Raw genomic sequence first — 72,089 nt, 5'->3', positions numbered from 1 at the left:
AATTCCCCAACCCAATACACATTGTCCAGACTAGAGGATTTTCCTTGTTACTTTTCTCTACAGATGCTGAAAAGGCTTTTGACTGTGTTGATTGGGGCATTAACTTGCAAACTTTGCATCATATTTGGTTGGGGGGTGCAATGGTTTTCTGTATCCTGGCTCTCTATTTGTCCTCTATTGCCCGACTTAAGGCTAATGGGGTTTTGTCAGACATGTTATACATAACTAATGGTACTTGAAAGGGAAGTCAGTTGTCTCCACTCATCTTTAAATTTAAATCTGAACAATAAAAACTCCAACATTCACATTATCACACTTAGGGGTAGAGAACATAAAAAAAGTGGCTTTTGCAGAAACGTTTTATTTTACAACACTTGCCACTTCCCTCTTGAATCTTATGCTAAAACATCAACTTATTTAATTTTAAAATGATTTACCAAAATCAGAAGCCTTGAAATGTTCTATCTATTTCTGAGTTCCCACTTCTTCAGCATTTATTCTCTTTCCACTGGGGCAAGAAGGCTGTTTTGTATCTAGAAACCTAATTCCTCAAGATCTATCTTGACTGTATGCCTTTAATTTTTGACCCCTCCAATCATGATGTTCATGGAGATATACCATCTTGGTTAACTTGGGTGATATCCTGGTTTGGACTTGGTAATGCTATTAAGATGGATCCTTTACCTAGGGTAAAGGTAAGGTTTTTCCGATTTCTTAGATTCATCTTTATTAGATTTATTTGGGTTCATCAATAGACCAGACAGCACTTTGAACTACTCTACCTTCCAAAGAAATTTGGTGGAATTGGTCTCCTGGACATGACCTAATACTTTATAGCTATTCACCTTGGCCAAATTATCTATAGGTTTCATCATGCAGAAATAAAACAATGAGTCCATATAGAGCTTATGGCTTTTACAACACTCCCTTACAGGCCCTGTCTTGGCGTTTGGATATTATATTTTAAAATGGGTGAGACCTGGAATTACTTTCCCTGGACGAGGTGTCTACTTTCTTATCCCACACCCATACTTCATTTATTAGTACGGTATACAAAGAGACTAGATATAAAATTCTCACAAAATGCTAAAGAGTACCATCGATATTTCAGTCCGTTTCACTCCAATAATGTTCAAATAATATTGTATGTTTTCTAGGAAAGCTTGAGAGTTCTCACATTTTGGGAAACGGTCTATTGGCTGATCCAAACATGATACAGACCTTCTAGTGCATACCTTTTAGCTTTGGATCCAAATCTTACTGTAATTCATTACTCCTTCGCCTGGTCAATGCAGCATGAGCATGTGTCTCTACGATGTGGTTTAAATTGGGGGATGCCTTTGGAAATATAATAGTTTGGTAGAATCTCTAGGGGATGGAAACTCTCAAATCAGTCTTGAGAGGGACTAAAGAAGTCACAGAACAGTGATAATTCTTCTGGTCGATGTTCTCCTCCTTTACAGATTATTTTTTTGCTCTCCATGCAGACTCCATTTGAGAGGTTGGTTATTGCCCATCTTTTGCTATGTGGTAGGGTGACCGGAAAGCATCACTACTTTACTTTGTTCCATTCCTCCTCTCCTTTTTTTTCTTCCTGTATCTCTGTTTGTTTTTATAAATATAAAAAAAGAAGATTTCTGTTCAATAGGAATTGCAGTCCAGTATGAATGGACATCCTGCCATGGAGGCAATTCCTTCAGTTTTGGGAATATACCTTTATTTTGTTGTTTTGTTACTTACTACTACCTAAGTGGAGTCTGTTTTGGATGATATTGGTTTAGTGGTTTGGAGTTTAAATTGCTTTATGTGTGGTTTCATTGAACTCTCCCAATAAAACCTTTTAACCTAAAAATGGTGCCCTGTGTAAATTTTCAGGCCATGGCTGTTTTTTAAAAGCTGCCCCTGTTGCTAGCATCCTACACTGCAAAGAAGCCAGCATGGTGCTGTATTTCAAAGCACTGCTTCATCCTCCAAGAGGTAAAGAGATATTAACAAGGACTTCGCAGGCTTCCAGAGTAGTGACGTGACCCTTGCAAAGAAGAGCAGATGTGAAGAACATGAGAGTGGGGGAGCAGATGTCTCTATTTTGGTCTTTCAGATTACATCTACAACTGGAAGATAGGGCCACTCCAATTGGCTGGTAGTTGTGTTGGAGCGCTCCCAGCCAAATGTCTGTCAAAGAACAGGCATTTTAGAGTTGATATTCCGATGATATTGCAGTCAAGTGATCAAGTGATTGAGAAAACCCTAATTTTTAAAAGATCACCATTAGATTCTATGGTTTTATTGAACCTAATGTCTAATCAATAAAAATATTTTGAATAGTGCAGGGCCCAACCTTATTGGATTCTGGGTAAAACCTATTACACCGGAAAATAACAGTAGGAAGGGCTTTGTCCTGAACCTGTGGCATTTGGATTACCATGGCTACCGTATTAGTTGCTATGGAGCCTAGAGCCAAGGGTGGATGAGAGACCTAAGGAGACCTGACATTAATAATAATTTTATAAAAAATAATAAATATTTTATCCCTCTCCCTTTTATTGTCAGGATTGTTTCAGGCTAGCATTGTGTTTTGAAGAGTATTTATTGGGTATTGGTGCTACCCTGTCTGGCCCTCCATTATTCAGGTGCTGTGGTAAAGGTGGAGTCTAAATTGGCACTCCCGGATTCCCAGGCTGGCAGGGGGTTGGTGAGGCAGAAATGCCTTTGGTGCCTGTCACTGTTTCCTCCATTCTGTCGTATGGTAGGCAAATATGGGTGTCTCTTTTTATTATATTTAAAGGAGTTACCGGAAAGGGGACGGGAAGGCCTTCCAAATTGTGTTATGGGCCCTGGTAATTTCTTTCTACACCCCTACCCTGAAATCTCCAAGTCTCAAATTACAAAATTATATTAATTTCACAGAAGGAAACAGAGAACAGTTTTCTGGCAACAATAGTAAAAGTAGGCATTTTGTGCAATCTGCTTTTAGGTATGACCTTTACCCTTTAAAGTGTAAAAAAGCTTCTAGGTTTACTATGGAAAAAACACAGGTTTAGATTGTACTTCAAATACTATATTAAAATACTTTAATTTTAGTAAGGCAAATTCTAATCCAGTGGGTACCATACATTTTAACTAATAGCTTTGCCCCATGATCTCTTTAGTGAATATGCTGATCCCTTGTAGCATGCCAATGACATATGATCATGAATGGTACATTAGCTAGTACTCTTACCTTTGCAATGCTGTGCTCCCAGGTTCGAAGCTCATCTAAAACACTTTCTTTAAAGAGTTTGTATATTTTCCCATGTTTGCATGGGAAATGCTCTGGGCACTCTAATTTCCTTACATTTCCCAAAACCATGCAGGTAGGTTAACCGCCACAAAAAAATGGCCTTAGGCTGTGCTTATGATATATGACTATGGTAGGGACATTAGAGTTTGAGCTCCACTGAGGGACAGTAATGACATTACCATGGGCTTTGTAATACACTGCATAGCACGTTGGTGCTATATAAAATAAATATAATAAAAATGATCATTATTGTTGTATAATACATTATACCATATTGCATGTTAATAGCAACTGATCTGTTCAGAAAGCGTTGCTTTTCAATCTACAATCTAGAAATCAGCTCATTGAAAAAGTAGCACAGTGCATTGCACTCTGAACAATAATGTTTTTTATTTTCATACTTGACCTGCCAAGGCAATGCAACAATATATTCCTCTGTCTCATGCTGCAACATCCATTTCCTATCATATATGTCCAAAGAATTGTAAGGAAGCCTTTCCAACAAATGAAAATAGATTGATGTGGAAGGTATTGTAAGGTGTAGTCTATTCACTGGTGAACTGTTGCTAGGGGACAGCCCTCATCCAGAACAAGAGTGCTTTTATATTTTAGCAATCCTCTTTAGATCAATATACATTAGAGTGAAAATAACAAATACGCACAGCCATCTGGGATATCTAACATCTCTCTGTCTTTACTTCGGCAGTAATCTTTTTGTGACACAGGCATTTTTTTATTCTTTGTGTTTCAGAAATGTCATTATTTAGCTCTATATACTTTCTCTATTAGTATAAAAGAAGAAGTATAGTAATACAGTAACAGACAGTAGATAATAAAACTGAAAAGAGGCCGATTGGGGGAAGATTTTATTTGTATAGCTTTTGTGCATAACTATTCACACGTTTCTTTAATGAATAAGGTACAACATTCTCTCTATGAAATGTTGGTTATTTAAAGGGTTCACGAGCCCCAAAACTAATGTTTGGTATACACCGGTGGATTAAATCACTAATTCGTTTTTTATATCATTCAGATAAAGAAGAAATGTAGTCTCTACAACAGGGTTACATCTTCTTGATCATGTACTCTTGCTCATCTTGTTGTACAGATGTCAACCTGAAAGAAAAGTTTATAGAGTGATAGGTAAGTCATTGCTAAAAAGTACGTTTGGTCAAATTCTCCAAAGGAAATAAATAATAGGGCGAGAATGACACCCAATACCCAGAGTAAGGGAAGTAAATGATATTCTGCTGTATCAGATTATAGGTAACAGTGTATCACTATATTATATTATAGTGATAACATAACATGATGATACATATAGTAAGTTAGTAAGTACAGACCACAACTACCACGTGAAAAATCAATACATATATATATATATATATATATATATATATATATATTTTTTTTTTTTTTTTTTATATATATATATATATATATATATTCTCAGCAACCATTAGTACTTACCATAAGTGGGTGGAGGCCATTACACCATCTTTTTTTCTGGCTATAAGGATGTGTACACACAATGTTTGTCACTGGAAATATTCTTTCATTATATTAACATAAATATTATTATTTAATCATTATCTCATTATTCCAAGCATGTTCATGACCAGACAAACCAGGAAATGAAGTGTCAGTAATTGTACATGGGAGCAGCAATAGCTATTCATTATATTTGCAGCCTATAACTGATTCATGTGATTTTTTTCACCTCTCTCAGTGCCTACAAAACTAACTATAAACTATTTAATTGTTGTAGGGCAAACTAAATGACTGATGCCCCCTCATATCAATATTTTACCTGAATTACCACCACAGTGTATCACTTGTCATCGATCACATTTCAATGTAAATCTAATCGAATATCAATTCAACCCAGTGTTGCTGTTCTGATTTGGAGTAATTGTACCCAAACACCCCACACTGCTTTCTGTTCAGTAACCAATGAAGACAAAGTTTTAAACCTGTTGTTTCATTAATTACTGTTGTGACCAAGAATGGGCTGTAAATCATTGCTTTGGGACAAACTGGTTAGCGATTTTATTGGCTGGTGATTGTCAGGGGGAAAACTGGATCAATACTACAATCAAATATTGGACGAGGGGGCCCTAGTTTTAATAGATGAAATGTTTTTATTGAATCTGATGTCTAATCTATTTAAAATATTGACCAGTATAAAGCATGGACCTGTTTAAAGTTCCAGGCTTTGGATAACCCATGGGTTGGGGTGAAATGACTCCATTAGTAATTAAGCCAATCTTTGTTTTTCACCAATTGTTCATCAAGGTTGTCTTACTGTCTGATACACCAGGCTGGGTCTAAAATACAGTTAGGAAAATATGGTGCACCAGGTAAAGAAGCATGCACAGGTCATGTCAAAATTTCTATACCTTAATAAAATTTTTTAAAATGCAGAATAAAATGTAACCTGACAGATCATTGGCTTGGTATATAATTGCAAATATTTAAACTTTATTAGGTTGGACACATTTTGTAAAATAATTGTCATTTTATTAATTTCAAAAACAGTTTACTATTACATGGTGGTTTCTGTACATGATCTACTAATTAAGATCGGTATTTTGTAACCCTTCTGTCTATGTATATATCTTTAATTGTTTTGTATTTTTTGTCTAATATAAATTATATTTAAAAAAAAGAAAAACAGTTACAATTGCTTTATGATACAACTTAGAATCAAGAAACTTTTCATACAGCATTTCAAAATGTTTTCTAATCTTTTTTCCCCTTCTCATTGTGCTAATCTAACCCAATTCCCTGCTCAGCTATATATGCAAAGTTCCATTGGCTGCCATGTTTACGTGTGGCCATTGTGCCTTTTACTTCCTGATGTACACCTGTACTGTAGTATCCCAAAAACTTCTATAGGACCAGGAGACTGATCTATTTGTCTCTGGGGTTTATCAATACATGAGTAGGAAGAAGGATCAAGACCCAGCATTCAGTGACAGTGCTGCTAAGGTGCTTTAACCTCTAGCCATACCCACACATACCTATACCTAGGTCTCCCATCATGTCACTAGGGTTTATAGACTCTCTTTGCTTGTTCTTGCATCTGCAAAGAAACTGAAAGGTAGAGCAGCATAGGTCATAATAGCAGCATTACCTTCTGGCCCTTCACACCATCTCTGTCTTCTTCTGTGGCTTTACCTACATCAATAGGGGTTGCAAATGACAGACAGATACAGACAGTGACACAGGAGGAGGAGAGGACCCTGCCCCGAAGAGCTTACAATCAAAGAGGTGGGGGAAGTATCATTAGACACATTTTTACATGACCTAAGAATACCAAACCAAACACTCCCTTCCAGAATATTCTTACCCCCAGTGGTGCAAGTATATTGTATCATTCCCTTAAAATAATGTTATAACATTTATTTGTGGTGATTGTTTGCAATTATTTTATTTTTTTTAATGAAGTCCAAAATAAAATTGTTTTTCTACATACACTTTAAGAATGGTAGATTCTGATTCTGTTCCAGAAAAAGTGATGTTTTCTTGTATTTTTAACCCCCGTTGTTATGAATACATAATGTTACAAGAAAAAAAAATAATGATAGAAAACTTTGTTACAAGTAAGTAGATGTTACTTTTCTACAAATGCTGCAAGCACCCTTTTCTAACTGAACCATGAAATATTGATAGAAAGAAGTCTGCAAGGAGAATGATGTCATTTCCAATCCAGTAAAGCAAGGTCCCAGGGTTTCATAGCATCTTGAGAAAAAATTATACACCATCACTTATTTAATATTCATACATGTGCACAAAATTCTTACTTTATCCAGGTAATAAATCTATGTTCTACAAGTGTTCCTTTCCTAGGGAGTTTGCCATGATTTTTTCTATTTTTATATTAAGTAAACTTTTATACAGTTACACCATAAATGTAATACATGCAAAGACACTGGTGTGAATAGACTGCACACTTTTATAGTCAGGGTATGAACACCTGGCCTAATGATGGGGTTAAATGTAAGTAGGAACCACCTTTAGATGCCCCAGTGTTCCCATGGTGACACAATGCTTCTTCCATAGGCTGTTGATTTGCTTGGCAATTAAACAACAAGACCATTCATCTATTATTATCTACACAGAGACATGTTTTAATTGCAGTATCACTTTGTCTTCATATTTAGATTTTTGTACTAGAATTAGGCATACAATGCAGTTTTCAATTTGTAGTTATTATCAATCAGTACATTATTACAATATGTCAGCATGAGTATGCATACATTGCATATTACAAACCGTAATGCATTATAAACTTCATATATCATTTCATTGAATCATTTCCAATCACTCATTGCACCCACAGGAGCTTGCACTCTAGTCTACTAATTATAATGATACAAATATAAATTCAGGCTCAAGATCAAATGCAAATGAACTCAGTAGCCTGGATGGAATTACATTTATAGCCCCAGTAATTAGGTCCAATGACTAAGAGTCATTTTAGCCATTTTAAAAAGAACAAAATAATTGCAGCTTGTAAGCAAATACTTTAAAATACTTTATAATTCTATAGATGTAAATCCAAGAATGCAATTGTATTTAATACACCCAGCTAAAAATGTTTTATATATAAATATATATATATATATATATAATTGTTTTATTAAATCAATGTTTTGGCAAGTCACAGCCCACTTCCTTGTTTGTGAGCACCAAGGCCTTTGTTTCTGGATGGAAGACTAGTAGTGTCATTTTATCAAATAGTTGGCTAGCACTTTGCCCTTCCATGTTCTAGCCAGGACGCTATCTACTCTATTTATGTAGGTTTCCTTTGGGCATTCCACTTCCCTCCCATGTCCCAAAAACATACTGGTAGGGTCATTGGTTTCCTCTAAACTATTAAAAGAATCATCTTTTCAGTCTAAGTTCAACTTTAAAATCAGGTTTGGATAAATCTGAAAAATAAACACAAGGTTCATCCTGAGTGAATGTTGACCAAGATTCATATGAGTCCTTGAGTACATAACATAATAAGGGGTATAGCAATATCAATCATAAGACATAACTATGAAGTTCGGTTCCCCTTCTGAAGCTGTCAAAATATAATATGGAAATTATTATTAGTATTAGTGCATGCTTCTGTGCTGTCATCATTACAGTAGTTTTCATTTTTTATTATAGTTCTACTTTATATATGTTCATGATATTGTATTTAGCCCTTTAAATATAAATACAAAAACAGAACCTGGGCCAATTTATGATTTCCATAAAAAAATGCACTGAACTATTTTTTTTAGTTTTCAGAATCAGCATTTTACATAATCCTTTTCATTGCTTTAATCTGAAGTAGATCTGAAAAATGTGTTAGGTTTAAGCTTCCAAATCTTTAGAAAGTTCCTGATATATGGGGGTCATTCATGTGAAGTGTCATCCTTGTAAAGCACTTTACTGATAAAAAAAACATGGCCATATATAACTGATGCTCTCAATGGGACCTGTTACATTTTTATCAGATGATAAAAATTAATGAAATTGGTAGAAACTGATTTTGAATTTGGTTTTTTTTTTCTAATGGGGGAAAGGTATTTGTCAATAAAGAAAACATAATTGATTTGCTCTTATTCCATTTCTTCATCTGCGTGTAAAGTTATCATAGAAAATGAAAACATTAATTTATTCTGCAGCAGAATATCTCTCTTAGACTGTAAAATTACCTTATAAGTTTTGATTTACTAAAAGAATCATTTTACACTCTGCTGTAATGGACACAAAGAACCAATTACATTAGGTTAAATTAGGAAATTAAAATATTATTTCCTTTGAAAAAAGTCTTCATATTTTAACAAACGTGTTTCATACTATAGAGATATCAGCAGCAGCCATAAATGTAGGTTCACTATAATGCAGTTTTGCAGTAAGCTTTGAACTAGCAAAAATACAAGATCAGCTGCTCTGCTCAATTATTTGTTTAAAAAAAAAACTTATTTCTTCATCCCATTGAAGCCATTCATAACTCACTAGGCTGACCAGTGCAAGAATTGCAAATAATACAGAGATTATATATATATATATATATATATATATACACTGGCATACACAAATAGGTATATCATAGTATCATAGGACAATGCTCTGCTCTGTGTGCTTTGCTGACCCATATCGTTTTGCATGAAGCAAAGACATGCAGAATTGAAATCTACTTCAATCATAAATCTGCACTCCAACATTTGTTTGTTAGGTTATGCAAAAAAATGTCTAATGTCTGAATGTCTAATATCATCTAGGATTTTTTTATCTCCGGATGATATATCCTTTCACCCATGAGTCAGCGTCTGGATCATAGTACTCTGTTCTCTCCTGATCAAAGGGTTAAATCCTTAATGGGTCGAACCAATGAGTTCTCTTCTGGCACTTTGTAAAGTAGCTCTCAATATTACTCAGGGCCTCCTAAGCACTCTTTGACCCTCTTACGCATATCTACAGAAGCCTTTATGTACAGAAATACAAATAATGAAAGCAACACACCTTTTATTTCTAGTTTTAAGTAGCTAAATGGGGGAGAAATAATCCGCCTTTAACTCCTGAGAATCCATTAGCTATATCCTATCATGGGTTATCTCCTAAGAAAAGTCCAACTCAGCCCCCTCCTTCCAAGAATATATCAGATTGATACCACAAGAGTCTAAATACCTAACAGCTTCATAGTAATTCATTTATTGGAAGACAAGGGTACCTAGTGCTGTGTATGTACTGATCAGCCTGTGAATGTATATATGTATCTATCCCTATATATCTCTATCTATCTCTATCTATTAATATATATATGTATGTATCTATCCCTATATATCTCTATCTATCTCTATCTATTTATATATATATGTATGTATCTATCCCTATATATCTCTATCTATCTATATATATATTTATATATATATAAAAATATACATATATATATATGTATGTATTTGTGTGTTCTTCCCAAGGTGCATCTGTCCTTACCGCCTCCATTCATTCTTCTATTCTCATCTTGCATATGCAGCTTGTTCTGGGGACAGACAGATTCCACGCAGGTGAATGAGCAGTACATTCACCACTTTATACCAGCAATACATTAATAGCATCAATCAAAGGCAGAAAGACAGAAAACAGATTAAGAAACCATCTAATAAAATGTGCTTGTTGTGCTAATATATAGTAATAATAGTATTACCCCTTTCTTAAATGAGAATATCGCTAATAATTTTGCGGCATATTAAGCGCAAATTGAGAGACATTTATCAGTTCTGTCTCACAGAAAAGAAATGCTGAATAGAAGAAATGAGACAGATTCTGGTCTGATTCACACATCTAAACTAATGCAATCATTAGAATTGATATTGTTTTAATCTTATTTCTTCATCCCATAGAAACCATTCATAACTCACTAGGCTGACCAGTTCAAGAATTGCATATATATATATATATATATATATATATATATATATATCATTATCAATTAATCATCATATATCATATCATTAATCAATTACCATGATCATTAATCTGTACAAAAAATGTTCTGTTTTACTTGCAAATCACAGGGGGGAAAAATGTGTGGATAGATAGATAGATAGATAGATAGATAGATAGATAGATAGATAGATAGATAGATTGATAGTCTTAACATGAGATTATTAACTGCATATAACATAGTTCATGTATTGCTCACAAATTAAATTAGGGGACAAGAAACAAATCACATAAATTAGAAGCCCGTTAATAATATTGATATAAATCAGTGTTTGTTCATCCCTAAACTACAGAATTAAACGGTAGCAAATAAAGGTAAAATATAAATATACTTGTTGCTATAATATTATTAAATACATTAAATTGCATAGCAAAATACTTCCATTATTTACAATCTATAAAAGAGAAGGATTGCTGGAAAGATTGGGTTATAACCATGCGCCTCTGCAGTAAAGTTCATTATTATTATTTCCAATGTTATTATACTTTAATTCTATATAAGTGTGCTCGGATCAGGACAAATCATATGCGCATATAATCCATTTATCTATCACATTCCATTATAAATCCACCTACCCTGGAGGGCTTTTATATAGATGTTTTGTACATATGAAAGATGACAGAGGGTTTAGATTGTGCACATCTTACAAGGAAACCTTTGAATGGCAAGTCAAGATGCTGGAATTTTAATTGTAATTGGGTAACACAAAATCATACTTAAGAATATGTTATATTTATTGCAGAATGTGCAGAGAATAATCTTTTTTTATTCTAGATGAGCTATCACAGCCAGGTCAGTAGGGTAAAGGGCAGGGAGATCACTGGTGCCCAGGTTTTGCTGTCATTACACTTCTACTTTTTGTGTTTTTGGTGCTTCACAAGAGTTCATGTTTTCAGGTGATATGTACAAACAAAGAATACTTACAGTGCTGTGCCTGGGATCTCTGCAAAGCTCCAAAGTTTGGTCTCTGTGATCACAATCGTTGGCATAGTTCACTTTTCCTGCAGGTGGAAATGTCAAACTATCTTAGCGTTTGTTGGAGGTGTCCTGAGATGATTATTCATGGAGAGAGCAATCCCAGAACTCCAGGAATAGCCAGCCTGCTGACATTATGGGCGTCATTAGGAAAGTAACTGCATCTTTAGTCAATTATGTTGGAAACGTGTGAATGAGTATTGTCTGGCTTTTTCATGTCGCCCCTCCCTGGTCTCCCATTCCCTCCCACCTCAATGTGTGTTGTAAACCTGGCTAAAATACACCCGACATAAGAGAGCTCAGGGCTCGCCTACTTTGTAAGGCGATCAATCGGATCTCAGGCGTCCTCCAAGCAATCTCTTACGTAGACATCCACAAGGAGAGAGAATTGACACCACACTGGGCTGATCTCATCTCACTTTTTTACCTGCTTGGTTGCTGAACCATGTCGTTGAGCCCAAAGCATACAACACCCTTTTCAGTGACCGATATCCTCAGCCCCATTGAAGAGACCTACAAGAAGTTTGGTGGCATGGACAACACTGGTAACCTGGGCACCTCCCTGAGCGCCTACAGACAGAGCCACGTTTCCCAGGCAGGGATGCAACAACATACCATGGGCCACAATGCCACAGTCACCACCACCTACCACATGCCACACAGTGTCTCCCAATTCTCACATGGTGCCATGGGGGGATACTGCAATGGAAGTATTAGCAATATGGGAGATATCTCCTCTTACCAAGATACCATGAGGACCAACGCAGCAGCCACTGGGTGGTATGGAGCCAACCCAGATCCAAGGTATTCAACAAGTAAGTACATATACTTAAATTTCAATGTGTTGCTTGTCCTCTTTGGTTGTGTCAACTGGCAGCTATGGTTGGAGGAAGCCAACCCTCAAATGAAATGTTGGATGAAGGACTTGAAGTGGTAACAAGCTAATTGAATGTATGTCAGTTTCTAGATTCATGGGACCATCTACTGGTATGAATATGGCCGGCATGGGCACCTTGCAAGGGATAGCAGAAGCAGCCAAGTCAATGGCTCCTCTACATGCAGCCCCCAGAAGGAAAAGAAGAGTCCTCTTCTCTCAAGCGCAAGTGTATGAGCTGGAAAGGAGGTTCAAGCAGCAGAAGTATCTCTCAGCTCCTGAAAGAGAGCACCTGGCCAGTATGATCCACCTCACCCCTACTCAGGTGAAGATTTGGTTTCAGAACCACAGGTACAAGATGAAGAGGCAAGCCAAGGATAAGGTCACTCAACAACTCCAGCAAGAAAGTAACTTGTGTCAGCAGCAGTCCCCCCGCCGTGTGGCTGTGCCAGTGTTGGTGAAAGATGGAAAGCCTTGCCAAAATGGTTCCAACACCTCAACCACAAGTCAACAGGTATCCCAACAACAGAGTAGCTCCAATGGTGTATTGTCTTCTTCTAACAGCGCTGTCCATCAGCACCAGAATCAACAGGTTAACTCTTTAAACCAAGCTCCAGAGCTAGAGGAAATGTCGCCAAGCCCTCAATCCCTCCACAACCAAGTGGCCAACATGGCACAGATGGAGGCATCCAGTGTAGACTACACCAATGGCATGGTCAACCCCAGTATGCTCTATGGAAGAACGTGGTAAAGCCTCTTAGATGTCAAGCAAGAGGTCAAAAGTTACTGACCGCCTCTGTTCTTTGGAAGACTTCACCTCCATGGTGGGTTCATGAACTGACCTTTTTATTATCAATTTTTTTCCTTGTTTTCTTTAGGACTGAAGCAAAAAAAGTGACAATAAGGCACGGTGCAGCTGTAGTAAATTATCTAAAAGAACATTACAGATCGGTATTGTGCCAGCAGTCACCTGCAGACTATTCTCTCATTTCCCAAATGGAACAATTGCAAAAATGATCAAAACATTAACACAAACATTTGGGGAAAACGTTGTTGTGTATTTTTGTATAGCGAGATAAAACTACCTCGCAAAAAAAAAGAAAAGAAAAAAAACACAAAAACTGTCACACTATTTTATTGACTTTTTTGAGTTTACAAAAGACTGCCGGTTATATAACATACAGACTAATCAGCCTGTTAGTATGTGTTTAATAATGAACGATTTAAATTATAGTATTTTATAGACATTTCTCCTTGCAGTATTTTATAGTTTTTTTTTCTTTAATTGTTTGGAGAATTATGTGATCAATGAAATCCTACAACATTTTTAGATAACCCTGAATTGTAGCTGCTATGATGATGATTTTAATGTCTTTTGTTTTCTTTTTGTATTATAGTATTTTATATTATGTAATATTCACTTCTCGAAGCAGCCAGAATTAAAACGACCCTTTCGTATTCTGGTCTCAAAAAATCATAAAATAATAATTTTATTTCATGGTTGCTCCTATCATAGCAGCTTAATAAAATATTGCTAATTGGGTGTCAAACAACTGGGAGGGTTAAAAGAAAATTACATAAAAAATGTGAACTTTTATTATTCCAATGCCCCAGCAGATGAATCCGTCCTGTATTTATTCCCGTATTTTAAATATTTTTTCTTTATTTACTATTTTAATAATTTTGTAAATGTTTCTTTTGGAAAGAAAGCTCCACCTTCAATCCTAATTATTGAGATACAGTCTTAAGAATGATTTAATTCCTAAACAAAAGACTAACTGGAAATACTCAGCGCTTGTATTGGTTTGATAAAGCAAAGGTCAGATGGTGAAGATCATAAATGAATGTTTAATTTATTGTTTTATTAATCTATTTCAATTTATGTTGTAGCCTTAATCCAGCAAATTCCTAAAATTGACACATACAAAAAGTGTATTATAATTCATTATTAGTTTTCCTTGTTTTTTCTTACAGATGTTTGAATTGACGCATACTATTATGTTATATTTGGCATCCAGGTTTTCCAATCATTCTGTTTTATTGTGATGTATCAATAATCAGTGTGGAGGAGGTGCAATTGGCAGCCCCTATAGTCCACATGGCAGGGGTAAAGCAGGTGCACCTAGTTAGGAAGGGGGCTTAATCTATGGTAAGAACACATTCCTGGCAGAATGGAAAAGTTGGGTGGGGGCATTGAACTAACAGATCTTTGTTGCTTTTCAGCAGAAACATGTCTCCAAGCTTTGCAGTTCAGATGTGTAATAAGCATACGAATGTGCTGACTAGGTGAACCTCATTAACTGAAGAGGAGGATAAGAGTCCCCACACAGAACAGTCCCGAAAGGGTACTTGGCCCAAGCAGGACAAAGGCAAAACCTAAAGTTCATCTGCAGCTCAGAAATCCCCATAATAAACCAGTCTGAGGATATTACAATGTCCAGATTGCTGGTTGGTCTTTAATTCAACCAAAAAATGTGGCAACAGAAAAGGGTTTAGGAGGGGGGCAGGTAGCTGGGGTGGCAGAGAATTTAGACATAGCATTTCCTACAATGCTATCAGCTGACTTGTTACATTCTTCACATTATCTGATGTCTTATTCTCTGCAAAGAAAAATCTATAGAGCCAAGGCAGGAGTTATACACTGGTATACTGACATTTGTATCAGCAGGTGGGCTGAAGATGACAAATGGTGATTATCTGTTATGTTTATTTGCTAATATGTACAACACTGTACAGAGTTATTGTCACTTCTAAACACTGGGAACAATGCTATTTTGTAACTTTCAATGGATTTCTCATTAGAGGAATTAATAAATGATTTCCAAATGTGTCAATCTCTATTACCTTTTTATTGGGAATGGATGGCAATATATATAAAGTATCTTTAGTTTCTTTGTATCTTAAGGTTTTATTTGATTATTGGTTCTTCAGCTACTTTCTAATATTTTCAGTTTATTGTTTTAAAAAAGTATCATTTTATTATATAAAATCATTGTTGCAGCTGTCAAGTCATTAGCTTATATTTCTGATGAATTTGAGGCTTTTATATTATGCAGGCATTGACTTTTGTTGAATTTTGGATTTTAATTTTATTTTAAATGACAACAATTATATATAGTTATGACAAGTTAAAAAGAAAGCAGTTTCTGTAGGCATTTATCTCTTGTGCACTGTAGATATAGTTCATTTACTGAGTCACTGAATAATGATGCACTTAATACTGGTTATGCCATTAGGAATATTAGATTTATTGTGTGATTATTCCATAAATAAGTGTTTATATGAATCAGCAACTGAAAAATAAGCAGGCATGTTTAATAGAACTCATATAATGTATTTATTTAATTGAATATGTTAAAAGTACAGTCTTCTAATGCAGATTAACTTGAAAGGCTTTAAGTTTCATAATGTAACAATTATGTCTTGTTACATGTAATAATATATATTTAAATGCATATGTCAATGAGTAAATAGCTGTTGAATCAAGGTTATTCCATAGTACAGATACACTGTTATGTATCCTATTATCTATTAATTTGCAAAAGAAACATTGAATTAAGCTTGTTTCAGTTTAGAATTTAGCACCATAATTCACAGTGAGCATTAGGCAAATAATATCACTTACACATACTGGAGTGTTTTGAAACACAGTATCTGGCTTATCAGAGCCGGGAAGTCTGGGTGGTAACGGGCTAATACCAAAAAATTAAACCAATAAAAAAAAGAATAGAATTCATTGCTCATAGAAATAAGTTGAATTTATTATATTTGGTTATGAGAAAATTTAAACCATGTATTTGATTTGTTACTACTTGGAACTGCTGGAACTGGAATTTTGCTCCAGTATTCTTCACTGTAGTTCATTTTACATTATAAGATGTGCAATATTTGGAAATATACAGGGCTTGGAAATAAATATACCAGATTGAGTATGCAGACCCAACATTTGTCACCTGGATCAACAACCACTAAAATGTCCCCAAATAACAGTAAAAAATATAATTTGAAACATTTGGTAAAAATTAAAAATTTGGGATGGAAGTTATTGGCTTTCTGTTGGCCCTTACATAAAAAGAATGGCTAGGTATATTTAAATTTTGTAAGGAGGAGATTGAAGGAGTGCAGCAAATAGAACCAGTGGTGATTTATCGAAGCTGAACAATAGTATTTAGGTCAGGTCTGATCATTTGTTCCTACAAAGAGGAATTGAGCAGTTGCTGTATGGCTGCCTATGGATGAGAACCCATTCCAAAAAATAAGCTAGATTGGTTGACCACCATTTGTCTATGGGTATCTGTAATAAATCTGCCATACACAACATCAAATCCACCATAATTTAAATCTGAATTTGAGAAGTGTAGTAGACGTTGTAAGTGTGTAGAAAGTGTAGAATTGAAAAATCTATTTTTTTAATTGATTGTACAAGTATCTAATGTTTGTTTTAGACTTCTTGACATGTTTTTGTTTGAATTTTGAAGCATGTGCACATTCCCTTTTTTTCACTGCACTTTTCACCTGTTGGACTGTGCATTATTTGTGGTTTGTGGTAGTATGATCAACTGATTTTTATTCAACAGCCAAAATTTAAAATAAACAATAATTTATATTAAACAGGCTGATCTGATCAAAAACATATTGAGCAAAAGTTGATTTGTGCATGGCTAGCTTTAGTTGGATTCTTATGTGCAGCATAGTCATTCTTTTTATGAAATGGGTAATTTTTATGTATTTTTATGAAATGGGTTTTTTTTCCATACATTTATTAGCTTTTGGGTAAAAAAAACTACACATTTGTTCAAAAAGTTTCCTAATTAGCTGACCTTTATCTTATATCTGTTGGTGCTATGGAACCTCTGCTGTAAGTCTTTGGGTGAGCCAGCCATCAGCAGATTTGGATTTTGAAAATCCATAGCAATGGCATGTTTTAACATGTGTGGCAAAATTGGCCAGGGTACAAAAATGTATATATGAGCTGAATAGAACTACCAATGTAGCCCACAAACAGGGCCTTCTAATAGCTCACCTGTGGGCTTCGGGTTCTGTCTATTGATCAAACCACATGGACTTCTGTCTTTTCCACATATGTAACAGGTTCTAGTGAATATATTTAAGACTCAGACCTCAGTAATCATCCAAACTTAGATGATAAAAATGAAAAAAGCCTAAAATCGGCTAATGCAACAAACACATTTCCTAATACATAACATTTTTATTCTTGGGTTTAGATAAACTTTAAAACTGAAGTTTAATCTGCTCTTATTTTGCCTTGCTTCTTCATTACTATAAACTTGATAACATGATAAAACTTTTCAAATTGTATTCCTTTTTTAAGGGTTTTTATCACTTTGTGCCTGGACTTTTTTATACAAATAGTTGGTTTAAGGAGCTGTGTAAGATAGGTAAGGCTGGAGTTCGGCTTTAGGTTTCTGCAGTTTGCAGGTTGGCTTAGCTGCCATTGCTGACATCATGTAGAACATGCTACCGTAGCTGTCTGGGCTGCCTGACCTCAGCATCTTCCAAATCACTCCCCTGGAAAAAACAGTATAATCAATTTATATTAATAAAATTACAATACAACATGTAAACATTTAACGTGTAAGAAATTAGGACTTTTAAGAGGAACATTTATCAAATTTATCATTGCTGTTTTCAAGTTGACTTTGCTGTTTGCTGCATCCTCTCAATTAAAGACAACAGCGATTATCAGTAACCAATCATTTAGAAATCAGACATACAACATTATATATCAATACAGATGTAGAATTATGATCTGGGCTTGCTTCAGTTGGTCAGGTCTAGGCTCAGTAATTTAATGTGCCACTCAGTGGTTCGAGACATTATTTCCACCATGGTTAGACCATCACAGACCTTAACTCTAAATCCTTGGGAGGAGCTGGAAAATATCCAATGGTACCTAATTTTACATTTAAATTGAAGACATTGGAAGGTAAAAGCATAATATAATAATCAAAATAATCATAAAAATATATATATTTTTTTTTAATTAAAGAACAAAACAAAGGTACATGATAATATATATATATATATATATATAATAGCTGATAACTTGGCGTTTGGTATTTATTTATTGCAATCTTATACAGGAAAAAAGAATCAAATAAAGCTATAGTGATTTTCCTGTCTATGATGTTGTTTTGTTTTTTTGCCTTTGATTGCAAGCCAATTGCCTTACGTTTTCTTGAAAAATTGGTTTAAAATTAAATTTTTAAAAAATCTTAAAATAATATTTAATAAAATAAAAAGAATTGGTTTAAAGTCCAAAAAAGTATGTAAAAATATAAGCAAAAGGCACACTGTCACTGAGCAATACATACACACATACATGCAAATATATCTCTGACATATACCACAGTGATGTACAAAGATCAGCGGTGTCATATGTCTAGCAAGTTTGGTTTAAATGTCTCTATGCATTTCCGAGGGATGGTGGAACATAGCAAGTTTGGTTGAAATGTCTTCATGCGTTTCCTAGTGATCACCAAATATAGCTCTGACATAAAGCACAGCGCTGTACAAAGATGACTGGTGCACTCTCAGTCAAATGTATGGCAAGTTGAAATGTCTCCATGCGTTTTCGAGTGATGGTGGAACATACACACATACAGTACATACATACATCCAATTTTATATATAAAGATTTACTGTATACTGTATATATATAAATATGTGTATGTATGGACTTTCCCATCGTCATACAAACTGTTCTTGATAAATATAATGCAACTCAGCACAAAATTAACTGTTGTGAAATTATAAAAGCAAAAGATCAGGTTTATATCCAGACAATTAGTATTCTTCACAATGGCAGCTTCCATCATCCCTCACTATAGGTCCTCTGACATATTCAGACTAGAAGTAAAACATGGCAGCATTTACCGCTCCCAGATGCCTAGTGGTTACTGGCTGTACCCACTGGGCTTTTTCTGGTATTGTGAAATTCTTGTGCAATCATTTGCCTGAGGTTTCATAGCCTAGGCAGGGCAAAAAGTAATCCATTCATTCCAATATTGTATCACCACCCAAAAAAAAAAACACAATAGGGTGAGTGTGATCTTATAGTACAGGTAACAAAAGTTTCACTAGACAAAATAGGAGAGGAAATCTTCAACAGGTACATTAAAACCAATGCCATATCTTACCAATTTGCATTTTATTAAACTTTCAGAATTCCAGATTTCAGATTTGTCAGAGAAAATTGCCTACCATATCCTTAAGGTGCGTACACACTTCCAATTTTTATCGTTCCAATCGAACGACGAACGATCGATTGGGCAAAAAATCGTTCGTAAAAAAGTAACCAACGACGCCGACGAACGAGGAAAGTCGTTGGAAACGAACGACCGGACCGGCGGATCGGATTGGACGACGATCGTTGAACATCGTTCGTGTGTACGGTCGTTCGTTGATCGTTCATGGTCTGAGCATGCGTAATGAACGAACGTCCGTTCACTTTCCTGTCGTGCACATAGTTCCTCTATCGTTCAAACGATCGTATCTATTGTGTGTACAATATCTACGAACGATCGTGTCGTTATCTCTATGTGCAGGATCGGTGCGTCGTTCGTAGATATCGTAGATCGAACGTTCGTAGATATCGTGCAGGATCGTTCGTCGTTCGTTTTCCAACGATAATAATTGGAAGTGTGTACGTAGCTTTAGCCTTTTTCCAAGGGAAACCATTCAAATCAGGATAGAAAGTACAGTGAAATTGCTTTAACACAGCCCCAGATAGCAATCAACAGGGGTACTAATCCTTTTACACTCTATAAATGAATATCAGGTTTGTGCTAATACTACAGTAAAAAAAAAACTAAAATAAAAGTTATTTAAGTTTCCTTATATACTAATATTAATCACTAAGCAATTTGCATTAAAGCAAAAGATGTGCGATGTTTTAGTTCATTTTCTTAGTAATGTATACACAGGCTGGATAGAAAAGCCTGGCTGCTACCAGCATATTACAATTAGGGACCTGTTGCTCTCCTAACGGAAGCAGTGGTCTTTCTGCTGAGGTTCACCACACTCCCTGCCTTGCCTATACCCCTGAAATCTAGTTTCACCTAGGCATGGGGGTATAGAGATATAGGCAACCTGATATTTTAGCAGTTTTAGAAAACAGCATGGCATACCCGGAAACTATTGTTTAATTTTGTTTAAATTTTAAATTTAATCAAGTTCTAATTCGTTACACACACTGTACATTACAAAAAAGATTTGGCTAGACATGCTTTTAGGGATCATTTGTGGACCTTTATTTTTTGAAGGGGAGAGTTGCAAGAGTTTTATCTACAGCCTGCCTTCTGGATGGAGATCCTTCAAGTAGATCTTTGTTGTGTACCCATCATTATGGAGTGTAGATCTGAATGACCTATTGTATGCTGCATCCCCACCTCATAGATAGTAAGCCCTTTGGGGCAGGGTCCTCTCCTCCTCTGTCACTGTCTGTATCTGTCTGTAATTTGCAACCCCTATTTAATATATAGTGCTGCGTAATATGTTAGCACTATATAAATACAGTTTAATATTAAAAATATAATATTGACTATAAATCAGGAGCCAATGCAGAAAAGTAAAGTGTGCAGAAGAATATGAATTTGCAAGCCATAGCCATAATTACTGGAGACATTTTACTAGTGCAATTCAGAAAATGCAAGCTTGATTGGTATGGAACATTGTAGGACATTAGGGATCTTCGAGAGATCTTCGAGGACAATCATCTAGGCTGCCTACTCATCTAAATGTGCATTTAGACTGCATGTTTGCTTGGACTGGGCAATGAAGATCAAATGATTCAAATGATAAAATCAAATGATAAAATAAACCATTCAAGGAAAACCACCTGTAATGTTGTATCTCCCATTTCCAGCAGCAAATATTAATCTATCCTTTAGTTCATAACCACTTTATTCATCTGTCACATGGGGAGACCACCTACTTTCAAAGAATCAATGCTTCTATGGAGGCCTGAATTAAAGCTTTTCTGTTGGTTTGCTTTACATGGTCACAGATTGACTTGAAAATCTGAATTTTTTGTACCTTTTTGTACCTTCAAAGCCCACTTTTGGGCTACTGTAAAATGTAACTTTTTAGAGTCAGTTCACATAAAATTATATTTTGATTATGGATGAACTGTGTTGGGTAGTACTGTTTTTTTTTTGGTATTTATGAGTTCTACCATATCCTGCAACAGAGTATCATCCACCTTTGCTGCATTTTTTGCTTCAGTGAAATTGATAAAGCAGCTAAGCAATTCAAAAAACATGTCAAAGGATTCACTCTGCTGGCACAACAGCTCACATATGTACAAGTTTACTGTATTACCCACTGAAGGTGTATCTGCGGTCAAAAAAAAAAACATTTTTAATTTTGATAAAGCCTGAATAGCTAGTATATCAGTCAAGTTTCAATAGCTGTTTTTGTTCCTCCCTATTGGTTCTATAAAGGGGAATCCAAAAATTTAAAGTAATCATCAGAGCAGGAAGAAGGGGATTTTCTAACGGGGACTTTAGGTCCAGTGACAGGTGGGGTTTTTTCCTTTATGCTAAAAAGATCTCTTATTTGAACTTTTTCCAAAATGGATACAGGCAAAAAAAAAAAAAATACTGAGAGGGAATAAAAAATTAAATACTCTATGTTTTTCTAAAATTCTTTACCTTTGAAGAACCTTTAAAATAGTTTTCAGGTGTCGGAGAAACTCTGCTATAATTAATGAGAAAATGCTTTTTGCATTGGTTCCATTGCACAGATTGTCCCCTATACATTATTGATCAGAAGGTCACCTTTACAGACAGCTAAAAAAGTCCCTGGTTAGCTCTGCCAAGTGGTGTTGGCCCTGGAACTATGCTGGTAACATCCTTTTAAAGGCCAGTCAACCACAACTCAAGGAATCCCTTGCAACTCTTGGTGGAACCCTAAGATTCCATTGAACCATGGATGAGAATGGCTGCTGAAAGTAAATTATGAATTTGTTTTTAAATAAACTTTGAGGATTTAAAGTTTTTATCCAGTTATTTATGTTGACCAAAAAAAGGATAATAAACCCTAAATGTATCACCTTTACTTTGCTTAAGCATTATTTATCAAAGGCAGTTGACATTTTTAAATATATACATATATGTATGTATAAGTACAAGTTTTTTTCATCTCTTCTTACATATTAATGTCTCTTTCAACCACTCCCTACTTGTCCAATGCACACCATTGCTCTGATAATAGATCACACCTGTACAATATGTGTGTCAGCATGGTCACTTATAGTATCCATCTATGGTGCCCAATGTAGAGGACAGTTGTCACCCCATGACAAGGTGTTTCTTAACATTGCGGGACTATTTTAATAAAGTTGCAGATTTGTAGAAACTGTATTTCTTTTTAAAGTTTTTTTTGGAATGACATTACCATGTTAAAGCTCACATGAGATTTTAGAGATTTGGATTACATCTGTTTTAACAAAGCTTTTACAAATCATATAATCCTAATGTTCACATACACAAAACAAGCAGGCTGAGATTGAGGTTAATGTTCTTTATTACAAAACAGCAGTGTCCTTTTCAATTAAAGTGAAATAAAAGGCTTCCTGTTTGTGGATTAGTTCATTCATTCCCACAGAGCAGTCTGTTCAGATAAATATGTATATGTAGCGATATTTGGCACAGAAATAAAATATGGAATTGTACAGGGAAATATGGCATCAAATGGATGTGTATGAAAGTCATCAGCATTGCTAACATTTCTTTACAACACCTGAACACATATGTTATATGTAATGTATAACAATATGTATAATAATAACTCCTAGATCCAGGAAATAGACTTTTTATTAGGGAACCTAAATTATATGCCATTCATTTACCTAAACTGATTAGAGGGAAAGGATTTCTTATAGAAGATTATTAAAGCATGAGATAATAAAGCCCTGTACAGGCAAAAGATTTCTGTCGCTGGAAGTTATTTTTTATAACTGCTTCCAATGACAAGACAACAAATGAGTGCTATTTAGCACTGTTCTGTTCCATGGAGAAGGAAGACTGGGCAATGGCCACCCATCTGTGCCCCTCTCCATAGGAAAGTTCAATGGTTAACCTTGCTTGGTCATTCTGTTGATCCACTAGGACAGATTGATGAACACTGGAAGAATTGTACACACGTATACTTGATTTTCTTCCGAGATGATGATCACAATTGTTTGTCTTGGACGAAAGTTATCTGCTGCAGCCTTCTCAACCTTTTTAACATTGGGGAACCTTTGAAATAACCCCTACTATAATAGCTATATCCATAGCTCACAGTATATTGTATATATACTGTAGTGGTCAGTAGGAAAATTGTCACCTTTACAGATCACTGTGTCACTTAAGCTAACCCAGAGGTACAGATTGCTCATTTCTCAAGGAACCCCTAGTTGGGAAACACTGTTCTAGTACACTGTTCTGCTACAATATTAAAATAATATGTCACCTGAAAAGAAAACAGTTAATAACTACCTGTCCCAACAGTAATAATATATAGTATATAGCAGTGGTCGCCAACCTTTTTGGTCCCTCGGACCACTAAAATTACTGGCTCCTGACCACGTATGCACAGGGAGCCGGGTGTCACTCAAAGGGGGAGAAACCTCCCCCTAGTGATGTCATGATGCCACCCTGCCCACTCTCCCATTGCAGGTCTGAGCCTTCCCTGAGCAAGGTATTGGTAGAGGGGATGCGGTCTGCAGCTCTGGGGTGGAGGGAATGCGCCCCACCAGTAGGGTCTCTCTCCTGACCCTGCTCAGGGGGGCACTGGCCAGAGCCGCAGACCACCGGTTGGCGACCGCTGGTATATAGCATACAGTAGGTGGCAGAACGAGGAGAACAGCCAAGAAACAAGGTATTGGACATTCCTACAGTCCTGCATTCTGAAGATTCTTAAACCAGACATTTCTTGTTACCACTTCAGAGATTTGGAATGTAGGTGGCAGGAAAGGAATATTTATCTCTTTATCTTTTAGGGGCAAAATATGGATCAGGGCAACAGCCAACTTCCTATAAAATAATGATGTCAATGGGTGGAATGCTGTAATTTTTCTACTCTTTTACCAAGGATGATAGCTAACAGGGTCCTAAGATTCACGTAATGCTCAGTGTTTTGCAGGCATCGGTACTACTATACCTGAGCTGTGACTGCATCACCTGTGCTTTCAGTAATACAACTTTTTGTTTATTACAGTGAACATAAACCCCAACAATAAACTTTTCTTTTTTTGGTCTGTTAAATAGACAGTAGTGTTTGGAAAAATAGCAGTGTATTTAAACAAAAGGGATAATAAAGTTTAAATAAAGCTCAAAATCCTTATATTAGCTTTTATTTCTATACATACAAATGCATAGGGAAAACTGCAAATTCTATTCCAAATCAAAAAATGTAACATTTGTGTTATTCCTTTACAGAAAGTTAAGAATAAGGAATATTATGCAGTTCAATAAAATAACAGTGTCCACATACATCTTTACAAACTCAAACATTTAGTGTATAATCTGAAAATGTTTTGCTATCCTTTTAATCACTGAAATAATATTTGTTGTATAATCACTGTTTCTGAGAACTGCTGCATACCTGTGGTGCATGAATTCAACCAACTTCTGGCACCAGTGAACAGGTATTTCAACCCAGGATTATCGGACTGCATTTCTTGGTTAGTGGGCTGGCCAATCAATATCGTCAATCTTGTTGGTCTGCAACTAAGACATTGTTCATTTACTGGTGTGTTAGAGGTCGTTGACTTGCATGTCATCACCATATTATGATGTTGCGCCACCATGCTTCACTGTCTTAACTGTGTACTGTGGCTTGAATTCAGTGTTTGGGGGTCATCTAAAAAAAACTAATCTAAAAACTGTCTGTGGCATCCAGACCCAAAAGAACGTTCTTGCTTTAATCAGTCCACAAAATTTACGAAGTAACTTTAGATTTTCTTCGGTCTTCCTGGCGATGATCATTGGCTGAGTCTTTGCCAATTTTCAATCCATTCAAATATTTTGTTTCCTTTCACGTCTTTCAGGTTTTGGTTTTGTTTGGTTTTTCTGCATTAAATATTTTCCCCACTCCAATCACCTTTTAAATCATAGTACGCTGTTCTTCTGAACAATGTCTGGAATGACTTATTTTTCTCAGATTATCAGAGAGAAATGGACTATAACCAGCAGTGGACTGGCATTGTGTTAATGTCAGAATCACCAGAGATAATAATGAAGGAAAATAAAACACTAAAGGGTAAGTTTGGGCCTGCTTTGGAATGGAGTGATGCCACCCAACTCCCAATGGCTGGCACCTGCACATCTGACAGCTGGCAGCAGTAGTACCACTCACTTCAAACCCTATTTGTTCTCTCTGGAGCTGCCACTTGGAGAAGCTGAATGTAGCACCTACCCAGAGCCAATGTGAACATTTAAAGAAAAATATATAAATGTGGGCACCGCATCTAAGACCAGTAAGAATGTGACATTTTTGCTTTCGGGTTTAGATATAATTGTAATACCTAAACTAAATATTAACCTCCCTGGCGGTCTGAATGGGTATTTTTAAATGTAAAAGCGGTACATTTAAAATACTATTTTAAATTTCCCGCCTGGTCCCGTATTCCAGCCCCACAGTCCCGTCCTACAGCCTAAGGCTTGTGAGCAGATGCCCTGGCGGCATCTGCTTCCCCTGGCCTCGCATCGTGAACATTGACGTGCCGGGGGCGCAGATGCCGGCATCTGTGTAGCCTGACGATGCAAAGCAGATGCCGGGCATCGCTAGAGGACGCCGCTGGAACTTAGGAACCAGGTAGGACTTTGAAACTCCCAGGCAATTCAAACCCGAGTGTGGCTCAGGGTTACTGCTTTTGGCACTGAAAATTAACCCAGAGCCACACTCAGAAATACCGCCAGGGAGGTTAATTAGTATACAATTCATTGATACCTCTTAAGGGAAAAATTATGGAAGGGTTTTTTCTGTTTTCACACAAATAGGTTCACTCTAAGTTGTTTTGGTGTGCCTATATTTTCATCATAACAGTATGCAATGTAAAATCCTACTTTTTACATTTTTCACTAGGGAAACTGAGCTTTTGAAGGTCACAATGTACAGTAAAATCAGTTTTTCAGTACAGAAGGGGAGACAACTATACAAGGCGAAGGATAAGGCTGGAGATTAGAATCAAAACATAGCCCAACCAAACAGAGCCTACAGTTACTGAACTGCTGGTTCCTTGGCTGCCTAAGACCCTTCTGAGTCACTGACGCAGTAAAACCATGCAGCTAGTTAAATCAGCATCCCCAGTAAGGAAACTTGTTCTGGGACAAAAGATCTTTGATCAACATCTAGACATAAAGAATTGTTATAAGGAGAGCTCAGATCTGTTTGGTCCAGGTCTTGGATTTTGACATTAGTCTACTGGATTCCTGGCAGATCTATGTAAAGGATCAGCTCTAAGTCCCTAGCCCAAAACACGCATGCTGCCAGCGATGCCAAATGTATTGGAGACACAATACCATTGAACCCCATTTTATGCTCCCAGTGATATCCAAACTTCTGGTCCAATTTCTTGTTCCTGGTTTTAAGATGCTTGTTTCTCTACATTTCATCCTAGTTTAAAGTGAACCCAGGCCACTCAATCTTATCTAAAGGTATCTGTCTACAGGGGCTGTTGGGAGCTTTTTTCTTTTTTCAGTCAGTCATTCTCCCAGGGCATATTTTATTTTTAGTAATTCCCAGACAGTTCCCAGTACTTAGACATAGTGACTGTATTACAACTTCTTTGTCCAATGTTTTCATCTGGTGAACACATCAGTGTTGCGTTACCTGTCCTAGGGTGGACAATACTCACTGTATCTATGTATGAGAAACATAACTTGAGGCAGCTTGCTCCTGACTAGGACTACAGAACATCATCACCACAAAGGAGTGGGAATTCTGTATTTTACAAGGCTTAACTTGCTACTGTTTGAGATTTCAGTGCATAGGGGTTATTGGACTTTATATTGCCCTTATAGTACAGATTTTACAAAATGCTCCTATTAGTGCATCCTATTTGATTTTGCCATTAACTAATACATACCTGTTCTGCTTCAAAATACACCATAGTCATGAAATCACCATAGAAGCTGGGCAATTTACATTTTAGAAAGTGATTAGCAATAGCAGACAACATAGGGCTCTCCACACAGGTTTCCTACTATGAACTGGGAATAATAATTAGTGTGGGCTTTAATGACCATTTGGATTAAGTGGTGTCACCATAGGACAGGAAGTGTGGTATTGACACAATCACTAGGTGAATGTAGCCAATACATTGCATCGTTTGTGAATCATAGACAAGGTATGGAAGATTTTTAAAGTACAAAAAGGCCTTTTTTCCATTACTCAAGTTGTTTTTTTAATTTGGTTTTTGCAACAAAGTTTTTATTACTTTTTTTACAGGAATAATTAATAAGATACTGGAGTAAACAAAAGATATTAACGACCAAAAGCTACACCATTTACAATACAGCTCTTTGTGGAAAACATATTTTCAATTCAAATTAACAAGATGTAAACTAAATGCAGGAAGGAAAGCTGGCTCTCGGTCCAGTGTACAAAACATGCCAGTGATGATTTTTATACACGGACACAGAAAAGCCTATTCTATAATGAACAAAATCCTTCCAATTCAATTTACCTCACACAAACAATGGATTGCGTCTGAAGATTGTGACATTGGTGGATGCATAAACTCCTTTTATTTCCATGCACATATGCTGTTTGTTTCTATCCAATCATGACGAAAAAAAAAAATTACGCTTTCACCATACCGAAAACAAAAGCGGAAGCTGTGTGAATCACTACCCAGTGGTTTAACCACTTGCTAGCAATCACCTCATTTACAGTACACATCACAAATGAGGTAAATGGCAACAAGAGGTTAAATCGCTCAGTGAGAGACCAAAATCACCCATGTAGCTCAACCCTTAGACCTCCTCATCTTTTCAAAAACAGTTAAGTAAGGGGCGCTTATCCACAAGTGCTAGAATGTAAGCAAGGCTGTGTGAGCTCTTCTAAAAGTAGAACAGAATAATAAATATAAATCCAAAGAAAAGGATACCATACAGTCTACTGAAACAAGCAGAAAACATTTTGTATCTTTGTAATAAACATGAAAAAACTTACATTGAAAAAAACAAATAAAATCTGATACTATGATTCCCATAGGCAATTATTGGGTCAAACAATCCACAGCCAATACCGATTTAGGTACCTATGACATCACAAGTGAAGGACGAAATTATTACAGTTGTAATAAATCACGGCAAAAATATTTCCAACACAGAAAGCCAGCATATGGTTTCATGTGCAAATTTAAGTACTTTGTTTTATTAGTTTTGTTCATGTCAGATTCACTTATGTATTCCTCCCGAATTCTGATCTGCACCTTACAAGGACTGCTCATATTACATTTCATTTATCTAAAAGCACATGCAGTACCTGCACACTTCATAAACACTGCTGCTATGTGTTCTCAATTGTGCTACAACGGGTCTTTAAGTTTCTGGTCGATTCCTTTAAATAGAACACTGCATATTAACACGGCTGACCCGAGCCATTGCTAAAATATATAGTTAATACATTAACAAACCTCAAATTTCAACTTCTGGAGAACTACAGATAAGATGTAAAAATATCTTGTTAAAATTGAACTCTCTGGTTAAATACATACAGAAAATGTTGTGGAATTGCAATGTAAAAAAGACATTAATTAAGACTGCAAATTCTTAAATGTATTGAGCTTTATTAAAGAATAGTCCTCGTTCACAGGAAGGATAAAGAAAAAACACGGGGAGCCTTGATTTGCTATTTGTCATGACCTCTTTATAAAAGTTTCAGAAGAAATTAAAATACTACATACAAACACTTTATAATAAGAGAGGCAAAATATTTTTTTTAAAAATATTCCAGACAACAATCAATACCTATTGTAAAATACAAAAAAAAAAATCTTCCTGTACAAAACAAGATAGTATGATCCGAGTCGTTCCAAGATTTACTAAAGTATCCTCCTGACATTTTATCTGCTAAATTCATAGATCACAACTGCCAATATTTTAAAAACACCATTTCTCCAGACATCAAATCTTTGATTACAAACGTAATTTTACAGTTCATACTAAAGAACAATTAAAAAAAAAAAAAAAAAAAAAAAAAAAAAAAAAAAAAAAAAAAAAAACCTGCACAGAAAAAATACAGATTTACATGTAGAAATGTTGGGAGAGTTTGTGTTAAAATTAAATTGTCTGGATGCTATTACAGAAGGTTCCCAACACGAGGTGCTTAAAAACATTGCCGAAGAAATTTACTTCCGGTTGTTATACCTTCCCGACTTGTAATTCCTTCCCTGGTTGTAGGGCTGCAAAACACACAAAATAAGGGGTTTGTTTACTGGATTAGGATGTGCAAAAGCCAATGGTTTAATTCAGTCACATATGCGGACAATGCTTTGTGACAAAAGCCGCAATATCAAACTAAACAGATGTTTAACTAGACTCAGAACATCTCTAAACATGCTAAATAATAGGGAGATTTGTCCGACACGTCTTTATCATTGTGCTTCTATAATCACAATCGCGTCCAAAAAAAAAAAAAAAAAAGGAAAAAATGGTTTAACAGATTCAGCATTGTTATATGTTTGCTTAAAATCTAACAAGCCACACACATACGTTTACTTTTCAAAATGCCTAATACAGCAACATTTGAAATGGTTGAGTAACAAATACAAATCAATCTTTTTTTTTTTTGTACAATATACTTCTATTGGTTTGTACTTACCTGTCTATTCCAATCACTACCGCGTCGCTGATAGTAGTTACTTGGTCCACCATGTCCAGGGTTTGGATAAAGCTGGATCGGGTTGTGCCCAAAAGGTCTACAAAACAGGCAGGCATCAAAGTTAGCAACAAGACAACAAATCATTTTACATTTATGTTTTAACAGCATTTATAGAAATTCCCAACAATTTGGTGTTGTAAAGATTAAAAAAAAAACAAAAGACTCTGCAAGCAGAAACCTCAACAAGACATTGTGTTTTGAAGGAAACACACAACGTGCACTAGGTTTCCAAGCTAGAGTACCTTATCCAAAGGGTAAACATAAGCAGCTCAGGATAATGCTTTATTTTCCCAAAGTCCAGACCCTCTAAGACTCGCCATTCTTTCCAGTTAATTGCAGATTGCGAATGAATTCTTACAGCAAAGAATTCTGAATCTAGGGAAGGGGCCTTGTCAGTTTTTTTTTCCCATCCATTATTCTGTGCAATATGTCAGAAGGTCTGATCGGGGGAAAAAACCTTTTCAAGTTCTATTGATGTGGTTTTCAATTGACCGCCGTGACCTAGCAACATCAGCACTAATTGGCATAGACGGACATTTGGTATACAGTTTATATGGGAACACAAATTTAACATCTATTATGATCTACATTAGCACCCCATATTACTTGCTGCTGCAAATGTTTTAATTGCCTCGGCGTATCAGACCAATTTAAAAAACATAAGCCTATCTCCTACGAGTCCCATACACAGGTATGGAACACATACAACTAATGCCTAAGTGCCAATATCTTAGTGATGGAAAATATCTCTAAGACATGCTTAACATTGATGAATATGAAAAAGAAATATGCTGTAACTATCAGCAACCAGATATCGGTTTACGGTCATCAAAGAAAGAAAACTAACAATTGCTTACTGTAAGATTTTGTACTGTGCCTTATTAGATGTGTGGAATAGCCTTGTCTCATTTGTTTTATAGGAAAGGCAAGATTCCAACTTTCCTAGTAAATGAGTACATAAAGCCTACCAAATCATATATACATAAATAAGAATAAAATATTTCTTAAAAAAAATGCCTCAGGATTAATAAACATGTCTAATGAGGCAAAAGAACAGATAAAATTTCAAAGGACAAGTAGACATGATTTTTTTTTTTGACGTATGAATCTATGAAATGATATCTGCACCTATTATGATCAAGATAAAAAGGCAGTTTCTTTTCTCTAACAACTAGGTGTTCTCTTTTCCTAACCAATCTGGAATAGGATTTCTTATTATTGGGCTACAGTGCAAATTTCTTTGCTCAGGATGTAATAGGTAGTTGATGCAATATAGCAATTACAGGACATTTAAGGGGACACAATGGAAAATTCTCACCAAGTTATGGATGACAACAAATTAAAAAGTTTAATAACTTCTCCGTGTAAAAGGCAAGTGGGGAACTTCAGGAACTTCTGTGTTTTGTCAGTGAACATATGTATGACATCCCTCATTACCAAACCATGTCACATTCTCTCCATTGCTTGACGCTTATTAGTCCGTGGATTCCATAATCCTCCACCAAGACCCTTCTGCTTTTAATTCAGTTGAGACTTAAGTAGTTAAAGAAACTGTTTTCAGTGGCAACTAATAACTACTGACCTACAGTGACACTGTCCTACAATGGGCTTGTCAGGCTTTAAAAAGTTCTACCAGAGAAGTTGATTAGGACTTCAAGAGGTTTGTAGCAAGAATCAATAGCTGGTCTGTGCTAACACGCCAGTCACAGCACAGAGCTTATAAAGTGGAACACCATTAGTTATGCCTCATTAATTTCCACAGCAAGTCTAAAAAGAAATTTGTTTAGCCCTTCCTTAAATCCCAGTCTATGTTCTGTTTTCACAAGTATCAGATTCTTAGCGAAGAGATAAAGGCAAAAAAAGCAGTATGTGAGAGAAGAGAGTCATGTTAATGTTCAGGCTCTAAGAAGCTGTTCAGGTTTACGATGCAAGATTTTATTTCAGTCTCATTAAACTTACCTTTGCGGTGGTTGGCTGAAAAGCGGTGGACGGGCAGGCCATGCATTCTGCATTCTCTGGACTAAAAAAAAAAAATTAAAGATTTACTAAGCAAAGCTTTTGGATCCCCCAACTTTTTTAACTATGCCCATTATCGCTTGCAATAGCAGTACTTAAAGTTTAAATGTACCCAAAACTACTTTGAGTAGATGATGGTGTGTTGAAATTGACCACTGGGTTCCCAGCTCCTCCCAACTGATGCAGCCTTTTCTAATAGAGCTTTATTTTTATTATTACAACACAGTATTTAAATAGCACCGTCATATTACGCAGCGCTGTACAAAGTCCATAGTCATGTCACTACCTGTTCCTCAAAGGGGCTCACAATCTAATGTCCCTACCATACTCATATGTCGAATACAGTCCAAGGTCAATTTTTTGGGGGAGAAGCCAATTAACCTAATTGCATGTTTTTGGAATGTGAGAGAAAACCAGAGTATCAGAGGAAACCCACACAAACAGGAGGAGAACCTGCAAACTCCATGCAAATCCCACAACATTCTTTTGGGGTCCCATACATGAGCATAATGCAGATATATTTATAGTACCATCACACTTGCCCACACACAACTTTTTGGCACACAATATGTACTATACAATTTAGCACAACAAAGGATAACCCCTGCAACATAGTGCCATTCATTTTGAATGCCACCACAAAGTAGTGTTACAGTAGAAGGTAATGAATCTGCTTTTACTCATACCACACGATTGAGCACTATAGTTCGCTAGAAAAAAAGACAACTTTTTCCACCAGCCAAAAGAACCTTACAACAACATAGCATAAATGCAACTTTGCACTGAGTGAACTAAATCACATCATGTGGTCTCGGTAAAACCAAAGGTTACAGAAATGCCATTAAGTATAATATATACCGTACCAATAACAACAAAACAATCTAAAATCAGGTTACATAAATGTCAACGGATAGGGACATGGCAAAATGCCCTCTTGCATAGAAAGGCCAGCTAACTTTTGGCAACTCTGCTAAACATAGGTTATAATTGATCCTGCCTATAACTCTGGAAAAATGTCTGTTTTGACGGTGGCTTTGGTAAAGCTTGCACTGCAGTCATTTACTTATAATTCTGTTTGACTGTCTTGGAGCAAATAGCAATATCTGTTTCAGATGCAGACCCTCTTTGAAGAGAAAAGTGTGCGTGTTGAAGGACCACCCACCCTTTCCTTTGTTTCCCACAATGCTACATTAGTAACACAGCCACAACAAAACAGGCAATTAGATGGATGCTCTCCGTCTAAACAAGATTGGCCACTGCACAGCATGAAAGGCTTCTAATCAATAGATGCTCATTCAGTACACAACACTACAAATTGTGTAGCTTGCAAATCTTTAGGCTGCTGCGAGATGATCATTGTTTGGGCAAAACCAAATTATAAAAGCTGCTGTAAATAGCTTTGTTCGCTTTAATCGATAGTCATTTCAGAGGTGTGCTACAAAAAATATACCAAATATATGACAAACAAAATCGCAATACTGAATTGTTAGGGAGCTTACAAAAGTAATAAATGATTAGAGTAATAAAGCGTAGAAAAAAAGGTCACAGACATAAAAAATAAGACTGGTACATTATAGTCAAATTTAATAGGAACATAAACCTATTACTGACACTAACCTATTGAAACCATTGGTTTTCTATCTAATTATCTAAAAATAAATCTCTACTATATAAATACACTTACTTGAGTGTTTTCTGGCCCTCTCAATCCTAAAGTAACTTTTGAGCTCAGCGATGACTGAAGGACAAGAAAGGAATATAGATTGGCTTGTCAGATGCCAATTGGCAACACAGCAGTGTCCTAGAATGGACGAAAGTGCTGTAAGGTAGCCATAAGGGAAAGAAATCTCTGCACTGTACAATACAGTAGACAGGACCTTAAGTGAAAAATATCTAACTGTATCCATATAGAGGACGTAAATTTACTGTTATTGTGGATTTCCATCAGTAGTGATAGCGCTAACAGAGGGCTGAACTCCAACAGCTTTTCAGGTTTTGGTATCCTGGGATCGGATAATTTTATTGGATGCAAAGCTATTAAAATAAAAGTATCATGTCCCACTATTTAACTCTGTTTGACTTAACACACAATGCAATGGTGCTTTCTTCTTTAAAAAAAATTTAAAAAAAAAGAGCCATTTTGTTGTTTCTAACTGACTTTGTAATCAGGCAATACATAAAAAGAGCACGCTCACATAACCTGTTGTGTTCTTATCTTCCTTGATGGTAGATTGTCAGACAAGGGGTTCTGGTGTAGCAACATGTAGTTGTGACGGGATTGCGACTTTTGTCACATAGAATGAAAACAAATATTTTTTCCCCTCCATCCTAACTACTTTGACATGTTTGTCTTTTGCCTTTTTACATAACACAGCACATATAAATAATGGATTCCAGTATCACCTGATGGCTTCAGATTTTTTGAAAAGGCTTTTTATCTAGCTCTTGCATATTTTATTATTGTCAGCTTACAAGTTAGGCACTTCTACTTACACCTGCCCTGCACCCCAGTCCAAGAAATATCTTAGGGTTATAGAATCTCTTTTAAAGTACGAGCTGACTACATATGCTAAAGCAGAATTTTTTAACCTAATTTTTAAAAGCTGCAAAGTACTGATCCAGATCCAAAACAGTAGTTCTGGCATTCTATCCATTACCGTATAATAGATAAACTAAATGTTTTCCTGTGAATACCCGAGAACCCATATGCTCTGAATTGAATGCAGTCATGATCAACAACAGCCCTTTCAGTTATTATACACAATGTGTCATTACCCTTCAAAACTGCCTCCATTCCTGTTACATTGTAGAGGATTCCAAATAGTTGTCCAAAGGAAATATTCAACACTGACAATCTACCACTGACATAGAGCCTCTTTTTTTTGTAAAATTATGTAGCCGTGGTTTAATGCAATGCTAGTACTGCAGCTGAAAATTTGAAAGACCGTGCAATTTATTCAAGCTAGTTTCTTTAGGCCACTAACTTTTTTTGGCTTGCTAAATCGTTTTTAATGTGCTGCTTCAAAAATGAAAAGCAAAGAACAAACTGAATGGAGGGCCAACATTGGGCGAGGTAAACAGCAAAGTATTTGGGATGCAGGTAGAAAGTCCTATTGGTCTGGTGTGAGAAACAGAGTAAGTCTGGGGAGTCTATGAAGAGGAGACAGGGATCTGTAAAAACATGCTTATTTCACCTTTAAACATTTTAAACCCTCTAGTGTGAATTTTAAAAGCAAGGGGGAATATTGAGTTAGGGTCAACTTGTGGGTCCAAAACACACTGGTAAGAAGGGTGACAGAAGTGGGTTTGTAGGTCTGAAAACTAGCCAGTATTTAGGAATCAGCAAAATTTGTATTAAACAGATAATGACCAAAGCAGGGACATGCCGGCCTGTAGGTCCTCGGAAACCGCTTCCCTTCCAGCAAGAACAGTGTGCAGCACAATTAGAGGGTCACCAAATCTAACTATAAATTTCATGAGGAGAGCAAAGATGGCAGTCAGACCTAGAACCCCCTCTGTATACAAGGCACAATGCCCCAATATTTTTCAAGAGGAATACAAGGATTACTGACTACTGCTTAGACACAATTAGCATTTTTAGATGATTGTAAACTTTCACTTTTTAGATTTAGGATTTCCTGTTTCTTTGCCCTTAAAACCACAGGAAGATATAGATTACTAAAGGTTTTTTTTCCTGCAATTTAGTACAGACCAACAGAAAGAACAAAATAAAGAAAACAACTCAACACTGGCTATAAAAGAAATAAACAGAGACCGAAAATAATGACAATATAAATAAAACATTTTCTGGTAGGTAACCCTAGAAGAAAACATTCTGTAAGTTGTGGCCGACTAAGCATCCACAAGTACAACTACTTATTCATATTAATCCACCAATATCTCTTACAGAGATGTATTTTATTTCTCATGCTGATCTTGAAGCATGAATGCATCTGATGAATCTAAATGGCACTTCAGAAATAAAAAGTAGATTTCAGGGGGAGGAAAAAAGGGAAAGGAAACCGTACTGATTCTAAAGCCTAGATAGCAAAACTATAAACTAAAGGTTCCAAGCAGATACTTAAGTGAGTATTTACCTAATCAGCTCAGCAATCAAAAGAGGAGACCTCATGTTTACTGATTGCACTAATCAAAATCACTCTTCAACTCAGCTAACTGACAAGTTTACTGACTGCAATGAAACAGAGTCAGAAATCAGACACTCGGGTTTGCATAAACTGAATCTGCCATTCAGTAAGAGTGCTGGCAGACTGTACTTGACTTCAGCAAGTTATCAGGATATAGCCAATTATTCATCAACTGAAAATTGGTACATCAATGTCAAATCAAGGAAATGCATAAAGAAACACCCACTGCAGACACTTGAAAGAGGTGGCTGTTTGATTGACCGCATTGCCCTTCTTTCTAGTCCTGTCACTTTGTGCGTGTACTAGATGCCGCTACGGTAAATACACCGAATCCATTTCATGCTCCTTTCCTTCAAGGCACAGTTTTTCTCCAATCTAGTTGTCATTCACAGCCTCCGCCAGAGTAAGTCAATTTCCATTAATATTTCCTTTCATATACAGGAATATGCTGACACGTTAGCTCAAAACTTTGTATCTTCTTAAGAGGTTAACCGATACTACACCTTATTGCTGGTAAATTGCGCTACCTGCTGCAGATGCAACTGTTGTGTTATATTCCTCATGCTTAAAAGGACAAGCAAACTACAAAGTGCAACTGTAATATAGATCTTCGGCACTTCACAAACTGTAAATTTGACGTCAGGGTAATGTATTTGATATCTTACTTTTTAGGGTTGTTTTTTTTTTTAACCTTTATTACTTCCTTCTTGGTCATATATTTAGGAGTCCTATTTTCTATTTTTAAAGTGGATCTCTGTCTCAGTACCCGATCAGCTTAAATATAAATGCTTCTAAGACTACAAATCCAAATCCAAGCTCATTTAGCCTTTGATGCTATAGGTACTTGCAAACCGACATTCCCGATGGAAGGCTGTCATCAACGGTATTGCTGTACTGAATTCCTAACTGAGTTGTCAACCCTCCTAAGGAGATTCTCTGCATCAGTGAGATCACAACATCATCCTGTGCCCCTATGGTGGTGTTGGCTTACAAAGTTTTGACCCCACATTTCATACTAATCAGCATTATTAATCTCACCCACCAAGGTAGGGACTGCTGAAGGTATAAATAGGAAAAACTACAGCACAACAAGCAAAAATAATAATTATAATAAAGTGTGTTCATGCACACTGTAATAAGGCACGCTGCCATGTGCATAAGGGGATAATATTTCTGAAAATTACTGTCTAGTTGACTTAACAGAAAAAGCTATCAGTTTAACATCATTCTCTTAGAACTAGTAGTGACCAATTCTTTGCTGCAATACTGTCATTCTAAGAACAAAGGGCATAGTATGTTTTAAAGGACTAACAAAGGGATGTAAGATATAACTAATTTTCTAAGTTTTTATTTACACAGCAAACAAAATGTAAGAATTAGTTGATTTCAGTTTGAGGAAAGAAAAAGAATCTACACACAAAAGTCAACTTACTTGGCAAAACATTGAACAAGGGTGGCTGGTGAGAGTTGGGCATTCGGTATGCAGGATTATAAGCTCCAGGTGGTGGGGCATTGCTGTACAAGCCATCTCTTTGATGCCCTCGGGCTTGTGGCAAGGCATGTCTAAAATTTACAAGATGTAAATAGACTATTAGCATTATAAATACCATTAAAACCAGAAAAATATATATATATATATATATATATATTGTTTCCATCAGAGCTATATTATATAATTGGTGTCCTGCAAGAACAAATTTCCAAAATTCCATCTGCAAAGCTTTCTACACATGATATAATACTATTTAGTTCCTTTGAATATGGACCAACACCTTCTTTTTTATTTATCGTCACATCACAGCCTAAGGAGACTTAGTCATCAGATGTTACTTTTTATTTTAAACATTTTTTTTGCCGTAATGCACAATACGTCATTGTACTCAGCTCCCTGCAGGGCCTTGCAATGAGTGCAATTTTGGGTTCTAATGGCAGCAGTAAAGGCTTTGTTTCCTTTTTTCCTCATTTACGTTAAAGTCATTACAGAGAACTACAAATAAAGCCTTTAAAGCAACAGCTTCTGTATGCAAAGGAATCAGTTTAAGTGGTACCATGCATGCAAAAGATTACAGCAAGTGTCCCTGAAGTGACAGTCAAGGCTAAGGCCTATTTGTTAGCACATTGGAAGATTACAACAAAAAAGGTCCTAATTCCAACACAAACCACCTATGCTTAGGAACCAATAATGTAATGTATACACGTCAGAAGATCTACAGTTAAAAAGGACATAACCACTTACCCAAGGGTCCTGAAAGCAGACTGCTCCAAATGGACTGGCTTGCGGTCAGCATTGAAGCCAAGGCGTGGTCTCCATGGCCTGCCGTTATTGTTTGTTCGCTCCCAATCTCCAGGTTTCAATGTTATTGATGGTTTCCTACATAAACAAGGCATCATTAAACAAAACTCAAAGCAGATGCAATATCATGTATATTTTCTTTGCTTCAAGGGAAAAATTACTCACTTTGCCCCTGGCAGAACTACTGCTTTGAAGATGTAGCCATCCTCATATTGTGGGTCTTTAAATTTAATGCTAAAAAAAAAATACAAATAAAATTAGGTAATAAAATTACATGCGCTGTAAATGAAAAATTAACAGAATCACAGATAGTAGTTTTTATAATCAAATACATACCTAATAGTGGAATTTTGTGTCAAACTCCGTAACATGGGAACAGGCGATTCTACAGTTCTGAAATTAAAAAAAGAAAAAAAAAAAAAAAAGACTTAAAATATCTCCAAAGTTTTTCATACAACAATGTGGTTACACATCTACCATTAGGACTAAAAAAACTTCCTGACCACGTTTTTGTGTTATGGTGCATTGGCAAGCCTTTTAAATTAGGTCAGCTGCCTAAATGCAATTCACACAATCATGCTGTGCAACACATAGCGAAGGAATGAAGTGGGCCTAAAAATTGGAGGGTCTACAAATACAATGCAGTAGTGTTCCCAGCAGGAAGGCAGCAGACTGTATGCCCAATGTATTAAACATGTTGGTAGGCTGATAATTAAAAAAGAAAAAATCCTAATGAGGTAAAAATAAAGTACACACCTTGTAGACAGACCTTTAAAAGACCTTGTATGTTTTTCAGGGTAGGATAATGTAACAGTGCTTTATTTGTATTAACTCTTGCTGATCCAGTGCAATGATTTTGTAAAATTTAAGATTTTGGAAACTGCAGGGCTAGACAGGAAAAAAGTACGCTTCTGGGTGTCTAAGGTTTTTCCCTTTTCTGGCTGCCCCAGCAATTCCTTCACTATATTTTAGCAAAGTTAAGTCTGGCTGCTGGTCTGATTTTATGTGAACTTGTAATACATAGAACAACTTAACTGACTAGAAAATAAATAAAAAAGTAAAATGATTTGCTATGTTTAACAAAATATCAATAATGCTACAAATAGGAAATGCAATTTTCTTACATGTCTGGAAGAATGGCTCCATCATCCGTATCCATTTTGCCCTGAATGCCATGGCACAGTTCAGGTGGAATGTCAGTTGGCTAAGGAAAGATAAATATCAATATTGTAACAGTCACCTTTTGTTCCTGAAAATACCTATTATGGAGAGCACAACCATTTTTATACTTTCAAGTACTTTTGCTCAAAATGCAGAAAAATACCCAATTCCAATGTCCATCTTACTGTATATAGCCTCTCTATTTTTGGTTATCTTTTGAAGAGTATAAAACATTTTTGTACATTTTCATTCTTTATTTGGACATTATTTTAATACACATTTTGAAACTGGGAAAATGGGAGGTTTCAAAATGTAATATGTCCTGTAAAAAAAAAAAAAAAAAACTTGCTGGCAACAGGTGCTGAGTTCTATGTAAGAACACTAAGTTTCTGGGGGGGTTCAATTAACGCCTAAAATATACCTATTACGTTAAAACCTTTGCCCTAAGAAAAACATCTCAGTCTACCCTAACCCACTGGTCCATCGGACTATACAATACACATTTCAGGTAAGACACAATATGCCATATGTAAAATTTGAACAAAACTGCCCAGAACACAGCTAGAGTTTAAGCACAAAAACAAGAAAGTTGAAGATTTAGTCAGGGCAACTTGTGTCATCACTGAAAGCTTCACTAAGCCTAAGTCCACTTTAACACTAAGTATTTAAATGCTTTTTGTTTTTTTTTAACTGAAATTTCAGGCCCCCATTTTTTAAACAGACAGGAAGACTAGGTGATGAACATATACAGTCATTGGGCACAAAAGCTCCAGGTAGAATAGTCATCTATCTTCCATCTATAGTAAGCAGAAATTTAGAATATGAGGTCTGTGTTTATAGAGTGACATACAGCCAGTAGGTCTTAAATCCCCCAGAATGGTGGTCATTTTATCACTGTAGCCATATAGACTGGCAGAGAAGGGAATAAAAGTAATCAAAGCAGAGCAACAAAAAATTAAGTTTTAGACAATAGGACTACATACTCTCACACTATGAGAAGAATGTTGTTCTTAAATATTAGTAAAAAAATGTTCTACTCATTTTCAGGGTTCTGGCGGTGGTGAAAAAGATCAACATGTAACCTCAGAGACTCCTGGGTACCCATTCCACAAAACCCAGGAGGCTGTGGGATTTAACACAAGGCACTGGCAGAAATGCCCAATCTTGTTCTGAGGAGCTGCAAGAAGTGTGCACTTATATATACATTGCTGGACTGCACACCAAAGATACAGAACCTGATCTTGGACCTATGTGGAATCCTGCAGCCTTCTGGGATATGTAACAATCTGGCATCCCATGAGGCTGCGGTGTTATTTGTCAATCTTTCTTGCTGCTGCAATTTTTTTTTTTTTTGCTCTGCAGAATGTTTCCCAGATAGCTACATCTTAGCTTTATTTTATTTTTTTCATACAAAACCCATTAGAGTAATAGGACAGGCCTGGTATACCTCTTTGCAGCCACTCCTGTAGAGCTCATGTATGAAGTCATGGAGGGGATGGTGCTTCCCAACGAAGAGATGGTCTCCTCCAAGGCTGTTTCTTCGTACTAACACAAAGGAAGAAAAGAACACCTCTTAGCACAGTTGAGTCCCCATGCAGAATGTTTTTTCAACAGCTGCCATTTAGTTCATTAGCATATAATCTAAACACAAGTTAATTCATTCCTGCGTATGATTTCTGCCCTTACAAAGCAATTTAAAAACTTAATTACACTGCTAAAACTCCCACTTTTTTCTAATGGTTTAGGTAGTCATGGCTTTAACAGACACTCACAATAAGAAAAAAAAAAAAGCTTTCCTGTGAAGGCAGATCATTTGAGTCATACACAAAAACCTGCAGATGAGAGTTTAACAAGTTTTAATGCAAAGTGGTTCTATTCTATTTTGTACACACCAAGGCTTCATTTTTGCATCAAGGATCATTCAATTTACTGCAATTAAATCATCTATGAAGCAAAAGGCTACAGATTTGTTTAAAGGCAATCAATAGCAGCCATCCATTACATCGTGTTCATTTGCAGCCTAGCAGAGCATAAACAGCAAGTACGCTAATGCTAAAAACCTTGGTGATTACACAAACACAAGTGAATATCATAATCTTACTTTCATCAGGAGTGAGGTCAGGGTAAACCTCTTCCAAAGCAGCTCTTAGACGACGCTCATCAACAAATGGCAACAGAGCAACACCTGAAAGGTAGAAGAAGCAATCAATTAACTGGAGAAGGCGATGACCAACATAAGGAGACTGATGAGTCTGACGCAAAGAAGGCCAAACTTGCAAAGGTCTGCCGCAGAAATGTTAACTTTTATTAACATAGCATTAAAAACCAATCATTTCTTGTCTAGAACAAAAAGAAAGCAGTTTGTGATTTTCAAAAAACAGATCTAGAGGCTTAGGGCATGCACAAACTGTTTTCTGAATAAAGTAATTATTATGCTCTCCATTCAGATAAATATCTAACAGAGGTCACCTTCAGCCTGATATACTTGTAATCCATTGAGGGCTGCAGAAACGGGGGAACCCAAGTACAGGCTTAGTAGGCGACAGGGATTTGAAAGTAACTAGTGGGGAAAGATTTAAGAACCATTCCAGGGCCATCATTATTTTCCTAGCATATTTAGCAACATGAGCGTGTCAGTGCTCTGGAAACCATGGAAATTGACACCTGATCTAGGTCAACTTGTTCTAGATCAGTGAATGACCATATAGTGGAGGATCAGAATGTCAGCCCTGAAACAGCCATAAACCCACAAATTAACAGTCACCAATATTTTATTTTGTCACAAAATTTCAGGCAAAATCTGCTTCCAAATAAAAAACCCTAAACTATAAAAAATTGCTTAGGTTGAAAGGAACAATGGATATATCCCTAAATCACAGTTCTCTGAAATCACTAAGCATTACCAAATCTTACGTCTCCCTTTGGGGAGAAAAGGTTACCAAGCACTGTGACAGACCTGTGATGTGCTGAGGGGTCTCTGTCCCACATACAGCCCCAAATGTTTTTGACCCTATGTTTAACGGTGGGTTTTTTTTTATTTTTATTTTTTTAACTGCTGGGTTACACTATGACCCATTTAGATGTAAACATTTTCTGATTTTCTGAAAACAGATGCAAGACAAACCATATATATGCCATTTTAAAAACATTTATTTTTAAAACATCTTTTTCTCTTACCTTGCCAAGCATATTTTTTGCCATTCAAATCAATTGCAAAGTCATCAGGGTAGAAGTCAATAATACTAGATTCCTGTTGTAATGAAAAAAAACTCACATTACCAATTATCAATAACACACAATATTTTAGATTAAAAAGATATATTTAACAAAAGCAAACTTAAGAAAAAAAAACTCACAGGATCGGACATAAGGCGCCTCCATGTAAGAGGCAAGAAGTTGCCACTAGCAGCTGGAAAAACGCCCATCAGTTGCTCCAATGGCTTGAACTAAAGCAAAGAAAATAGGATAAATGAAGGGGTTAACTGTTGAACTATTTTGTAGTTTTCAAAAGTTTACTTTACAGAAATATTTTATAACCAAACAACATTCTGTAATTAGCTTAAAGCAGAAATAGAAACTGTGTGATGGGCTAAATGGTATTTCAGCTAATAAAAAAATGCTACTTTCACTATATGAACAAGACTGTATTTAATAAACTCAGCCCAAGGTTGGTAGCCCTTGAAAGTACCCGTTGTAAAAAAAAAACAAACAAAATGGTAGTAGAAAAACAGGTAAAATGACTAATTTCCTTTAATAAACCTCAAACTTAACATTGGAACTTGTAACTTACTGGTTGTGTGTTCGTTTCAAACTCCTTAAAAAGTTCAGCGATATTTTCAAAGTCTGAAGCAAAAGGAGCATAGTGGAAAGGGAAGAACCACTTCCAAGAAGCACAGCCCTGGGGAGATAAAAAGAGGAAAATAATAAAGTGAAACAACATTATATTTTGTAGTACTCCCTTCCCTCACCCCCAGGATATTGGAAAAAACAGTTATGAATTTTAAAACAGATGGATGTGAAATCTGACTGCTTGCCATGCTACAAAGAATGCCCTGAAAGATGTCAGAAAAAAAAATCTTCAGGAATTTAAGCAAGTTTAAAGACTTCCTATGGAAAATAAAGTATGTTCATACTATTATAAAAGCAGCAATAGAACTCTACAAGAGCACTCGCCAACTTCTATAAGAAGCTATAAGAACTGTAGAGTAAATAGTCCTCAATCATAACTACAAAGCATTAGGTGAAATTGCTTTCCCTTTCCTAAAAGGGAACTAAAGTTAAAAATTTTGGATCAGGCAATGTCACTTCTGCAATAAGCATTCTTACTTGGCTGAACTGTCAAAAACAACAAGCTGTGAATGTGCAGCCCAGCATTGGTTGCCAGGATATCTGGCAATGCCGACCCTCCCTGAGCTTGCCAGGACTAAATAAGCTCCCACGTTTCTGTGCAGGAGCTATGTCATCCTGGACAACCATGATGGCCTAAAATTGCATCCAGGAAAAGAAGGGGAAAAAGATTGTGGCACCCTGCAACAGAAATGGGCCAGGTATTGCTATAGTTCCACTTAACCAGCTTAGGAACCAGTTTACAGTAAAAAGCCATTGCTGCCTATTCCTTGATGACAGAATAGGCAAGGCTGCAATTTTAGTAATAATTTCAGTGCATGCAGCTACAGAGGGCTTGTTTTAAAGATCATTTTGTACGCATTCGGGTGCATTGCAGCTTGTTACTTTTGAGTCGGCCAAAGGTACACCTGAATTTATGACAGCATGTGCTGCAATGTACTGCCTTGGGGTAAATAAGTTCCGAAGTAAAATCACTCTATGCTTTCCAGTCACAAAATTAGCAAACCGCTTCAAATTTACCTCTGTAGATTTGTAACCAATCCCATGGCTGTCTGACATTTCAATTATTAAAAGATTTTCATCAGACACTGATCACTTCAATTACACTGTAACATCATATTATCCAAATGCAAGCAATGCAAAGTTTTGTTTAACAGCCTGTCATCACTCATTAAATTACTTTAATGTGTTACACCTCTTTCTGCATTATCAGCAGGAAAAACCGATATAACAGCGAAGAGTAGGTCCACATACTCAAAGAGAAATAGCAGTGTATAAACTGCAGAAACAAAAGCCATCCAGAAATAACTTTCATCAATAAATATAAAGCAGAGGGATAGTGAGATGTAATGGGTTAACCTGGAATACCACACATCACTTCTTTGCCGTATTTAGGTAGAACTATGGCCTTACAGAATTCCCTTACTCCCCATGCAAGTCCCACAAACAAGCAATTATGGTGCCAGTGAAATCTTAATGCAACTTTATGTGATCAAGTGTCAAAAGAAGTTGTACTGTTCCAGAACTGTCCCTTAATTATAGTTGTGCATTAGAAAGCAATAGAAGACTTTGTAGAAGACATGGCTATCAGCATGGTCACTGCATATTGCCAAGCTTGCATGTTTTTAGTCAGTTTTTGGCCATATTAATCCTTTCCACCGATTTGTAGACTAGCAGAGATGCTTTATCTACTGAAATTTACCCACTGTGCTCTAAATGTCTTAGAGAAATTGGGTAAAAAGCAGGCTACCTGCCTCTGTTCTCACAACAAATGAAAGCCTACAGCTTTGCACATTTGAGTAGTAGCTTACCTGGTAGTAATACCGCAATACCCAGCAAAGTCCTTCCACGTAAGACTGTACAACTTTGCGACGGAATACCTCATCAGTGGATTCAACATCAAATTTGTTTTTATAATAGCGCTGCTTCCAACCAGATTCCCAGAGTCTATAACAAGAAAATAAAATGTTGGTATTGACATTTAAAGAAAGTAACATACAAATTTTTAGGCATCGACATTTTGATCAATACAGTGTACCAAAAACTAAACCGTGCCAGTGCCTAGCTATCCAGTAAATTTAAGTCTCCGATCCAATTGAAACCCCCCTTTTTCCTCGAAACCAAGCTACCCAATTCATTCCTTACTAAGTGTGTATGATCCTAATGTTTTCCTCCGAAGAGCTCCTTCTGCGCCAATAGTAAACTAAAACACTTCAGGTCCAACACACCCCAAGTGGCCGTTGCACCCTTGTCTACCTCTCCTCCTGTCCTTTCAAACGCACAGTTGCAGCCTGTTTTTACCTAGTGCTGTGTGGAATTTGGCTTCTACTGGCCAAGATTTACAATTTTAAGTCTCTATTTCCAGCAAATTCAGTGCCCCGTAGCTAACACCTACTTTTTACAGAAGCCACAAATATATTTTCTGATTTCTTTGGGCCTTCAACCTTATGCAAAGAGAAGGAGTAAGTTTGACAGAGTACAAAAGCTGATATAGCTAAATGTGCATTAGAGGGATTCCTTAAAATGCTGATGGATTTCCATGCAATTGTCCAAAATCATTTAATATAGATGACTTAGCATAGTTCTTTATACCACAAATATCCCAAGGACCCTTAATTGAAAATGTCTAACAGTTAATTTTGTCCTTGATACACAGGTTGTAAATGTGTCTTCACAATCTCAAAACACCAAATGCAGAATACCAGTAAGTTAGTTCCCAATTAGTAGACTGTATCCTCACCCCCTTCCTGGGACAACGCAACATTATTTTTGTGTCTGGGACAATGATAATAAGCATAAATAAGGAGAGAGAACTCCTACCCCCTCCCACCTTCCCCCAGGGACCTGAAAGGTTTTACCATTTTCTCAGCCCAACCCCAATAATTTTATTACACACACTCAAACCTAAACATAACAGAAGCCGTTACCCTTTGCCTGGCACAGCCATTGATTTATTGTGTGCAGACAAAATTAACATTCAAAGTAGCTGCAGTTTATGTTACATGTTACTATCACAACTATTTATCAAATCTATATTCTCAGTGAATAAATACATTCAATTTTTAGTGAACGCAAAATTAAGTAAATACACTTTGTATATAAGAACACTGCAGTATTTAGCTTGACCACTTTGATTACAGCACATATTTACCATGGCATTGTTATATTATGTTTAGCCAATTTCACAAAGTTTATTTCCATCCTGAGTTGCATTAATCTTTCACCAAGATCTTGTATTAATGATGGGAGAGTTGGACCAGTGTGTAAAGTCTCCAGTATATCGAAGGTACGTGTAAATTTTTTGTTTTAGGCACATTTCAGTTTAGTTCCTCTTTAAGGCTAACGCTAGTTTGCCTCAGTTTTGCATTCTCTTTGCATTGTATGGGTAGGAATGCTCCTACTTTCAATCTCCCTTGTTTTCATTCAAAAACTTAAGATTTAGCGGAACACCCTGGAAATGTAATTTTGGACATATTTATCCGCTTTATTAGGAAGATGAGGCAGTTATGTCCATACACCAGGTGCACTTTACACCTTCAAAATTTTATAGGAGCCAAAGTGTTTCTACAGATAAATATGTGGTCTGCCATTGCTAACCTCCATCTAAAAATATGAGTTGCCTGGTTATTACATGAATTTTACTACTCTAATAAGTCGCAAACTTGAAACAGATCTGCATACAAAATCATAATTAAAGACAATTGTTAAGGCAAAAAATAGCCATGGAACCAGGAAACTAGCAGTTTTATAATAAGTGATGAGGTAGATCGTTTTTAGCAGTTTATGTGGTGTTTTATGGTGCTTTTAGTTCCAGCTCAGTTCCAAATACCTGTCCATGGCTGGTAGTTCCAGTTTTAAGAGACAAGAACATAAAATCAAAGCAACTACATGGCTGAGGTAGGATAATCAGCAGTGGTAGGATATTATGGACACTAGAATGCTACTATAAGGAATCCCTCTACATATTTTAACGCTCTTAACATATTTCCTGAGGATGCCTGTTGGCAAAACGCTTCGGGACACAGGACCTTATCCATGCCTTCATTTTCAAGTAATCAGAGATTCCTATGAATTATTTTATAATGGGAATGACCACCTAATCTATTCATTTATGTATATCACCTATGTATGTTTCTTTGATATTCAATATGGTTTTGAATTGCCGAAACATAAAACCCCAGCTTTCCTTTGTCTTTGATAAATTGATTATTTCAATTCTTGACTTTATAGATTGAGGTTAAGCTCAATCAGCATTATCAAATACCAGTAAAGACACTGGGCCTTGATCTTAATTTGGACAGACATTGAAGTCCACTGTATATCCAGGCCTTAAAATGTAAGTAATCTGCTAACCAAGGGTCAGCCACTGTGGAGGAACCACAAGTTGCGTGTTCTAAAGCATTGATATAGAGTTGTTAATATTTTAGGTTAGGACATCCTAACTAAGGCAACACATTTGATTTTAACTTTCTCTTGCCACCGGCACAAATGCTCTTTCCCTCTGCACATTTCAGACAGAATAAATAAAGAACATACTTGGGTATGGAAGAGCATGCATGTCATAAACAACAACTAACAGCCCTGGACAAGTCATAAGTGCAGTCACATTGGCAAGAGTCCAAAGCTTCTGAATGGTAGGAGGATTTATTTTAGCCCACTGACTTTCCTGCATTATCAAAGCACCCTTCGCCATGCACATTACCATTATTTACCGTTCAAAGACAAACAGGTACCCACTCACTAATAGAACACCAATCCTAGGCACAAGTCTAGCTACCTACATAGTATAACATACAGTAAATTGCAAGTTAAATAGCTAAATGTTGGAGTTTATAACAGACCTAACATTGCAAAAGCTTTGTGCAATGCCCACTGTTGTCATATATATACCTAAATACATAAAAATCAACTGTCAGGAAGGTTATTTGCTTTTATGGACCAAGAAAAGCAGACAAAAAACCTAAGGGGCATCTGTCTGCTCATACAAGTCTTCCCTCTGCCTCTGAACTCTCCAGCTGCTGCAGACTTACAGTCTGGCCAAAAAGAAAGATAATGAGCAGTCATTATAATTGAATGAGCTCAGCATAAATACAGTACATTCCTATTGCCTGCTGTCTTCATCAGCATATACCTCAATGTCTGCTATTGTCCCTGCATGATGAAATTCAGTAAGAGGTGGTGAAGTGGTAAGCTTTGCAATAGAAAAGCAGAAGTTATTCACCTGCTGGCAGCCCATTATGTAAAGAGTACATTTGCATATAGCCAAAATCAGATTTATTTCTGCCCTAAGCTTTTGATATGTATAGACAGCATATAGAAAGAACAAGACATCAATAGGAGCACAACATATAAGCTCAATAGATGGACTGAAAAAAAAAATGACAACCCCACCATACACTAAAATCTAAATATATAACAATAAATATACCAAAAACTTAAGACAAAAGAGAATTAAATCGACAGGTTCACATAAACTATGTGGAACCTAATAGTAACATTTTTATATGCACGGCAAATATCAAAAAAGGATTACAGAAAAGACAAACTGTCCATGGTTTACCATACACCAGTATAGGGATACTTCGGCTAACAAAGATAATTAGTTTGTTAGCCGAAATCTTTGTTAGATGAAATGTGATTAACCCAGGTTTCTAAAGAAAATCATTTAATTTGTTCTGGATGCTGCCCACGGTTTTAGGATGAGTTTTATAAAAATAGTAAAAAGCACAATATAAAATGTCACACTCACCAAAGGCTGGGATAAATAGCTTCCTCCAGTAACAGCAGTTAAGAGCTACATTGTTTTAATAAATGTAATTAGGACAGATGTTTGTCTCAACATATTAGGCAGTGTGGTATCAGTTACTGTAAAAAATCCTCACTGTTAATCACAAAGCAAAAAAAAAAAAAAAACTTCTTATGAAGCCTAGACATTCAGTACAATCTGGAGCAAGCTGTATGATATGCAGAAAGAAACAACTGCAGAGTTTGTCTTGGTAATTAATAGATTATAAGAGGTTACAGAAAGAGCTCAGTCACCCACAACCTCAGCTGTTTTTAGCAAAAAATGTTTTCTCCAAGTAATGCAAACCACCCCCGGTCCTTCATCAAGCCTTTCATCAAGTTCAAATTGTGCGCTGTACTGACACTGCTATGAAAAGAGTTTCTCTCTGTGGCACTCTTGAAGCCCCTCTCTATATAGGAGAAAGTACTGACACTGCTATGAAAAGAGTTTCTCTCTGTGGCACTCTGGAAGCCCCTCTCTATATAGGAGAAAGCGATGTCTCTCTTACTTTTCTAATATACTTTCATGCAGTATGTTGTTGGGTATCTTACTTTCTTTTTTTTTTTTTTTTTTTTACATTTGTTAGCAGAGTCCCATAAACCTTGATAAAAAATTGTTACCACTCGTTAGTCGAGGTATCACTGTTTAGGATTCTGAAATGTGGCCCTGTCTGATCTTATTAGATAACCTTAGACTGTGGTTACAAAATCTAACGTATTTATTTGCCGAACAGTTTTGTGTGCGAATCCCTTGAGTATTTAGGTATATTAGATATAGATCTTTATCAAACATTGCATAATATAGGCTGCCTGACAGAATGCACATTACATACATTACTGGAACCAATATTAGAGGTAACAGTTTTTGCTAAGCACCAACAACTTGATCTACCTGCATATTTTTGTAGCTCCTATTTGCCTCAATGGGAGATTTTTTTCTTCCTCCCACAGTAGTCTCAGTCCCCTACCTAGTGCCAAAATAAAGGTATTCCTTCCATACAATTTGAAAAAACCTGCAGATCAATTTCAAAGAATCTATGTGAACACCATGCATCACACATCAGATAGGCAGAACCAGAACAATATTATCGTGGCAGCGATAAAAACTGAAATATGAAATGACCTAAAAAGATCATTAGCATACAAAAAAAGGTAGAACTCCGTTAAAAAAAATTTTCAGGCAGTCATTTCGTGCAATATCTCAGGACACCTATATGTTGCTGTAACTTGGGCTCAGGTACAAACCCTTCCATCAAAGAGACAACAGACATTGCTTGCTGTGTGAATATTTGCCAAAACTACATGTAATGTCAGGAGTGGATTCAGCACTGAGAAATGCGTCAGTCCTCGATATCTAAATCCTCCACAAAGATGTTTCTCATGTGGTTGTGCCAACAATATTCATACACTGTGCTTGGCACAAATGCACAGACAAATATTGGCTTAAAGTGCCACCCCTACTAGGGGATAGGATTTAGTTACCCTTAAAGCTGAACTACAGGAAGATAATAAAGAAAATAAAATGTATGCATCTCTGTAATATACAATGCATTTTTCTAATACAAGAAAAGAACCAGAATTTGATTTTTTATTGGAGGTGATTAGTTGTGCCAAGTTTTATTTATGAACACTGGCCAAGATGAATTCTTATCTGCTGCTTCTCTTTTCACCATCCAAGCAATTTCTGGGAAAAAAAGACAAAACCTGCCATTGTCATGTAACTACCAAGGACAAAAATCCTCCATCATACAGGGCTGTGCTGTGGAGGTACAGAAAGGCAAATCCTTTCTAAAACATCCTCCATATCTGGATTTTAGTGGTTTGCCTGGAGATCAGCTTAAAACAACCAGTATAAAGAACATTAGAGGACAAACCTTTTCAAATGTTATTTCTAAAAAATCCCCCCCCCCCATATCTGTACAATAACAACGTATGGTTTAGTACAACTTCTGTTGGTTTTGTATAACTCCAGCATATTTTTCTGTTATTTGAATTCAAAAAATGTTTAGGCTAAGTCTTTAAGACTTTATTTTACATGCTTGTAAAAGCCCATACAGCTTTCCTAGGAGTTTCTTAAGCATTTTTTTAAAGATGTTTTAAACCAAGATATGTTGCAAAGAAAAGTTAGAATAGGGTAAAATTCTCCCAAATGTGCTCTTTCCTTTGCAGCACTAGGTCCCAGGTACAGGTACCCGTGTCTGCGTGGGTTTCCTCCAGGTACTCCGGTTTCCTTCCACATACCAAAAATATGCAGTTAGGTTAATTGGCTTCCCCCAAAAATTTACCTTAGACTGTATTAAAGACATATGACTATGGTAGGGACATTAGATTGTGAGCCCCTTAGAGGGACAGCTAGTGACATGACTATGGACTTTGTACAGCGCTGCTTAATATGATGGCTTTATATAAATACTATATAATAATAAAATGTGCCAAAACTGTCCCACTCATGTTAATGGGGGCATTTGGAGAGTTTATGGGTGTTTAGAAAATGTTTTAACTCTTTCCAAACGCTGCAAGATGAGGTTTTATTTATGGCCTACCGAGAAAATGCTCTGTTGTGGACTGCCCTATTGGAATAAATGGGAATTTCAAACATGGGCATTAAACGCTCAGGTAATGCTGATGAAAAGGTCCGTGTAGACTAAGCCTTAAAAACAACTGTATTTCCAAATGGAAGGAGCAGTAGAGAGTTTTTGTCTTGATAAAAAGGGTCAGAAGGTCAAACCGATTGCAAATTCGTCAGGTCGGTCAACGGGACAACAAAAAAAATAAAAATAAAATGCTGGTGTTTAAAAGGTTAAGAAAAAAAGTTATATCCTCCGAGGTGCGTTTCTTTAACTTTATAACGCCTGTCTATTTCGATCTTAGTGGCCCATGTTTTTGATATTTCCTGTCTAGGTGTCAGAGGGACAAAAAAAAAAAAAAAATATCCCCTACATAATATTTAAACCAAAAAAACAACCTACAACAGAACACAGCTCTAAACGCTCTTTACCCCTGCTATGTTCATTACAATAATGATACATCATGCATTTGGGAAGCATCAGAGCGCTAATGTATTTATGTATTTACTTTTCCCTTTATTTTCATCAAAGGAGAGGGTAAAAAAAAAAAAAAAAAAAAAGTCAAACAAATGACCATGCAAATATAAGCAAAATGTCCACAGAAGCCATGTGTTAGGTGGTAATGGGACACCTGCACAAATTATATTTCTGAAGTACGATTTTACACGCTACAGATCAAAGTAGTGCAATTGGAATGCTAAACAGATGCCCCATTCAAATCTGTTAATGTGACACTCTTACAGCCACTAAAAAGTTGAAGGGTTAAATATTCCTGCAGAAAACACCAGTATTCAGATCACATAATCAAATCAAAATCAGTGAATGTCTAGCCAATGCAGTGTCTGGTCTCAAAGGGAAGAGTGGCTTGAAGAAAGAGAGCCAGCATGCATACTAATCTCGATACTTGGATTTAACAGCTTTAGCTTACTCATCTCGCTGGAATTTACTGAATATTGTTACCCTCCATATTAATTACTGCCGGATAAAAAGATCACAGAAAATTATCCAAAGGCGCTGCTGCCATAAGCTAAATGGCATTCATTAGCAATTCTACCCAATTCAGCAATTTGCTAACAAAGTGCTACATACAAAATGGCTTCACCTGATATTATCTTCTGGCTCGGGCTCACTGTCACTGTCACTTGCTTTTCTTTTTGTTCCTGATAGGGTTTCTTTGTCATTGGAGTTCTAAAGAAGAGGAAGATTCAGTGATATCAAAACATGCCGAGTAAAGAAAAAAAACATTTCATGCAGAGGTGAACAAAGCCTACAACACATTTTTGAAGATTGCTACAAAAGCAGGTGAATGACCCTTGCTGAAGTGTCAGAATAGCTTTCTAGGAAACCAGTATGCTAAAAGGTTACGTTTAGCTAAATAGGAGGGGTGTTCAAAGGACAACTATGGGTCAGACCATAATATATGTTATTAAAACATAAAAGAGTCCTCCCTTATTTTAGGCAGAGATAACATAAGTTGTATCAAAGTTTTCTATGGGTTTTTTCTCTTAGAGCCCCCTTTTTTTGGCACCTTCCATCCCATTTTTCATCATGATTTATAGGCCTACAGTTTCTTGGTGCCCGACCTGCGGCCTTTGAGGTCCCTGCTAGTGAAAAAAAAAAAAAAACTTTAACATTATCTTATTTTGTGTTCTGTCCTTCCTTTTCCTAATATTCACTTGTATGAATCTTACCAAGAAAAATGTCAAAACTAATATCTAGGAGGTTGTGGAAGCAAAGAATATTTGTAAGGAGGCGGCAAAAGCAGTTATCAGTAGCTGACTCATACAATGGGCCTGATTTATTAAAGCTGGGGAACATACATTCTCATCAGTAAACCTGGGTGGTCCAGCAAACCTGCAATGGATCTCTTCAAAGTCATTTGCCAGCAAATGTCTTAAATCCTGGACCAGATCCATTCCAAGTTTGCTGGATCACCCAGCTCCTCTGATGAAAGTGTATCCTCTCTAGCCTTGGAGAGCTTTAATAAATCAGGACCAATCTGTCTCCATTCTTTGACTGTCTTATGAAGCATATTCAAATTCTCCAACAACTTCTATAGCATGTTTGTAGTCTCTGATCACCTTCGAAGGCATTCCAGTAGATTCTGACCATCTCCTGTTAAATCACCTCAGTGTTCTCCCCAGCACCTTTTAGCTGGGTGCAACACCCAGCACTTTTTAGTAACCACCTGACTGTTTTGGGGTGGTAACTAGGGTATAACACAGGGGCTGCCAAGCCCCTAAAATTTCTGGGTTGAACTTTGCACCTGCCTTTTCTGACAGCATAGATCACTGCGATAACCGAATACTATGTGCAGCCCTTTTGTAAAATCAGGACTTGCACCTGCTATTAAGCAGCTGACCACCACTGGCTTAGTTTCAGTAGCTAAGCAGTTAGGCCCACTTTTTCCTTTAGTCCGCCTACAGACATCACTATTATTAGGGAATTCTAGTCCCCCTTCCCCAAAGTCTATTGGGAGGTTTATTGGACTGCGCTTTCATGGCTAGTTCCTATGTAGTTCCCCACCTAGCATCTACAGGCACAAAATTCCATAACAAACAGTAAAATAAATATAAATGTTTGCTCCCAGATTGTAACCTGCCCTTTCTTTCTAGAGTATATGAAGCATGCATATTCTGACAGCCTGCAGGTACGTACAAACAGGCTTCAGGTTTGCTAGAGAAACACTGCATGCACAATTGTTTAGAAACAGACTAAGCCATGTAGAAATGATTAAAGTACGGACCTTGCAGACCATGATATAGTCTATTAGAGACCACTGCCAGACAAGACTTGGCTCACAAAAAATAGCAAGCAAAAGCATCTCTATTATTATGTTTTTTGGGCTAAATTCATTATAGGACTCCTGGTTAAGTATATTACTATAGTAAATTAGTTCTTCAGAAATCGAATTACTGATCACATAACAGATTACAGCTAAAGATATCACAAGGCAGTTGCAGAACTTTCAACAATATTGGTAACAGACAGTAAAAGTATCAGAACAGTCAGTTCAACAACATCAAATAAGATTATCATAGACATCTCTAAAACAAAAACATGTGAAGGACTCCGAGTTAGATCTTTGAATAAAGCCCTTTAAGCAGTCAATCACATTAGGTGCAACTCAAAATCAGACAATAAGCAGTTCTATATGTAAAATTTTTCATTTTGTGGGAAAGGCTTTGTGTAAGTTTGCTCTAGGTAATAATCTTTAGTACAATAAAAGCTAAAATGCAATTTGTTTAGCAGTTAGTTTGTAAAAGTTGAGGGCAATATCCCCTATCACACATAATACATCACTGTACATGCGGATAAGGTTTCTACCTTATGTTATTTACTTGTTCAAGAATTAGAACCTAAGCTATGGTTCCAGCAGAGCTTAGAATGTAATCTCAAACCAAGCCATTCAATCACTCAATCTGCAAGAAATGTTAACAAAAACATCCAATATCTATTTATAACATACATAAAAAAAGCATTGGGAGGTAACCATCTGTCTATATATAAAAAAAAAAAAAAAACACACACAAAAGCAAATTAGGTGCACAGAGTTCGTAAATATCAACCTAGTGGAGTTAGGAAATAGTCCCAGCCTCTGTTCTACTATAAGGTCCACAAATATACTTAACATTGCTGCACAACCTGTTAATTTTTTTTTCTTAAAAAAAGAAAGCAAATACATGAAGGTCCATGGCCTGGCTGCTATTTAACTACTAAAAAATTATGTCTGTGCCATAAAACACAGCAGAGTGAAGATTTTGGTTGAGCTGCATTTTAAGTATTTACAATATATTATGAAAATGCTACAGGAAGTTGGTAAAACACATCTATTTACCAACAGAAATGTGAAGTCTGTTATGACCTACATAATGTCAATATGTATATGAAGATGATAAATATCATACCAAATTTTGCTTGCGCATCTCATATGCTGCCTGTCTTGGGTTATTTACGGCTTCAGGGATAGATGAGTTGCCCCGACCTAGGGCACGTGGAGCAAACTGGCCAGTTGGGATAAAAGTTGGATTTCGCTCTGCCTAGAAAAAAAAAATTACAAAATCTATACATTGTATATTTTTTAAACATTTAAAAATGTTCAGATCTGTTACTGCTCTCATCGAAAAACTGACCTTCATTCTCTTCTTTTTGTCCTTCTGTCGCCTTTTAAAGTTTTCCTGATATATATGAAAAAAAAAAAGGAAAAAAATAAATGTACAAAAAAACCATGGCTCAAAAGATGTAAATAGACTAAAAAGTTATGGGAGCAGTGGAGAGCAGACGCACCTTGTTCTAATCAAAGACCAAGCTCCCCTTTTATCTTTGTTATGCAGAAAACACTGCAGGTGAATTGCAAAGGCCACCACATAGTTAATGAATGACACATAACATATACAGAGTGCTATTTTTACCATTACCTCTTGCAGAACACAATGCCAAAATTCACAAGACATCCATGCTCTTTGTGCAGCCCAGTGGGATTAATATGTCTATTATCTAGTTGACTAGTAATAAAACATAATTGATGGATGCAATGGGCACATAATTCTTAATAGAGCTAGAATTTAGCAGAAATCCTTCCTTTGTTCACAGCATGTACGGTAAAGAAATGCAAATCATCGAAAAATGTACATCGATTAAAGTGACTCTGCTATAAGACAAATATGGAGACTGTCTTTACAGTCCTTTCTATGTTACATGCCTTGCAGTCTGACTTTAGAATGTTTTAGCCACAATTCTGGAACAAGCATACTGCAAATAATTGCTAAAAAAGCAAAAGTACTACTTATTCCTATACTTGTTCTGCGTCAAAACCAAATCAAGCACTGAAGTCAAAATTTCAGCAAGAAAGCCAGGGTATTAGTATTTTAGATTTCAGTTATGGCAGCCTCCACTAATCTCATGATAATGTATTATGAAAGCAGTGGGTAAAAGTCAAAAACTAAGCCATACATCATCTTCCTTCCTCTTCTTGAAAATGCTGTCCTCCACCTCTCCAACTGAAAGCATTATCATCTGCACCCTCTCAAGGTTCACAAAACCATTCTCTGTAAGGTAGCCCTGTATTTGAAGAGAAGAAAATGTTTTTTTAATCAAAAATGTATCTTTTAGTTTTATAAAACATACAAATCAGACAAATCTGAGGAAGTACAAACAAACAATCATTAAGAATAAATGTTTGAAAAGTACATCAATGGCAATGTATACTTCAAGGTTAGTCAACTTTTTGGCCACCATCACATAGACTGATAGTGAGCTGTAATGGTGTAATAATAGGCTGTACCTAGTTACACAGAGCAAAACAATCTATCAGGTGAATGTACTAAAAGAATATAATCCAAAATAATCAATAAAATATACTGCAGTCTACCAGTATATGGATATAGTGGCTATATGTATGTTAGTTTTTGCAGACTTCTTATGCCATTATTTATACCAGAAAATCCTATGAATATTAGATTTCCTGTTCCTGGCTATGTTCATTCCTTGACCACATCTATGGAGGAACCATGTAGACACCACATCCAAGGTCCTATTCCCAAAAGAGTATTGTGTTAAGGCAACACACGGGACAAAAGTTGGTGCAGAGGTTTTCCACTATTTTTTATCGGCACTCAAATTGCACAGCAACCCACCAAGAATCAATATGCTGCAACTGATTGTGTTTGAGTTTAGATACCATTTAAATATTTGTAAATATCATTTTGTTTTTGATACCTGAATTGTGTGTGGTTTTACATACTAGGGGAAAAGCTCGATCCAATCAGTCTTTTATTGCCACCTCTTCCCGCTGCAGATTTTCCCTAACTTCCTGTTGTCACCAATAAAGTAAAATGAATAGAGGAAACCTCTGTAAATGGAACCCCAGATTGAAGAAGCAGTATAAACCAAGATGTGCTATATGTGAAACTATTTAAGCCATTTTATACCAAAATTATACTTCATGGTGCAATACAACATAATGCTTGCAATAAACATATTAGTAGAACTAGGTAAAAAAAAAAAAAAAAAAAAAAAAAAAAAAAACTCACCCCAGTCTTGTGGACAACATTCTTGTAAATGTTTACAAGACGGTCAATAGCACCCTCCCTGAGAGGAAAAAAAAATGAAACAATTGCAGGTTAGCCACTTTCTACAAAGTAAACCTGATGTAAAAAGAAACACAAATATGCACCTGATTTCAAGAGAGGGCAAGTGGGGCAGAAAGTCATTTCCAACAAAGAAACACATAAAAACCCAGTCATCAATACTTCTTTCAAAGTCGAATGGAAACGGCAAGCTTGACATCGTCAACTCTTTTTCCAGGTACTAATAAGGAAAACAGATGACCAGACTGAATTACTATCAACAGCTGTAGGAATGCACTGAAAGAAATAGATATTTAAAACTGCACATACCTCACGCAAGACATTAAGACGAATGAAAATAAACTCCTGTTCAGAGCCTGGAGGGGTGCCTGCGAATTCATCATGCTATAAAAAGTAGAAGGAGGTCAGTAAATAGAACTTTATCTTTCCTAATCATATTCAGTAACAAATACAAAACAAAATTCACAACTAAGCTACATAAAGATGTACAAAGTTTATCAATGTTTCAAAGGACAGCCCCATTTCCTGCTCCACAGATTCATACTAGGTCCACTCTAATAGCCTCATGGTTTAGTGCCAACATGAATGCTCCAGATCAGAAAATTGCCTAAACTGCTGCTTTTTAGAGGTGGTCACACTTCCCGACAATCAATTAATCAAGTGTGTTTGATTGCACTACTTACCATTGAAATTCTTTGTATTATGGGTGCCTCTTTTTTTCCCACACACTGCTTCTGCATTTGTAAATAAGGCACTGTGTAATATGTTGTGTTGGTCATCTGAGGTTATATTTACCGAATTTTAAAACTTGTCAGGACCAGATCATTTTTAGTTAGGTGCTGATATAGAAAACCTTAAAATTGAAAGAGTGTGTACTATCTTTTCCTCATGACAACGCATCCTTGGAGGATGGGTCAAGTTGAGTCAGGGGAAGGGGGCAATAAAGGATAAAAGCACCCTATTTTAAAGGGTCTTTATTGCAATAGGGGACATGCCAAGCCACTTCCGCAATAAAACAAACTTACCTGACCGTTTGCTGTTTATATATGCCATTATATACAGAGCTCAGCATGTGCAGCCGAGTGTATGATACCAGGTGCTCAGAATGAATGAACACCAGCGTGTATACAGGTCATACCATCCCGATCAATCAAAATGACAGAAGACTCAAAGCAGAAGAAAACCAGGTGAAAAAGTTGGGCCTGGCAATGAAAGTGAGGAAAGGCGAATTTAGTTCTGCTTTAATGTGTGCTTAATTGGGAGGCTGAGAATGGAGAGGAGACACCACTGTATTCTTTTACTGTAAATGATGTAATCCACCTGGCTATGCAATGTGATGGGGATGTAAATCTGAGGACTAAAAATGGTAAGAAATACAGCTATTTGGGAAATTAAACTGTTCTGAATTATCAATGTCAACTGCAAATTGTGTGTTCACCTAAAGTTCAGCTTTATATGTAATTGTCCTTTCTTGCACACAAATAGAAGGAAATGACAACTCAACAAAATAAAAAAATAATTGCCCAAAGCAATCAAATTTTAGCAGCAGATACTTATGTCATATAAAAACAAATTCCAAGCCTTACCTCCCCTTTTTTCTCACGAGGCATTCCCTGACAGTCCTTCAATTCATGTCCAATTTGTCCACACAATGAACAGGGTTTTGGTTGATTAGGTTTAAACTCTTCTCTTATGATTGTAAAGTTTAGCTCATGAGTAGCTAGTCCCAGCATTATTAGATCAGCTAAACAAAAAATGAGACAAGCAGGAAAAAGATATTAAATAGTAATGAAGCCACATGACTAGTTCAATTATTTAAATATCATTACAAATCTCTACTTTACCAGTCTAGTGGAGGTCATAAAAAGGTAAAAATCAACCTAAGAGTGAATAATCTTTAAAAAAATAGTTTTGTCACAGTAATAGCTCCGATCCCAGTTAAGACATTTTTCAAGTCTTAACCCAATAAAATCAAACCAACACAACATATTTAGAGGTAATTTTTAAAAGTTTGGAGTTAGTGAAAATGTGGTCAGAACAAGGCTATATACTCAGGGCTTGTGTTGTGTGGGACTGAGGTTTAGGAATATTTTTATAATGTAATTTTCTAAAGCTGACCTATAAACTGCACAGAATGCTCTAATTAATAAAAACAAGCATAAACTGTGCAATGGAATTAGTTTAATCTCCACATTATGCACAAAGTCACAATCTAGTGCTTACCGTCAGCTCCACATAAGCAGTGATGAGTGTTTGGGTCGTGATGAGGCTGTGCTGTTAACAGAAGAGAAAAACTGTTATTGTGGAAAACACCATGGGGAATATACGCTTTAAGCATGTAATGCTGCTTACCCCTCTGTCTTCTGATGTAATCCATAATTTTGTGTTCCCCTTCGCCTGGTACGCTAGCATCGGATAAAATGACCTACGAAGACATCAATAAAAAGGAAGTGAAGAGAGAAGCACGTTTCTTACAATTGGGGAGCAAATCTAATGCTTTCCAGGAAACTGTGCCAACAAGTTAAACTTCTCATGAATCTTCTGCACACTGACAGAACCAGTCTCTCAGAGTGTCTACGCTGAAAAGCAGATTTTTTTTTTCTGCTGGTTTTTCTTATCTATTTGTTATGTTACTCTTCTGGCTTCAACAGCAAGCAGCACAGTGCTGACCTTTGGCTGATTGGGAAAATGCAGAGCCAAAGAGTATATTATGTTTTTTTGTATTTCATTCATTTTATAGAAGTTGCAACTCTCTATATAATACCTGGTATTTTAATGCATTTATATCCAGGGGCATTTCTTGTTACCAGGGGCTGACAGCTTGACTAAACACACTCATTTCAATGCACTGAAATATGACTAGAAAAGGCCTCTCAATGCTTTACAGTGGCAAAAAAAAGCAACATTAATATACATTACACTTGGCATGAACAGGCTCTAAAAAACATCACAATTTATTTTCTCAAGACATGACAAGTTATAAAAAAAAAAAATAAAAAAAAAAAAAGCTCAAACACTACATATTTAAAAATAAATTAGTTAAAAAAAAAAATCCTTACAGTGATATTCTTCCATCCAGGGTCATTGTTCAGGCGATCGGCTACATAATAGCGAAGACATCTTGCCAGGTTGTCCATAAACTCGGTTCCCTGGTAAAGTAAAATGTGTTACTGAAACGTTAAATAGTTTTGCAGTACAGATAAATATTATTGAAAGATATTAAAATCCATTAAGAATAGTATTGCTTTAGGGGATTTTTTAATTATTTACATTTGAGGGGCCAAGATGGACTAACCTAAAAGCTACAATAAATTACTTACAGGTGTAATGCAGTTGCTATCAAATCGTTCTTTTATCTGTTCAGGAGGGAGATAACCACCTAGGTCGAACAAAAGCAAAAGGTTTAAATATGATTTTTTGTCATGCATTAATGAAACAAATATCTAAGAAATCCACATTAATGGATAAAAAAATTGTAATTAAAAAAAAAAAGTATTGCTTATGTTCAAAACTTTAGGTCTCTAAGTTGCTAACAACCTCAAACAAGGTTTTATTTTTCTTTTAATAATGGATTCTGCAAAAGCAATATAGGTGTTACAGTGGTTAACTATGTACATGCACCCAGCCATTCACATGATCTTTGTTGTGATTCATTGGACAAGGCTACCTTCTTTCACTGCCTAATGGTCCAATTCTGATGCTGATTGCTATTGCTTGCTATTGTAGGCATCTTTGGTGGTGGACAGGGGAGTGCATTGACTGGTTTGTGGCTACAAAGAATGCTGCAATGTACTATGTGTTAGAACTTGATGTCTACTGAAGTTTACAACATAAAGCTAAAAAAAAATTTTCTGGAAAATAATTTTTATGTTTATTTGAATGCTATCTAGAATGCAGACAGAATCACAGAGTTGGAATATCTTCCCACAGTAGATGAACACCGATGTCCCAATTTTTTTTTTTTATATATCTATTTTATCCAAATAATGAAACATTAAAAACCCATTCACCAAATTCTAATGATACTTGAATTTTTTTTGTTGTACAGATGGATGTTTTGCAGTTGTCAGTCAAGTGTTTTTTGTTTTGTTGTTTTTTTTTTTTTAACACTGTAACAGTAAGGGAGATCTCAAAGATGACCCAGTTATTGTATTTAAGCTTTTTCATTATTTAATGAGAACTTTTGGGGAAATAGAGGTCACTATTGATGAACAAGTCTCAGTTTAGTACTTTGATTACAGAGGGAGCAGGTTGAACAGTGCATACAATGTATGTTGCAGCTATTATTGTAGGGTAGGAAATATACAAGAGGGATACCAGAACATGTCACTTTTCCTACTTCAAGTACCTATTCTGTATCACAAGGATATGCTAAAGGCACATCTTTTAAATCACAATCTGAAAAAACATCAAACATTTAGATTGTAATTTCTGTACCTTTGGACATAATTTCCTCACGTATACGACTTTTTTCATCTGCCAATTCTACTCCTTCTTTGGACGCCCTAAAACGTCTTGAACGTTGTTGATTCATTTTAGCCCTGGGTGCCTGCAAAATAAAAAGCAAACCTAATTATCTATAGGGAATATTTTCAACTTTATGTTATGTGCAAATGCAATGCTGGTCTGTACAGTATATATTTAAAGGATTAGGTGGACTTTAAAACAAAGTCAATATGTCCTTTTCGTCCCCTTCCTATTATGTAACCTAACCCTCTTGGCAACACATGCATACTTACTCTTGATCTGAGAGTTGCAGCACCACTGAAGGTTTACATGCAGAAGTCTTCACTGCTCTGGCCACAACTGCACACTAATGTCGCAAAGACTTCTATGATAGAATGTCCTGAGACTGGAGAAGGTTTACCATTAAAGTCTAGTTAGTAATCTGCCAACACAACCAGGTCAATAAAGCTGATATTAGACGAGAATCTGGCGTGTGTACAGCACTCGCCATACGAATGATCATCCTGATGGATCCAAGAACGAGGAACAATCGTAATGAAAGTAAAGGGGAGAGAGAGGAGCAGAGTGCCACTCTGTCGTTCTTTCCCCTTGCCACTGCATAGAGCAGAATGGTGTTGTATGTACAGCGCTGGTTCCTGCATTTTGCAGTCAATTGACATTGAAAAGGATTGTGAAAGATCTTTTCCAACGACAATTATTGCACATGTGTGCATAGCCTTTGTTTACTCAACAGATTCATAATTAGACGCTAGGTGATCATTTCAGACTACCAATGTTGATTCTGAAAAGATGCACACAATCAAATCATTATTTGATGCTGTTGTTAGATTTGACAATTGTATGCGCTGACCTTCGTACAGATTCAGGATGTTGAAGGCTGCACAGGACCACGGACGAAAAAAAAAACTTCAGTACAACAGGAACTTACCACACCATCAATGGCCATGTACAGCAACCTTCTGGGTCTTACAATGTTGAACAATCTGTCAATATACTCGAAAATGGCAACCATCATCTCATCTTCATTTTTAGGCGCTGGTCTATAATTAGACAGAAGAGACATATTACTGCTGTATTACTGTACATTTCTATTTCAGCCATATGAAAAAATAAACCTAATACTTACTTGTCTTCAGGATGGGTACAAGGATGAATAATACCATTCATATCCAAGTAAAGGTTATCAAATTCCACATCATTAGGATTTGGTTTACTTGTATCCACAGGAATCTTGATGCCATTGCATTCTTTAGGCTGAAACACATCATACATTATCAGTTATTCATCAATTATAATGGAATGAAATCAGGGCTGTGGAATTGGTGCATAAATACTTCTACTCCAACTCCTCAGTTTATGACATTTTTTTTTATTGTTGTTATTATATGTTGATTAAAAAAATGCAGCATACAGGACATTTTATCATTGCTAAAGCCTAGCAATATTAAAACCATATAAAGATGGTGTCTGCTTTCAGCAACAAACTAGACTTAGGCTAGGTTCACATGTGCAATAGTTAAAGTCCGATAATCGGCTCAGGGCTGGTATCGGACAAGAGTCTTGCGTGTATAGTGCTCATCATCCATCGTCAGAAGAACCATCCTGGCAGTCACTTACCTTTAACCCCGCAAAGCAGTCGATCGGTCCTGAGGTCTCTTCCATTGGGTCCCGCACTGTCCTGTATCCGTCTATGGGCCAGCACACCAGGCACCGCCATTTTCTCTCTGTTATTCAGGGTTCTTCCTATGTCACCCGACGCAAGCGCGAGATCGGGCGATCTAGGATGGGAAAAAAAATTTGGCGATCTCATTGCGCATGCGTGAGATAGGCAATTTCTTTTCCTTTTGGTGAAAGGGCTCCTTCTGAGCATGCCTGAGATGCTTGGGTATGCGCAGAAAGAGCAAACAAGAGCCTCCTGGGATGCGTGACGTAGGTGATTTAGAATTAAAGAGGCGGTGCTGCACCCTTTTTTTTTTTTTTAAACAGTGTTGCACTTAAAAAAAACAGAAACAGAATTTTTACCCATATATATTGGTGGTGTTTGGGTAGGTTTTAAGTTATGCATTAAGTACCTTGTTGTACCTTTTGTCTGAAATTACTTCTGAAAAACAGCAGTGCATTTCCTGGTATGTGGGTGCACCCAGGCTCTCCCGTTCTACAGTACCTACCTGGATCCAGGCAGCACTGATGGTTTATATCCTGCACTGCTCTGCTGCCTGCATGGCTCCATTCACCTCTATGAAATGTGCCTATTTTTGCCTACCAGAATAGAAATGAGCACGCAGCACGGAATGTAAACAATCATTGGACTCAGAAGGCCTGATTTATTAAAGCTCTTCAAGGCTGGAGAAGATACACTTTCTTCAGTGAAGCTGGGTGATCAGCATGCATTTGCTATGCAAATGATTTCAATCCTGGACCAGATTCATTCCAGGTTTGCTGGATCACCCAGCTTCACTGATGAAAGTGTATCTTGTCCAGCCATTAATAAATCAGGGCCAGTGCTGTGATCACAGTAAAGCTGCGTACACACTTGCAATTTTTGTCGTTGGAAAGGATCTTTCACGATCCTTTCCAACGACAAGGGAGTGCACGATGCATGAACGGTGCTGTACATACAGCACCGTTCATGCTCTATGGAGAGGGGAGGGGGAGAGCGACGGAGCGGCACCCTGCTTGCGCGCTCTCCTCCTTCCCTTTCATTAGGATCGGTTGTCGTCCATCGTCCATGGATCCGGCAGGACGGTCATTCGGACGATGGACGACACCGACTGTACACACAGCAGATTTTTGCCCGATGCCGATTATCGGACGATAAAAATCTGCCGTGTGTACGTAGCTTAAGTACTGATCCATGGAGGGATGCACCTCTTCCTGAATATCTCTCTGCAGATATACAGAATCTATGGAACAGACTCAGGTACACCATATACTGAAAATGCATTGCTCTGCTTTTCAGGAATTGCAGACAAAGTACCATTTCTCATCGTGTTGTTTTTGGGAAATAAACATAAGTGCGCCATAACAAAGCAAATCATGATTCATTCAGTGCAGGTCCTATACAGCGAACCTGTTGTGTTGCTGTGCATACACAAAGCATGGTTGTGATTATTCCCCACACACTGCACTCCATGTGACAAAATAATGGCCGGGCCTTCTCCTGTCCTGGGCCCTCCCAGCCCGTCTTCCCCTCCAGGCCGTACACAAGGCCACGCTCACCTTCTCCTCCACAGCATGTACGACAATGGACGGGTATTTGCGGCTCAGCCAGCGAAAGAAAGCCGGGACTCCCATGGTTTAAGCAGCAGCCTGAATAGAAAAGGCCGCAGAAAATTCACACCGAGTACCGGAAATGGTTTGGAGAATATCACGAGACGCTGTTTTCTCAAGCATAGTGACGTAGGGTGAGGGGCGGAGTCTGAGGCTGTCGGCGCCATGTTTAGTGAGGGCAATGATATTCCTAGGCTCTGATCACTCAGCACATCCTACATGAGATAAAGAGGAACTAAACCCAAAGTTGCCTTAAACAAAAAAAATACACTTATCTTTAATCCCACAGGGCTGTTCAATCCATCCGGAGATTTCTACCTGCGTCACCCCCCCGGGCGCCGCCATCTTTGTATCTTCCTCCTACGTCAACTGTCCCAGGCACGAGATCGGGTAGGATGGGAAAAAAAAAACAAAAGTTGACGATCTCACTGCGCATGCGTGAGATCGGCAATTTTTTTTCCCACTGAAAGGCTCCTTCTGCGCACCCAGGAGCCTCCCAGGATGCATGACATAGGTATCCCAGAAGACTTTGTGCTCCCATTCATTCTCAATTGCCTAGGCAATCAAGAATTAGAGGGCAGTGCTGCACTTTTTTGTATAGAGTGTTGCATTTAAAAAAAAAGGATTTTTATTTAACTTTAAAAAAAAATTATGTTTAGAAACAGGCAACATTTTTGAATCATAGGGAAATAATACAAATTGTTTGCTATTAAAGAGCATTATTATGTACTTTAAACAAGGACTATGGTTATGAAAGTTCTTGTGCTGGCAGAAATAAGGGCATTGTCAGAGCTGTTATCCACAATGCCAGATGTCTGATGGTCATTCTGATTTCTGAGCCAGAACTGGCATGCAGCAAGTGAAGTCATTACACCAGAGCCTCAAACTTCCAGGTCAAAGGGATGAAAGACATTTAATTAGGTTGTCAATGGTCAGCAATGACAGTCCTACATATTTTTAGGTTCCTCGACTCATCGATCAATAGTCTCAGATGATGACCCCCGATGAACTTCCAGAATAATCATCTACAACCAAACGTGTGTGAAAAATATTTAACAAATGATACTTTAAATAATATAGTACTGCAAATGATAATAGCTACAACAGATAAAAATCATCACACATGATTACTGTCACACATGTCCACTTAGTAGATGCCATGATGGTCATTTCAACGATGCTGAATTATTAGTAATTATACCGCCATCAGTTCCTTGGCACCACTTCTATCCCTAGAGTTTGAGGTTGGGTGAATGTTCAAGATGGGAAGTGAAAAAGGACAAATTTCCTACCTACAATAGAGGGCGTGGGGGATCAAAGGCACTCAGGCAGGATCAGTAACAAGACACAGGTGATAGAGACAACTCAAGGATGCACTTACTGGTTCCTGACCGCCCCTATCCTAGGTAACACGGTCTACCCAATAACCACCTAACCATCAGCATTACGGACTGATGTGAAGATCTAAAATGACCTCAACAGATTCATTGACCAAAATTGACTTTCCATTGACCATTACAACACCTGTAAACAATTCAAAAGAAAGGAGCTAAATGCTTGGCCAATGAAAGAAAATTTTTATTGTTATTATTATTAATAAACAGGATTTATATAGTGCCAACATATGCAAATGACAGACAGTGACATAGGAGGAGAGGACCCTGTCCTGAGAAGCTTACAATCTAGGAGGTGGGGGAAGTAGGATGTTACAGTAGTCCAGCTGAGAGATAATAGGAGCATGTACAATGAGTTTGGTGGTCTCAGGGGACAGGTAGGGGCAGATTTTGGAGATGTTACACAGGTGAAAGTGATAGGACCAGGAAATGTTCTGAATATGGGGGGTAATTGAGAGGGCAGAGTCGAAGTTGATGCCAAGAGAATGTGCCTTAGGGGACGGACGAATGACTGTGTTGTTGACCGGGAGGAGATTTGGAATTTTAGGGGGAAAGATGATAAGTTTAGTTTTATCCAGGTTGAGTTTCGGAAATCTGTCGGACATCTATGTTGAGATGGCCGACAGGCAGCATGAAACCTTGTCCAGGACTGAGGGAGAACAATCAGGGGTGGACAGCAAAGAGTTAATCCTTGATATGTCAAGACCAAAGTGTATATGACAAGCAAATACAAGTGCAAAAATACTTTCATCAGCCAAATACTCTTTGTCTATCATTTGTAATGAAAATGATTCTGGAAAGCAGATTGTATTAAGAATTGGTTATTAGAATGAACATAGCGTTATTTACAGTTAAAGTCACTGCCCCTGATTCATCAATAAAAGCCGCGCTCGCTGGAAGCGCAAAAGTACGCGCGGCCATCGATCGCGGATTACTGTGGTCCGGACTCGAGTATGCGCGTACACTCGCCTCACTACCAGCCGGATTCCAGCCTTCACAATAGGGAGCGCGAATCGGCCAATTAAGGCGATTATTATGGCAGCCCATACTCAGACATACACAAGACCCTCGCTCTTGACCACCCTTAGATACTCATAAATGGTCTTTTTACTAGCAACCTCTTGAAAAGTCCCAACAACCCTTGAAAAATCTGTATAGAAAAAAATGTATTGTTTTCTTATCCCGCTGCTCAATCTTCCAGTGTTCACTTTCTTTACAAAACAGCTGAAGAATCTAGCATACATCTAACATACTTCTGGGTGCTTGATCCCCTTATGAGCAGTCAACCCCTTTGCTATGTTTCTACTGGGGTTTGTGGTGACATGGGTGCTGGTGGATGGAAGTACAGAGTGCAGCAAGGGTACAGAAACCTAAGCTTCCCTCTTCAAATAAGGAGAGACTATCAGATTAGGCATTGGGCCAGGTAAATTTTACTGTATATATTCCAAAATAAAACAATCTAAATGTAAACTTAAGTATCAATTTTCACCTGAAAAAACAACTACACTGATTCAAGTATAAATTTAGGGTATAAAAAGTTGCTAACAGAACAGTATTCAACAGAAATGTAAATAAAATAAATGTAAACAAATACTGCACATCCATGTTGTGTTATTTTTAAATAATTCAATCAAAAGTGGAAAAATTTAAATCACATGGGCTCAGGGGTTTTACCCATATTTACAGGTTAAAGTATTTTGTACTTGAGTTATGATGGGTCTTGTTTGTTGGCCACCAGTGGATGGTGTCCTCATGTAAAGTGTGTAACAAACCCTAATAACAGCTCAGAAAGCAAGAGTTTGTTACACACTGTACATGAGGCCACAGTGACATATAGAGGAGTGAAAAGAATTTAAGCCTAGATTCTTTTTAATGATCATTTCAAGTGAAAAAAAAAATATCTTGGTTTATTCTCAAATATATACTGTACATTTTTTACAAGCTGGCTTTTTTTTTCAATTTTAAGAGTCATTTGTAGAAAAAATTTGTACACCTAGACACTTATCACAAGGTTAGCAGACCACATAATCCCTGGTGATCACCCACACCTAAAAACCACTTTATTTAAGGTAATATCTGCCTTTTACTTTAACCAGGACATTCTCCCACTCCTCTGTTCCAGTTGGTGAGAGGGAATTCTCCCTCTATTGTTTGGATGCTGTTTGGGCTGTGAATTATTGTTGTTGGAAAGGATCTTTCACGATCCTTTCCAACGACTAAGGACTTCACGATGTATGAAGGAGTGAAGTACATACAGCACCGTTCTGCTCCATGGAGTGGGTAAGGGGGGAAAGACGGAGCAGCACCCTGCTGCACGCTCCCCCTCTTCCCTTGCATTAGGATCGTTTGTTGTCCATCGTCCATGGATCCACCTGGACGGTCGTTGTGATGATGGACGACGGGCGCTGTACACACGCCAGATTCCCGTCCGATAACACCCCAGAGCCGATTATCAGGAGAGAACTATTGGACGTGTGTACGTAGCTTAAGGCTATGTACACTCGTGTGATGATTCTCACCTGATACAAATGGTCAGGCTCATCTTTAGCGAGAATCTGACATGTGTACAGTGGTCGTCATTGTGATGGATCCATGAATGACTGACAGAGAACGACTGCTGTACAAGTCAATGGAGAAAAGCACAAAAAAACCCTTCTTTCTCTATAGAACAGCTTTGTATGTACAGCACTTGTTTGTTCATCTGTCCCTCTCCCTCACTGGAAACGAACATGAAAGATCATTTCCAGTTCTAAAAATTGCAGATGGGTTCACAGCTCTTGCAGAAAAAAAAACAATTTCCTAGGTGGCTCATCCAGATCATCGTCTAAACCTATGGATTCAAGGCTGAAGCATCTTCCTTTTCTGCTGACGAAATTAGTATCTCTTGGGTCTTCTGGAATCAAAAATCTGTTTGCCCTGTACCATTTTTGTTCCATACTCCAGCATAACCACTATTCTCAACCAGGGATACTCCAGAGGTTGCTGGGTGTTCCTTGAACAATGATGTTTTTGTAAGAATGACATTCTTCAATGTAAGAGACAGTCTTCCAACTGACTACAATGCAAATATATTGTGAGCAGTACATATAGTAATTATAGCCGTGGTTCCCTCAAGATCTGAAGGTCAGTTTAAGGGTTTCCTCATGCTAAAAAATGTCTGTATTAGAATCAGCTCCATTTATATCAGAAATATTAGCACTTCCACCTACCTAGATTCTAATCTGGGATGCCAGGACCTCATGGCCTGATGGTGGCATGAAGAGGAGACCGGTCTATGTGGGAACCAACTGCAGAGCTTGATTAATAGTCTCCATACTTTGAAAAAGTGCTGACAAGAGACATGGATGATGGACGACCAGCTTAAGAAAGTTTTTTTTTTTTAACGAGGTTGTAGTTGGGAGCGAGGGTCTTGTGTATGTCTGAGTATGGGCTTCAATAAGAACGATACTGTGACTTTAACTGTAAATAACGCTATGTTCATTCTAATAACCATTTGTTAATACAATCTGCTTTCCAGAATTATTTCCATTACAAATGATAGACAAAGAGTATTTGGCTGATGAGAGTATTTTTGCACTTGTATTTGCTTGTCATATACAGAAAACACTCCACTCTCTATAGACACTCCACTTTGGTCTTGACATATCAAGGATTAACTCTTTTCTTTCATTGGCCCAGCATTTAGCGCCTTTCTTCTGAATTGTTTACAGGTGTTGTAATCTCATTATGGATTTTTTTTGCTGCTGCCTAATTTATGAGGCTTAAATTGCTAAGGCACTGTGGCTTTTGTATGAAAGCATCAAAGTTTGTTTCTCTTTGATTACAACTCGGAAGCTCTCACTATGTCTGATTATTATCTCCGAAACAGATCTGTATTTTTGCCAAGATTTAAGAGGTCAGGTGGAATTTGATGTGGTAAAATCTGCATTCCCAATCAACTTGGCATATATTTGAGTGAACGCGGCAATTAGCTACAAATGTGTGCAAATTAATTTACGTTGCATCAACACAGTAATTAATGCTTATGGAAAAAAAACACCCGCAGCGGGACTACGTAAAGTTTTTCAACATTTTTACATTCATTAGTTTTAAAAAGGTTACCTTATTTTGCTATTCCAGTAATAAGGCAAACTGCATAAACCTAATTATATATAACAAGCTAAGGCCTATTATTTGGGTCAATATGGGGCATTTGGTTTCAGTTCGAAGTGCTGAATCCCACCAATGAAACATTCTTCGTGGATCTTGTATGTTTTCTGTCCAGGTGCTGCAGTTTCTTGCTACGATTCAAAAACATACTGTGGGGTTAATTAACTTATCTCAAAAACACTCTATGACCAGGGTACAAACCTAAAGCTGAACTCCAGACAGCTAAATACAGAAAATGTATGAGGACTGTTTTACTTGCAAAATGATTTGTAGTTCTGTCCATTCAGTCCTGGCATTTACTCATTCTTGCCATTCATTACGGCCAAATCTGGTAGGGTAGGAAAATTTTTTCTGTCCTAGTTACGTAATACTTGCAGATCTTGTCC

General features: G+C 36.9%; 2 protein-coding genes across 2 annotated transcripts; one reads left to right on the top strand and one right to left on the bottom strand.

Moving 5' to 3' along the window:
* The first annotated feature begins 12,192 nt into the window (after positions 1-12,192).
* On the top strand, positions 12,193-13,372 carry NKX2-4 (NK2 homeobox 4). The gene is made up of 3 exons (XM_072410455.1): positions 12,193-12,562; positions 12,708-13,163; positions 13,233-13,372. Exons 1-3 carry the CDS (start codon positions 12,193-12,195, stop codon positions 13,370-13,372), a joined length of 966 nt encoding a protein of 321 aa, XP_072266556.1.
* A 16,111-nt stretch (positions 13,373-29,483) lies between these two features.
* XRN2 (5'-3' exoribonuclease 2) lies at positions 29,484-66,268 on the bottom strand. Its single transcript, XM_072409501.1, has 30 exons — positions 66,110-66,268; positions 64,017-64,144; positions 63,819-63,930; positions 62,861-62,972; positions 61,744-61,802; positions 61,483-61,572; positions 60,776-60,848; positions 60,647-60,697; positions 60,010-60,167; positions 58,733-58,807; positions 58,510-58,643; positions 58,367-58,424; positions 57,288-57,395; positions 56,468-56,512; positions 56,243-56,374; positions 53,437-53,522; positions 45,795-45,930; positions 43,928-44,035; positions 43,494-43,583; positions 43,315-43,387; positions 42,239-42,322; positions 41,585-41,682; positions 40,101-40,180; positions 39,313-39,369; positions 39,142-39,210; positions 38,920-39,054; positions 38,116-38,246; positions 32,479-32,539; positions 30,460-30,556; positions 29,484-30,040 (listed from the first exon to the last, which is right to left on the bottom strand). Exons 1-30 carry the CDS (start codon positions 66,182-66,184, stop codon positions 29,987-29,989), a joined length of 2,769 nt encoding a protein of 922 aa, XP_072265602.1. The 5' UTR covers positions 66,185-66,268; the 3' UTR covers positions 29,484-29,986.
* Positions 66,269-72,089: the final 5,821 nt, after the last annotated feature.

Source organism: Pyxicephalus adspersus, chromosome 4 (genome assembly GCF_032062135.1).
Source record: "Pyxicephalus adspersus chromosome 4, UCB_Pads_2.0, whole genome shotgun sequence".
Classification (NCBI taxonomy): domain Eukaryota; kingdom Metazoa; phylum Chordata; class Amphibia; order Anura; family Pyxicephalidae; genus Pyxicephalus; species Pyxicephalus adspersus.
The sequence above is the reverse complement of the archived record's forward strand: the minus strand, read 5'-3'. Positions and strand labels throughout refer to the sequence as shown.

Coding starts and splice junctions, on each gene's coding strand:
- XRN2 (XM_072409501.1), bottom strand. CDS start 66,184: ATGGGAGTCCCGGCTTTCTTTCGCTGGCTGAGCCGCAAATACCCGTCC. Junction 60,698..60,775: donor TTACATCAGAAGACAGAGGG/GTAAGCAGCATT, acceptor TTCTGTTAACAG/CACAGCCTCATCACGACCCA. Junction 58,644..58,732: donor GTCTTAATGTCTTGCGTGAG/GTATGTGCAGTT, acceptor TTTCCTTATTAG/TACCTGGAAAAAGAGTTGAC.
- NKX2-4 (XM_072410455.1), top strand. CDS start 12,193: ATGTCGTTGAGCCCAAAGCATACAACACCCTTTTCAGTGACCGATATC. Junction 12,563..12,707: donor AGATCCAAGGTATTCAACAA/GTAAGTACATAT, acceptor AATGTATGTCAG/TTTCTAGATTCATGGGACCA. Junction 13,164..13,232: donor ACAACAGAGTAGCTCCAATG/GTGTATTGTCTT, acceptor CTTTAAACCAAG/CTCCAGAGCTAGAGGAAATG.